At 41.5% G+C, this 72,089-nt stretch overlaps 1 long non-coding RNA gene across 1 annotated transcript; it reads left to right on the top strand.

Moving 5' to 3' along the window:
- Positions 1–55,400: 55,400 nt before the first annotated feature.
- Positions 55,401–67,129, top strand: LOC120499742. The gene is made up of 4 exons (XR_005626954.1): positions 55,401–55,533; positions 58,907–59,004; positions 62,671–62,869; positions 66,790–67,129. It is a non-coding gene; the product is annotated as an uncharacterized LOC120499742 (long non-coding RNA).
- The last annotated feature ends 4,960 nt before the right edge of the window (positions 67,130–72,089 follow it).

Here is a 72,089-nt window from a genome sequence, read left to right as displayed (position 1 = left end):
GTGAAAGTGGTCACACGTGTGTCAAATGATTCATGATTTTACTAAATACAAGTCTCTCTAGTTCATAAGCTCTTTCTGAATCTTATATGGACTGGGGTTTGGAAGTGAAAGTGGTTGTTTGGTCTTTTGGATTTGTTTTTTTTTGTTTTGTTTCATTTTAAAATTTCAAATAGAATAATGACAGTTTCAAACTGCTTTTTTGACTATCATTGTTTGTCATTTTTCTCTGCCATACATGTATACATGGTGACTTTATAGTTAAACTGTGTCAAGATCTCATGTATTTCTTTCTGTACTGTTGATTCAACCTATTAGTATTGTAATAATTTTGTAATAATATTTCTAATATTGTTGAACACTGTGTTTTCCGCTGTGTAATCACCTCTTGCACAGCCTAGCTCCTTTGACATTAATATAATGAATAATTATATTCATTGAGTATAAATTTTTCAAAATTCTGTGGCTAATTTAACAGTCTATGTATGTGAATGATCAGATTTTGCTGCTTTGGAGCCTTCATGTTCAAGTGTAATTCCCACTTCTGCTGAATTGACCTTTGTAGAGGATTTTGGAGTCGTGTCAGGAGGAGGTATAGCTAGAAAAGAAATAATTGGTCTTTCGTTGTGCAGCGTAACTAACGCTTTAATTAATGGGGCATGTGTTTTGTATCAGTTATAACCATCTATTACTGCACAAACACTTCTGGTTTGTTTTTTTTTTTTTTTTTTTTCTTTACTGGGATTCTTTGTGTAAACATCTCAGTCCTAATAACTTGATACTGCCAATGTCGTGGCTGTACAAGTGACCTTAGCAATATATGCCACAAATTAAGGGAGCGTGAATTTATAGAGTTTACTGTGCATATGATAGGCACAGGATACAATCTGGTGTGCAATGGTACCATCAGAAACCATGTTTTGAACAATCCTAAATTGTTGTGTAAATGTGGGTACCTGGGCTGGTGGGAAAGGTGAAGAAATCTGCATGTTTCAGAATGGGGGTGTGAAATCTTGCCTGGATGAGGAAGGGAAAATAGGATATATAGAAAGAGAAATAAGAAGCTATTATTAGAAAGCAAGAGGGAAGAAGAGAATAAAAATGTAAACAGAAAATAACCATGAATATATGGAAAGAGTATGGGAGAGTGTAGAGGATGGAGCAAAATGCTTAGAAAAGAAGGGAAACTATTATTTACCTACAAGTGACTCTGGCTTTCTGAGGTGTTTTTTTTGTTGTTGTTGTTCACATAGGTAAACTACAAGAAAGCTGTGAGGAAATAATGATATGTCTGTGTGCATATATATATATATATATGTCCCAAAATAAAAGATGACTAAGTGTAAAAAATCACATTCTCAGAAGTTAGGAAATGGTAATGATCCTTGACCTTAATCAACCCCACTTGTGTATAGTCTTTAATTATGATTACATATAACTGATTATTTAAAAGTAGCCACTAGATAATTGAATTTTATTTACTCAAACAGCATTAAAACCCTTTTTTATTATATTTTATTAATAAGGGTTTAAATTTCCTCAACTCACCTGGCAATCTAAAGGTAAAAGTAAAGTACCTCTATTTTCAAGGTATTTAAATATAGTTTCAGATGCCAGCATGTCTTTAGAGAGAGCACAGTTCACTACTCCCTCTGACACTTGACTGCATTTCTTATTAAAATGTTATTCCAGGATATTAGATAATTTTCTCACCAGCAGAAAATAAAAATAGAAAACATCAGAAAGGTCCTTGAACTGTTCTCTTTTGCTACCTTTCAGAAATAGGAAAAAACCCCAAACACTACTTTCTTTTTAAGTGATCCTGAACTCCATCTGTCACAAACTGTCAGCCTTTCTGGCATAGCTGAGTGTGAGGTTTACTTCCCAGAACAGCAACATTCTGCTGACAAAAGATTGTATAGCAAAAAGAAGCCAGATATTCAGGTGACTTGATGGGGATGGGAGGCAAACTTTTTCAGTTGTCATGGCCTATAACATCCTCTTGCAATTCTATTTATTCTTGTAAAAATTTTTCTTCCTTCCCCTCTCTGAATGGTAATAAAACACAATGGTCCTTGGTATCTTCTTCCCACAACCCAGGTTTTTCCAAAACTCCTGTGTTCAGTAGGTTTTAATCATTGCTGTGGGTGGTAATTCCATGGAGAAATTATTGAAGGAAGTCATGTTGATGTGCCAAGAGACTAAATAAGTGAAATTCTATGGATGATTCTGTAGGTGTAGAAAAGCTGGAACTTTGACTTATAGGCAGAAATTATGTGGATCCATAGCAGAGAAGACCAGTTTATGATGTGTTGTGTGCAACTAAAGGACAATGAATAAGCAACAGGCCCAGCAGAGCTGATTATAATGATATTTGTTATTTGGTGACATTTCGTTTATGAGGAAGTTGTGGATTTCACTGTTCTGGAAATGCAGCTGCAGCAGCTGATGGTTTTCATAGCTACTGTAGAAGTTTTAGCTGGCAGGAAGATTTTTTATGTATTGCTGTTGCAGTTGAACTTCAGGTTGCCAATGTAATTTGTTAGTTAAGTTTGGATAGAGCCTGTTTTAAATTGACGCAATGCAATTTAAGAGGGTTATTTATTTACTTAAATAACAGAAGGAAAACTGAAAAGGTGTTGAGATTGGGGTTGTGGAATAGGAACAAATTGTACACCAGAAGTTCCTTTAGATTTGTTAATATGAAGCATCATACAGTGATTTCATTCATCTGCAGTTCTTGTACATAGCACTATGACACCAGGTATTAGAGGCCTTGCAAGTAGGTTCTCAGCTTAAAGATCACTGATATTAGAAGTGCTGTCCTTTACTTTATAACATTCTTGTAATGTGTGAAAAGGAGCTTATTCATCATAAAGCTTCTCTGTCAAAGGCCACTGTTCTCCTTTGCCTTCTTCTAGTCAATGTTTATGCAGCCCACTGAGCACAATAGGATGGTGCTCAAGTGCTGTATTTTAGAAAGAGACATAATGGGCACAGGATGACTTTTGCTGTGCACTGAGGTGCAGTTTTACATGGTTATGGTGGTTGAAAAATGAATTAAGCAGTGAGTTCATAGGTCCTGTTGAACGTGGAAATCCTGTGAAAGGGCTTTGTGTGGCTCTGGGCTGATGTGTAGGTGTTGTTTCTGAGCATCACTAGTGCTCAGCATCCCTAGTGCTCAGCATCACTGTGCTTTCAGCTGGCAGAGGGAGGAACTCACTGCTGACCCTGTAAAAAGCAAAGGCTTGGCAAACTCTGACACCTATTAATTCTCTACACCTGTCTGAAGTCTTTCAGAATGTTTGCTTCCTACTGCAGGTAAGGCTTGTAAAGCAGATTGCAAGACAAATTCCCTGGAGGCAAATCCCTCCCTGCAGGCAGCTATTACAAACTTGCAGTTGCTGCCTCCCTGTGTGCAGGTGGCTGGTCTCTGCTGAGCCATGTGGTGCCAGCAGCATCCTCACGCCTCACTGTGCTTTGCTCCCAGCCCCTGGGGAGCCACTGTTTGGCTGGCAGCCCACAGGTGGCACAGCAGGAGAGAAAGGGAGTTGTGTGCGTTGTTAATCAGCTCAGGAAACCTTTGAAACCTCTGTCTTCATCCATGCCTGTTAGAGCAGCTTGTTCTCACTTGTGTTGTCCTAGTGCCACCTTGCCTCTTCCCAATGCCCTTTGTCAGGCTGAATGAAGTGGAGCTGTGAGTCAGGATGACTCCTGCAGTAAGCAGGCACGGAAGCAGCTTGGGGGATCTTACCCACACTCGGCATTGCCTGTTGCCAGGGCTGTCCCCTCCTTTTAACAGTGTACCTCAGATGGCTTTGGGGCCCATGGGGAGGAAGGGTGAAACCTGCTTGGAGGTGCAGTGATGGCAGTAGTTCCCCTCCGCAAGGATGCTTTGCAGAGGAGCCCCTTGTTTCACAGGGACAAGAAGGAGGCAAACTCTCAGCCTTTCAGATGACCCTCTTTGTGCCTGTGCCAAGGCCAGAGTAAGACACCTACCACTGAAGCCGTGGAGCTCCTGGTCTGCTCTGGAGTTTCTCAGTCTGCCTTTCTGGTGGCAATCCCCAAAGCCATGTGACCTGAGCTGTGCTTAGAGCATTGGCAGACTGGCTGTTGCTGAAGCCACTTTAATGGCAAGCCAACATTTTAGCCACTTTGGGAAGACTTTTGTTAGTATAGTGCTGACCTGCATTTGCAATCTGATTTAGAGCATCCTGACAATGTCTAGACACCATGACTCTGATGCTTCCTTCCAACAGCTGTTGGTAGGAACTTTTTTGATATTAGTTTTTCCTGTGTGCAATCAGTGATTGCCTAGCAGTAAAATATAATAGCTCTCTAATGGCCTCTGTCTGCTGCTGTGCTGTTGCTCACTATGAATGAGGCGCTCAGGAAAAGGAACTTGGCTTCTGGATGGGAATTTATTATAGAGGGGGAGTTGGCATTTTTAAAAAAGTTGGTTTGGTCTGCTCTGTGAGAGGGAGAGGAAACACCTTCTCAGGCTGCCAGGGTTTTTTCTGAAGAGGAGTCCTTTGCAACAGCCTGGCAAACCCCTTCCCCAGGCACAGGACCATTTCTCTTCTTGGCCAGGCTGGCACTAGGAGGGCTGCTTCTTTTTTCTCTGTGGGTTTTGCTCAGGAAAGAGGCCTGGCTCTGCTTATGCTGCTGGGGATAATCACAGCTTAGCACTGTGGCAGGCCAGAATCCAAACAGTTTAACATCCTGCCCCCGGCATTCCTGCCTCTCCAGTCTAAGTGCAGGAGAGGCCTCCTACATGTGAGCAATTGCCACTTTCTCTCCTTTCCATGTGAATGCAGCCTTGCCAGGGATTAACTGGTGTGGGCAGCCTGCAGATCAGCTCTGTGCCCAGGTTGTCCTCTGACCTTGGGCAAATCTCTCAACCTTCTGACACTTCTCCATTCACATCCTTCTAGTAAAATGTGTTGCATGTCTTAAAATGCTGCTATGAAGTAGGCTGAAGTAGCTGTGTGTCCTGAAAATTCTGCTGTGGTCAGATTGGAGAACTTGGTCTGGGCACCTCAGTGCTCTGCAGAATCACTAGAAATGAATCTGCAGGACCCCCTTGGGTGAGGTTTAGTTGCATTGAAGAGCACCGAGAGCTTGATGTAAACACCCCATTAGAAATTAGCAACAAAAACCACCTACTACTGAGGTCCTTTTAAATGTCAAGCTATACAGGAGGAGCCCCCACAGAAATACAGTGCTGAAAGTTAAGGGCATTGAGTAGCAGATTTAAAGAAAATATGCAGTTTTATTAATAAAGGAATTTAGCTACATAGTGCACGTTAATTTTAAATCCACTTTAAATTTTGCTTGGATTTAAGCTTAACCAACTTGCAACAGCTTTTTTTTCCTCCCTCTTTCGCTTAGCTAGAACAGCCCTAAAAAAATCAAGGGCCTTATATATAATAAGATGAATGATTCAGCTGCTCTTGTACTAGAAAAGCTATTGGAGAGGAGCCTTTTGTGTAACACCTGTGACTCTCTGAATTCTCTCATAGATCTGTCAATGTATTATCTGATTAATAAAGTCATGGTTTGAAAAAGATACCATCCAAAAAATTGTTCTTAACAACATTAGTTGCTATCTCTTGTATTGGTATGGAAGTCCTCCCTAATGCTGTCACTTCCACTTCTTGCTACTCTCTTCAGAAAGCAATTAATCAGATTAAACATTTTTCAGAGATAAAGCTTAGGCAGTATTATAACCCAGTGGTTCTTTCTGTCTGGATTTCATTTACCTTAGAGCAAAGCATGGGTTTTTCTGGAGTTAAACGTCTTGGTACCTCTAGGGCATGCCATGTACCTCTGGATAGAGTGGGGAGGGTTCCCTGGCAGGAATCAGTGTCCATAGTAAAGAAAGAAAATAAAGCAGGGCACGTCAGCTACTCCTGTAGCAGACTGACTGAAGGTGCAGCCTTTGTGGCCTCTACAAGCAGAACCAAGTTCTGCCCGGTTTTGGGAAAGGACCATGTTGGTAGCAGCTCTCAGATATTCCAGATCTGTCTGCTCTGGGTCCCAGTTTAACTCATAGTTCAAAACTCCTTCGCCTCCCACTCTTGTTCCCCATAAGTCACCACCTCTTTGCGTATTGCTGATGGTAGACCTGTTATTCTAGGATCAAAAATACTGTTCTCTTTGGTCCCATTAGCTTATCTCCCTGTAAGAGTCCAGCTAACAGTGGTTGTCAGTCTGTCTCTCTAGCTTGGGTCAGCCCTCTTGACCCTTTCCTTTACTAGGAATTTTTGCATCCTGAAGCAGACACGAATCTTTGTGTGAGCCCCTTCATTCTGTCCCATTTCTTTGCTAAGATTCTTTCACAATGTGCCTGCAGCAGTGCTTCATTAAGACACTAGAGAAGGAACAAGAGGAATGAGGAGCAAAAAAAGCTGTTGATGACCTGCTCCTACCTGTTGATGAAATTCAGTAGAATAAATGCAAGAATTGTTTGAACTTGCAGGCAAAGTATGGGATTGTTGGGATTTTTTTTTTTAATAATAGAACAGGAGGCCCAGAGAGGTACAAGTGTGATCAGATCAATTTAAACTCTTGCTTCCTGCCCTAGGAATGAATTCTGGTGTGTATGGGAGAGGGGAGATGCACACAGAATATCAAGTTATACATCGGGATCTTGTTTTGAACTCTGTATTCAGTGGTGGTCAGCTCAGTCTGGGAGAGCACAATGACAGCTCTGAAACAGAGCATGGGCAACAACAAGGGCCTGAAACTGAGGTGTTTTTTTACTGAGCCAACACATACCAGCTTGCTCTTAAGCAATCCTGGATTATAAACGTGCTTCACTTTTGGAGGTTAATTTTTATTGCCCAAAAGGAGAAATCTGTGGCTTTGGGAAGGGTCAGGAAGGAGGCAGTGCGATAACAGGGAACCAGACTGCTACAAGGTCAGAGTAGGGAATTTCCATAAACTCTGTCAAACTTGCTCTTTTGAAATGCAAATAACACCAGTGTTCAAAGAACTACAGAGGTGATTTTAATGATCTCTCCACTTGCTTCTCAAGCAGAGTGATCTAAAAAATGATAATTTTCCATTGTACTGTATGTACTTGGATTCCTTCTTATAAGGGCTAAGTGGTATTTTCCTTCCACTATCTGCTTTTCCTGCAGGTCTTTTTTGATGTAAAACTACTTCTCTAGTCCAACCCAGAGATAAAGGATTGAAACAGAAGTAGAGATGAGCAGTCCATATTTGAGCAAAAATTTGCAGCATTTCCATAGGGAGTATTCTCACTGGGATGACTTGAGCCAAAGGAAGGCTTCCAAAAAATATGAAGCTTCCATTGTAGACAAATATTAATATTTCTGTAATATCATCAGAAGACATTCACCAGGTAGTCAATGCTCCTTGCCACTTGTGCTACAAGGGCTCTCAGAAAAAGCTGTAACTCTTAATTCCTTATGAGACCCTGCATAAAGGTCAAAGCAATGCATCTAATTTGAGATGAGTGACTGAAGAGGAATTGTCCAAAAACTCATTTAAACTTGAAATATCTAGAGTATAATGACTAAAAATCACAGGCCAAGCTCCATTGTCAGATTTTGGCAATGGTATTTTTAACTTTGTAAACGTGAGAATTTGTGAGGTTTTGGATATAGAGCACGAATGGTGAGAGACCTCCTGCTCAGAGGGAGGAGCTGGCACAGCCCTCTGCAGTCCAGGAGAACTCAAAGGGCCTCACTTAGGACCATTATTGATAACATCATAGGATGATTAGGTTTATTTATCCATAAATTTCCATCCTGACCACATTCAGGTCCATGAAAAACAGTCCTGGAAAAAACACTATCCATGTATTAATCAATGACTGGTGTTCCAAGCTCATGTGCATTGATGCTCATGGGTTACTCTGCCCTTTGTGAGTTTCCTGGAGGAGTTATTGACCCAGCTACAGCTCAAGCTGTATCTCCTTTAGAGCCTGTTCCACACCATTGCTAGTTTAGATAAGGGGGCTGAGTAGACCTTCTTAGGATTTGTGCCCCTTCGGTGCCCCAATTACAATTTGATTTACCCTTGTTCTTGGCAAATTAAGAGAAATAATTGGTAACTGGAGCCATTTGTCCTTTCTATCATGCCATTGGAATTGCAGGAAAACCCAAAGCTGCACAGGTATAGATGCACTGCTACTGAACCAAAAAACACCTAGCCTGCAGAGGCAGAAACTGGCTCAGGTTGCTGCCAGGAGAGTTCAGTTCCAGCACTGCTGTTGCTGCTCTCTCTCAGGACAGCTGGAACTTGGCAGCTCAGCCTTTGGACTTTCCACAGTACTTTTACTGGGGAAAAAACCTCTCTGTTGTCATTCAAAAGCTGTTGACTAAGTGTTTTGATCCTTCCAATTTTTTGTCTCCACACCTGGCTTGTCATAGAAAGATGCCTGGCTTTTATCTGCCCATCTGTGCCTTTTTTACAGATAGGTCTCTTAAACCTATCCATTGGGATCCATTGAGATTCCTGTGTTGGCACCACTGGCAAGGACATCCTTATATGGTTTGAAAGATTTCTGGGTGAAGGATCACCTTTGTTTCTTCTTCTTCTTTTTTTTTTCCTGATATTTAAAGCCAATAGATACTCCTATGAAATATTGTAAGGCAGCTTGTGATGTAACAGATGCTAGAGATATGCTGGAAATCATAGTGTTTTGTCCTCTTCATACTCAATCTACCAGCAGCCACCTCCCTATAGCAAGGAATGAAGCAGCACTGTCATTAAAATTAATGAAAAAAAAATTTAAAAAAACTGTTGGTGCATTTATGAACTTGCTCACGAGCTAGTACAACAGAGCTGATGTGTAATATCTTACTGCTGAAGTGATATCTATGGTAACGTTTTAGAGCTTGATTCTGTGTTTTGTGGAAATCTATCATGGGGATAAATAATACGGTAAATTTAAAAAAAAAAAAAGTTGTGTCCAGACAGATTTAATGTGTGTACTAATGCTTTACCCCAGAACTCAACAGCACTTAATTTAGAGTTCTCTAATGCAGAACTTCTGTTGTTCAGGTTGGTCAATGTGTTTTATTCAGGGCCTTTAATTTCCCCACTTCAATAGGTCCCACTTTGGACAGCACTTAATAGAGATGGTTATTAATGCTCTTGGCAACTCCTTTTTGAATGCTGAACTGGCAGTGTTCACTTCATGGTTTTGCCTTGCATATTCTTTTCCTCTCTCCCGTTCCTTAGGAATAGTGAAAGGATATATGGTAAATTTAGACAGTAAAAAAAAAAAAAAGGTACTTTCTTTAATATTTAGGATATGATGCTTTCATTGAAGAGAAGTACTGTTTCAGGAAGAATATTATAGGGTTTCTACATTCAAGTTGGCATGTATATAAGTAGACCTGGTATATTTCCTTCCAAATACAGTAATGCAGACAGGTCATGCTTAGAACATGAGATTTTTAATGATGGAGGAAAAAGCTGTAATTATGTTTTCAGAGTTTAGTTTGTTAGGCTGTGGCAAAGCCAAAGCAGTAAATTTAGACATGAATCATGTCTGTTGGGAATATGATATTGTTTATAAGTCTTGTGTGAAGATGGCAGATCTTATGACTGCATGAAGTGTTTATTATTTGATTCTTCTTTGCTGACAGCATAACTTCTCTGAAGGCAAAAACCGTAGCTAAACTGTGAGTACTGCCCAGGCACAAGGGCATTTACCTTTTGGGAGCCAGCCAGAGCTTGGACACTTAATCCAGAAAGTTTTCGTGTTTTCAAACTAATGGAACACCATTAGTTTGGATAGCAGCTGGTTTCACTTACCAAATATTCTTGAAATGTACTTTGTTTCTGAGTGTTTCTTGTTCATTTAAAATGCAGTTGTTTTGAGATGCTATTGCAAGCACCTGTGCTGCTGTTCAGAGGTCAGGAGTCTCCAGGCAGTTTTCTTTAGGACCCCATGGAATTTCTGACATTAAGGGGGTATTTAATAAGCAGGAAAGAAGGACTTTCATTTACCTTGAGAGAGATGACAGTGTGGTGCACCTAGGCATTCTTCTAGCTTGTTGTAAAAAGTGTTCGAGATATTTTAGCAAACTGGGTGCAATTCAGATTGGAATTCAGATTCTCTGAAAAGAGTCCTTAGTTGCAGTTGTATGGGGTAATTTGGGCTGGGAGAGAGCAAAATACTGTGCTGTCCTACACTGCAGTAGGAAAATACTACCTGACCACTGGGGATTTTTTAACGTATCAGTTTAAACAAGTCATAAATGTATGAAAATAACTTCTGAACAGCGTGTAATGTTTATTTTGAATGTTTATATACATTTACATAAATGTCTGTATTTATGAATTAATTTTCCATGAACAGTATTTTCTGTTCATAGAAAGAGGGGTGGTGTTGCACCCTAATTCCTTGGCAGTGACTTCCATAAGGCTGGCTTTGTTAATGCCAGCCTGAGCCAAACTGCTGTATTTATGAGACTTGTTTGAAGAAGAAAATAATAAATTTGAAGAGGTGGAATATCTCAGGGTTTGTTTGAAAAGAGTTGGAAAGTGTAAGGATGAGACCTAGTACAATGGTTAGATAAATGCTTCCAAATCATTAGACGAGCCCTAAGGATGTGAAATTAATGACATTTAAGAAGGAAAAAAACTTACATACTTCCTTAACAACTGCAAGAACCACTGTCTTTTGACAATAGGAAGTACAGCTCTTAGTCTAACATCTCCTCTTTTGACCGCCTCCTGTTAGCTGTCTTTCCCACTTAAATAGATTTGCATTAGGGTCATTCTGGCAGCCTTCCAGTCCCTAAAGGGGGCCACTAAGGAAGCTGGAGAGGGATTTCTTCACTAGGGCATGTAGTGACAGGACCAGGAGGAATGGCTTTAAACTGAAAGAGGGCAAGTTTAGATCAGATATTAGGAAGAAATTCTTCACTATGAGGGTGGCGAGGCACTGGAACAGGTTGCCCAGAGAAGGTCTGGCTGCCCCATCTCTGGAAATGTTCAAGATCAGGTTGGATGGGGCTTTGAGCAAACTGGTCTAGTGGAAGGTGTCTCTGCCCATGGTGGAGAGTTGACAGTAGGTGACCTTTCAAGTCCCTTCCAACCCAAACCATTCTGTGAGTCTATCTTATTTCTCATCTTCAAGACTGTTTCCTTTCTGGTTCAGAACTTAAAGCTTGCACCATGTTCTTCAGTTTGATTACTTGACCATTTTCTTTTTGATCCTTTAATCTCACATTTAAGAAAACACTGACTGTAAAATATTCTAGACGTTGCCCATATGGTGGAGAGTTGAGTCATGAAGACCCTAAATAAGTAGTTGATTAAAAGTATAACAGTAATTTAAGAAATCTGGCTGCTCCTTTCTTTGCTCATTGTACAGCATACAATTTAAAACACATTGGCAAGCATTATTTAGTGATGTATTTTTGCCAGAAGACACCAAGGTCTGTGTTATCTTGGCATGTGTGCTGAAATAACAGAGATAAGAGGCTTGGAGGTTGTCCTCTGACAAAACCTGCAACCAAAATTTTCAGCGGAGAATAAAGGAGCAGTGATGACGTGTTGATTTTCATAGATCATATTTTCATGTTGCTGCATTCCAGCTTTTCAGGATTGAGCTGTGGGCAGTCTGTAGCAGAACACTGTGTACTCCTCCCTTTCCCTGCACCCAAGTAGCTTCCCCATTCTTGCACAATGCTGGGCTGATCCCCCTGCACCAGGTCAGACTGAGCTCTGCTGAGTGAACAGTAAGACTGCCTCTCTCCAATGTTTGTTTTCTTCGTTAGGAGCAGGGATGTTTTATAGTAGGCAGCAGGTGCATTAATTCTGCCAACCCCAAGTACAGTGCATCGCTTCAGGTGAAGCAATTCAAAAGTTGCTGACTTTGGAAATCTAAAATACTGGGGTTCTGTTGACTGAATATTAATTCCCAAAGCACAGCACACAGTGCATATTGCTCACAGAAGTAAAGGGCAACCTCTCCACTTTCAGTATTTCCTCCTTGAAATCGGAGAAAAGACTACCCCAGGAATAGCCATTGCTGTTGCCGTGACATTAGAAATTAATACAAATTCATATTTTATTCATGTTCTTAACACTCTCTAATTTCCCCCAAGGAAATCCTGACGATGACAGGGTGAGAGAGAGAATAAAGCAAGAGCAGGAAAGACTAGAAGACAAGATACATTGGCTTGATACATTGGCTTCATTGGATTTGAGTGAGAAGGAAAACCCAGGGATAATGACAAAGTTGAAGCAGGGGTAGCTAAGGAATATCATCAGCAGAAAATGTGAACAAAAATAAAAGAGAAATTACATTCTGTCCCTTTTTATGCTTACATAATTGGAACTGCCATGAAATTGTTGCCCAGAGCATGGAGAAGACTTGGAGAACTCTGTAGTAGCCCAATGAATCAAAGGGGACTACTGAATAACAAACAGAAACCCAAATCTCCTAATTACACAGCAGATCATTTCCTTAGAAGAAAAACAAGCTTAATATAAATACAAGAGACTGGGAAAAAACACCTCAAAATTATCCACAAAGATGAGACAGCAATTTCATGACAGAAAAAGAAACTGAAATAAATGTTTTGGAACCCAGATGCAGGAATATTTTAGACTTTGATTACCCAGTGCCTTGAATTTACAGCCTTTCCATTCCAGAAGCTTTATTAGAGAAGCAAAGGTCTCGGTCTTTTCATCTTGGAGGCTGTGAGGAAGGACTGCACAGCCTTGCTGCACTGCCCTGCCTGTCCCCTGAGAATTGTGGCTACATGCTCTTTACAGTACCTTCCAAGAAACCAGGAATTAAATTTTGATAACTTCAATTTGTCCTTGTAGGTAGGCTATTTTCATCTATGACAAAGGCTTCCTATAGAATTCTATCAGAAAGGTCATATTGATTTTTTTTCTCCCCCAAACCCCCTATACCTGATGGATTTTATATCTACCCTTAAGTGTTTTTCTTTCTGCATGAGGATGTGTTTCTTACTACAAGGTAATAAAGAAAAGGAAATTACGTTATTTTCATGGTCGCTTAAAAAAAAAAAAGTGTCTTTAAAATGCAAGATGATGTAATTTAAGCCCAACTATAATTTCTCTGCTTTATGATAGGCAGTGCTCTGTAAAAGCAGTTTCCAGTTACTATGGAAACATGTTTGTACACACACACTCACCTGCACACATGCAGAGGCTAAAAAGTGCCGTCTGTTGGAAATGATGTATAAGTCTGTCCCTGTGGCTGAAAGGAGACCTGTATGACTGCCTGAGTGCAAGAACAACACTGTGTATTAAAGATAATACTGTCACCACAACAAATGTGCATAAATTGGCTACGCAATGAGAGAAGCCATCTTTTCTCATTAAAGCAGTTTGATTTGGTGCCCAAGGTGAATACAGCAACAATTTGCAGTGGGTTTAGAACAGAGGCAGAGTTGGGTTTCCTGGTGTGATTGACTGAGGTAGCAAAAAGGTGGCTGCCATCTGCCAGCTTCCCTTTGACTCTTTACATGCATGGTATCTTCAAAGGTATTTTTGCTTGGTCTTGCATTTTTTGTTTTTCCTATGCTGTCACAGGCCACAATATCCAAAGTACTCTGCTTGCTGCCAATGGCTGTCTGACAGTTCATGCAACCCTGGTAGGGCCAAAAGCTGAGTGTCCATCTGAAACTATGAGCTCAAGGATCAGTGAGGAAAGGAATTATCTGCCCTGAGGAGCAACAAACATGTCAGAGACCCCAAAGAACCAATTTTAAATGTACAGGAAAAAGGAGCATGAGTTGGGTGAGACAGTGAGCAGGAGAGGCAACAGCAGGGCATCTTCAGGTATAAATGGAATTGCATAAGTCTTAAATTCGTCACATGGAAAACTGTTTTCCTTGCTAACAAGGCTGAGAGCTTATAAGATCTACCAGTCCTAGATCTTGCCAAATCCTGAATAACATGCAATCATAGAGGTAGGAATGCCTAGGAAGTGACAAGTGTATAAACTCTACTGAAGATATCCTGAGCAAGACCAGATATGGGGTGGGGGGGTTGTGAGACATTTAACAATATTATTTGTTTTACATTATGTTATGTACCCAGTTATTTTGAATATGTCAGGGCATTGTTTGCTTGTTTAGTCTCTTCTTCCAATAGGTGGAAGAGACTTTACTAAATAGGAAAATTAAGTCTGAATGATGCTGTATTTTGTGATGAGATGGGCCTTTCTTTTGGTCAGTCACTCTCCTGGTTTCACCTGGGATAGAACTAATTTCCTTCCTATGGCTGGCACAATGCTGTGTTTTGAGTTTAGTATGAGAGTAATGTAGATACCACACTGATGTTTTGGTTGTTACGCAGTAGTGCTCACTGTAAGTCAAGGACTTAGCAGGTCCCATTGCTCTGGCAGTCAGCTGCTGCCCAAGAAGCTGGGAGGAAGTATGATCAGGACAGCTGGCCTGAACTGGCCAAAGGGATATTCCATGCCATGGAACATCCTGGTTGCTGTATAAACTGGAGGGAGTTGGCCAGGAGGTGCTGATTGTGGCCCAGGAACAAGCTGGCCATTTCAGTGGGTGGTGAGCAATTGTATTGGGCATCCCTAGGGTTTCTTGGATTTTGTTTCTCTTTTGTTCCCCTTACTAATATTTCTTTTCACTTTATTTCAATTATTAAATTGTTCTTATCTCAACCAGTGGGTTTCACCTTTTGTCTGCTTCTTCTGCCCAGCCACTGGCAGTGAGGAGTGAGGAAGTGGCTGTGTGGTGTTTAGTTGAGGACTGGTGTTAAACTATGACAGACACAATGCTAAGGTGAATTTTATGTCAGTAGAAAGCAGATCAGATTGGACTAGGTTGCTAATATTTTCTCACTTGATGAGAATTGAATGTAATTTGAAAAGCCAAAAGAGTAATTACACTGTAATTATCAATTGTCAGTGCAATTATGTGTGTGTCTAGTGTAATTCTGCTCTTAAAGGCAGAACACTTCCTAAAGCAGACACTTGGGTTTGGTGAATGTTCTACAATAATGCAGCTGAGAAAATTTATTCTCCTACTTAAACCTTTCAGGTAGGTTTTCTGGGTTATCTCTTCAGCTGATTTACAGCTTCAGAAGACAGAGGACAAGCAGCCCTTGATAGTGTGCATCAGTCATCTACAATCAAAGAAAAAATACCCAAGTGCTTTTTTTTCTTTTTGTCATCTCCATTACAAGGTTTATAGAAATGGCCTCCCCCTCTGCAAGACAAAATGGGACTCAGAGAGGAAAACACCACATTGCAAGGGCCTAGGAAAGTCACTGAGGAAAGATATGCCTACACTAAAAGCTCCCATTGTAACATTACTTTCTAATCAGCTGAACAGTTTTGTTTTGCGAGAATGAAAACCTTTAATTCTTTAGCCAGCGCATGGAAGTATGGAAATACATCTACCAGTTGTTAATCCTTTGTGCAAGTGGATAGTCTGTGACTACAGTGTGGGCAGCATTTTTCTGCCTTGCCTGGCTGTTTTTCCTGACCCTTTGCAAAGTGCTGTGGCAGTGGAGGAGGCAGAGCAGGGTATGTTGTATGTGACAACAGATCATGTTATGGGAACATGACCTTCTTGTTCACTAGAAACAGGAGGGAATATAATGTAAATAAGCAACCGTCAGTTGGAATGTGATACCTAGCTTGTGGGGAACATGTCCTTCTTGTTCACTAGAAACAGGAGGGAATATAATGTAAATAAGTGACCGTCAGTTGGAATGTGATAACTAGCTTGTGGGGAACATGACCTTCTTGTTCACTAGAAACAGGAGGGAATATAATGTAAATAAGTAACCGTCAGTTGGAATGTGATAGTTAGCTTGCGAAAATAACAGATCATCAGTGGGCTTTGTGAACCCAAGACAGTTGTTTGTGTTTTAGGGTGCTAAATTGCTAGTTTGTCTAATACCGTTGGATATTTTCTGGGTTTTTTCATTATTTGAGAAAAACAGTTTCTGAAGTTGTACGAGCTGCATTCCAGAGGGGTTTGTACTACAAGAAAGGCAAGCTACTTAGCCAAAAATTTTGCTTTACTTTGTTTATTAAACTTAATCTTTATTTCTGGGTCCCATTAAAGCCTTTTGAATGTATGGTAACCAGCAGTCTGTTTACCAAGAATCTATTGAATTAATTGTGAATCTGAGAAAAAAATAGCTGTGTCTGTAAGGTCCTTTACTTTTCATATATAGTGTTATAACCCAGGTACTTTTTCCACCAGAAAACCCATTTCTGTGCTAATAAAGAAGGTTAATTTATAAAAGGCTAATTTCTAAGTTAGCATTTCTATGTATTTCTCCAAATTACTGAATTGTAACTCACAGAGTACTAATTTGTTGTTGTGAAATTTGGACAATGACACAAAATTAATTTATTGATGGCAACCTTGGTCTAATTTATTACCCATCAAACATCAGGAGGAAATTCTGTGTTGCATGGGATTTTCATGAGGTGTGATTAACTAATACCAATTCATCAATGCCCACAGTCTGTTAGTTCCAAAAGGAAATAAATATAATTAGAGAGCAGCTGTTAATAACTTTTTAAAGCAGGAATTGAAGCTGTGGTTGAATCTTCCAGTAACTGGAGAGAAACTGGGCTCAAATAATTTTAAGCTTTTTTACAGGAACAAATTACTTCTAGCACTAACTATTGAGTACTAAAGCATTTTTCATACTTCAAAACACTAGTTGATGTTCCAAATTTTGGTCAGTTCTGGGGGCACAATTAGATTGGTCTGTTAACAGCTGATGTTGCAGAAACCAGCAGAGTTAGCACTGATTGGAGATGATGTGTTGTGACTCTCACAGCTCATCCTTTTATCCAGTGGGCTGTTACTGATATTAAAATTTAGATGGGATATATTTAGTTTCCTATCTTTCTTCTGCTGTTGTTTGTGGGTTACAGCTTCTGGGCTTCACAGGGCAAAGTTCACAGAGTCACATCTGAGATGGATGTTGTTCAGTAACCATTGAGAACCAGTCACTAAATGTTCGGTTCTTCTGGGTTCTGGTTAATACACCACACCCCCTGGCCATTCCCAAACTCCTCCTCTTGTTCCTTTGTATGACAAGCAAGTCTTTTTTATGGATTCATAATTCCAAAGAAATCAGTAGATTTTATTCTAGTACTGTTTAGTGAGTGCTCAGAATCTAAGCACTAAATAATTCTATCACCCAGTCTGGTATTTTGCAACTAACTGCTAATTAGGAAGATTTGAGCAGGACAATTAACACCAGAAACTGGCAGGTGTTTAAAATTCCCCTTGAAATATCACCTAGAAAAGCCTTTCTTTAGAAGCCACTTAAGTTGCTAATTTCTGATATAAAACCTCTGCCAAGTATTTGGATCCACAACATAGATATGCCACGGTTATTAAGCACTGGGGAGTTCTTTGTGGTAATTTAGTAATTCATTATCCTGCTGTCAATCCCTCTGTGGAAGTTAGCTCACTTTGTGTGTGTGCAACCTTTATCTGTTGCAATGCAAAATAGAATGGATTCACACCATTGACCACTGTCTGTGATAGAAGATGATTTGCAAAAGCCGTGTCAGGAAAGTCTGGTGTTAGGTTGCAGGATCCTTGACATCTGGAGCTTTATGTAGGGTGGACCACACAAACAGCAGCAAAACAACTTTTCTTTGGAAATGGTGGCTATACTCCTCTTATGTGACTTAACTCTGTAGAGCTGAGAGGTGCAGGTGAAGCCAGTTCCCTGCCTCACCCAGGGATACAGTGACCTCCCAGCTGGGGCACTCCTAAGGCTTTCACTGCTTTGATGCTTGGGTTTATCGTTGTTCATAGTCTGTGAAGCATTTCCCTTCATGGAGTAATATCTGGAAACAGAAATTCCTGAGCTTGCTTTGGTTCTAAAAGCAGCACTTTGTTAATGCTATGTTAATGCAGTGCTCTGCTGCTCAGATGGGTTAATTAGCTGTGTTCTTTGGCCCCGGTGAGTGAGCTTGTTTAGACACAAGCTTGGGGCATTGGAAGTAGTTTGGAATTGCAGTTCAGAAGTTCCTGAATAACTCACACATTTCTACTTCATAATTTTTGCTCTTCATGCCAGTTTGATTTAGTTTAACCTGCCTCCTAATCATACCACAATAAGATATCCTGCAGTAAAATTTCCAAACTGGAAAATCCAAATGGATTACTTTAGGAATAGCTGTTTTATTTACACTTGTACCCTATGTTATTCTATTTCAGCTTTTAAATGTAGATCACACTTACTGTGAAGGCACAGCAGCAGATAGCATGTAACTGTAAATGGCCTTGTCCATAAAGCTGAGGCAGTAAAAGATTTCCTTTGTACAAATGAAATCAAATGTTTATAAAAAAATTGTGGAAGTACGACCTTGGGTTAAGAACTGCAATAGGACTGTCTCCAGTTTCTAACTGCTTTGCCTGGTTATCTCTGAGTAAATTGATTAGATGTTTTTCTGTCTGAGGTGTTTTATTTTTTTTTCCAAATGCAGCTTGAACTTCTATTACTTTGAGGTTTGGTGTGGGTTGATTTTTATTTTGATTTTTTATTGTTTGCTTGGGAGTTTTTTGGTTTTGTTTTGTCTTTGTTGCTTGGGGTTTTTTGTTTGTTTTGTGGGGTTTTTTTGCAAACATAAGGATGTGCTTACTAATGTAAAGTCATCAAAAGGATGACTTTCTCTTGCTTTCTGCTTTGGAAAACAGCTGGCACAATAGGGCTCCATCTCAGCTGCTGTTTCTGGATTCCTAATTACTGTGTAATAATACTGTGTGTAATGCGTTACCACCTGTAGCAGAAACAAATCCCTCCTTTGTCAAGCAGAAGGATGCTTGGCAGATGGCTCTTTTTGCCATTGCCCTGAGAGATGACCCAGGATATCTAGGATAATGTGTTCACAGTGTACACATGACCTCTTTAAACAGGGGTGGGGTGGTCCAAAAGGCACACAAGCAATTACATTTGCAAAGCTCTCCAAGCACTACATCCAGCTCTGTTGTCAGGAATCCATTCTTAATTTTCTCCCCTCATTTTTGGTGTCTGTGTCTGCTCCTAGCTCACAGCCAGTTTGCATTTTCTGCTGTGCCCTGTAAGTTCATTTGGCAAAACCTCTGTCTCAGCTTTGGTCGACTTGAACATGAAGTGCTCATGTTTCTGCTACTGAGCCCAGCATAGTTCAGGGGTGGAAGTGTGCATTAGTAATATTTTTTGTGTCAGGTCAAAGAGGGCTAATGGCCCCTGCAGTCTGTTCCTGACACGATCAAGTTAAAATACACCAAGTGACTACGAGCTCTTTCGCCGTGTCCTCTCAACCTTTCCAGTGTATTACATATATGACACCAATTATGCCAATATTTTTACTTAACGCTGTGTGGAGAAAACATGCACAGAAAAAGCTCAAGTCTTTACCTTCATTCAACAGGCAGAAAAACTAAAGCAGCCTTGTTTCTGAGCCTGGACACTGCAGTTCAGCCACTAAGCTGCAAATACAGCAGAAAAAGAAAGCGGAGAGAGACCAGCCCAACATTTTTGCTCAGAACTTGTTGCATGTTGCTAGGACACCTTTGCAATGGTAAAGCCATAATAGCTGAAAACACCTTCTATATATGTTGTTGCTTTTTGGAAGAATTGTGCTTCTCTGACACAAAAGGCCCCCAGGCAAATGCAACACTTAAGTCTGAGTGAGGAACCTCACTTCAGTACTACCTCTGATGCTTTTTCTTAGAATAACTTTCTTTCAGTGAAACATGTACCCAGCTGCTTTTGGATTAAAGCTTGGCTGGAGCATCTGCCAGCTCCCAAGTACAGAGTGAACTCCCAGCTCCACTCTCACAGCTGTGTCCAGCAGCTCACTGCTATTAGACTGGGAGAAACAGGCAGGGAGTGCTGCCTTCTGCTTTGCTTTCATGCACCAGCATTGAAACAGGATGTGAGAGGCTGGGGGGAGAACTCACATAAAATGAGCAAATCAGCCCGACACAGGCTGGGGAACTTGCTGATGGCAGGAGACTGGCATGGAGGCTTTATGAGCCAGCTTTTCTGGGGAACAGCTTCATAAAGCATTTTTTTCATTGATGTGCTTGTGGACTGAGTGGCCTTTCTATAGAAGGAATGAGCTTTTACACTTGATAATGCACATCCTTAAATGTTAGCACTTAGAAAGATTTTTCCTTCTAAAAAGAAGAATGTATTTTTTAGGTAATTTGGGCATTGACAGTGGTGTGCCAGTGGTCTTTGGCCTCCTTCATAAATAGATAGAATGTGGCACAAGCTGCTGAAGCGAAGAATCAAAGTTAAGCCTATAACTAAATGACCCCAAATATAATGCATATTGTGCATCTGCAATTAGCAAAGGCAATTTGGATAGAACAGAAGCAAATATGAAATAAAACAAGTAGGTTTTCAGACAAAAACAAAACAAAACAAAAACCAACCTAAACCCCAAAAAACAAGACATAACATAATTGTCAACCTCATATGTGCACAAAGCCAAGCCCATATGAAAGGATATAGACAGCACAGCATGTGTGAGCTCTGGGCAAACACACAGGTGGTTGAATTAACTGTACCAGGAGCCTGCTGGTAGAAATAAGCATGTACTGCTTCTTTCCTGACTGGCTGGAAAAGCCTTTCAGCTGGAGTTGATTTAACAGCCCTCAGTTTGCCCAGGGTTACTCACTGAGTCCTATAGAGTGGATGGCCTCAGCATTTGGGGCTTAGAGGGTTAAGAGAGACAAATTATGAGATGTTTTCCATTAAAACCTATGTAGCCAAGCATTTATGTTCTTCCCTTGTTTTCTGGGTCAGTCAAAGAAGCCAGCTTGCCTCAGAGATGGGTTTGGCAATCCATGGTCCCTGCAGGGAACTGAGAAAGGAAATGCTGTGCAAGGTAGCACAGTCATGTTTGATCCATCACTGTCGAAGTCCAGATGGCTCTGAGATACTGTGCTAACAAATGGCTCCAGAAAGCTCAATTATACCTCTCTGCTAGTAGGCCATAAGTAATTTTCTTCTTGTGTAGTAATGCTTATTGAGAGAACCAGTCAGCAAATTTAGTTGCTCCTTTTTTATGTTACATTAACATCTAGAAACACAAGAAAGAGCTGGTCATGTTGTACTTGATGCTATTTATCAGTATAGTAGGAGACTATGTCTGTCCCAGATTTATATTCTCATCAAAAACAGAATCAACAAAGGGCAGAAGTAGAAATTAAAGTTGAATAAGCTGAAGTGGCTCCCCAAGGTAGTGCAGCAGACTGCTGGCAAAGCTGATGTCTCCTGATTTCCAGCCTTGTGCTGTGCCTGCAGATGTATGCCACTGACACCTCTGAAAGGGATAGCAAAGCAGCAGCAGTCAAAAGCCTAAGGGAGTTGGATAAACAAGCACAGCCTCTATCTGCCCTGTAGTTTGTCAGTTGCCTGTTTATCTCCTTGAGGACTACCGGGGAGGAAAGCAAACAGTCTGTAAAGCAAGGCAGCCACTTCTGAGGCGTGATGTAGGAGTGTGCAGTTCGCAGTTCATCACAGCAGACACAGCAGCCAAGGGTTTGGGGTGATTTCTGTTGCTATGCATGCAGAAGGTTTGGCTGGGATGGGGTAGAAGGCTGGAACCAGTAGATAAACAGCACCGGAGATAAATTTGTAATAAGCAGTTGTAGCTGTACTATGATTATTTTTCATTCCCCCAGTATTTATTATTCGGTTGAGCTGTGCTGCAGGGGCTTGGCTCTGGAGGTGTGTGGCAGTGAGCTGATATTAAGTCTGTCAAAGTGAGAAATCTGAACTGTAAAAGAGCTGAAGCTATTTTTATATGGTTCAGAAGTGTACTGGAGGAAAAATAGATGGGGTAAAATCTATTTCATTTGCTTCACATTAGGCTGAATTCAAACAGAAAGATTTTGAAAGCATCCAAAAATGTGGATTCTCAGATCAATACAAGCTAATAAAGGCTAGCAGATAATTACAGCAGGAGTGGCAATAACATTTCTGGCCTAAGTGCTAAGTGAAGACAGATTTCTCTCAGTAGCTCCACTGAAAGAAATAATCAGTTTCTAATTAAAAAAAGCTGGAATAGAAGTGTGGGATGTTATGGTAAATATCCATAGCTGAGGCATCATTAGACTTAAAGCCTAACTGGGTAATACTAAAGAAACTTGCTAGCTCTAAACTCTGAGTTACAGAACTAGAATATAAAATGTGCCTTTGGAGAATGATACATACCAACCTCAAAAGAAAGTTAAGCACTCAAGCTTTGTAATTAGCTTTCCCTAACTTGAGTTCTCAAGTATTCAAATTTCACCATGAATTAAGGAGGCAGGATAAGAAAAATGACATTTTAATGTCCAGGTCATATAAAAAAGCCTCGTGAACAAAACAAAACCTTGTAAATTAGCCAGGCCCAAACAATCAGGATTGATGGTCCCTTTGCATCATCTTTGGTAACTGAGGATCCCAGGACATAATCTTGGACTGAAGTGATTACATGAACTTTTTTGGGAATCAAGAAGACTAAGGCCCTAACGAAGTGATATTAAGGAAGTTGTGTATATTATTGTTTCTGGCCTGAAAAATTCATGTTTATATTATCTGACTCTTTTTTAATCACTGCTTTCATGGCTGAATACTTCCCCAGGTTGTGAGGTAAACCAGACTTTGGCAATCTAATGCAACTAGCAGATGAATCAGTCTCAAGCAAAATTGTAGTGTATTCTAGTTTAGTAGACTATTTAGTAGTTTATCCTGAAGCATTTCACAGTATATGGAATGTATTTCATTGTTACCTCTTGCTGCTGCTCTTAGCACAATACTCTGAGATTGATTTTGTTGTGGTTCAGAGGCTTGCTCCACTTTGTTCCCTCTGAGGCAAACTGGTACAGCTTCATTTACTTTGGCAGATTTTGGTCCTTGGTCAAACAGATTAAATATGAGCAGCTTGTTCTGACACTTGCCTTTGAGTTGGATGTTATTATGTGTGTGTTCCCTAGGTCTCTCTGCACAGGGCAGAAACAGCTCAGTGACCTGGTAAAGCTGCTTCTGCAGGGAAGTAATATTCAGATACAGTAAAAAGGTCAAGAGCTGACCCTAAGGAGCTATTCAGCATGAAGAAAACTGAAAATATCAGGCCTACAGAAAGAAAAGTCTGTTTATTAGAACAAGAACTGTGATACTGAGTGCTTTCCAAACCTTTCTGAGTGTCTTGGAGTGTTACGTGGTCAAAGGAAGCAGGGAATGTTTTCCATTTCTTCCATGGTGTTGGGCACTTCACTCTGTGACAAGCCTTACATTGTTTCTTGTGGCAAAGCTCAGGGCTCTTCTGGACCTGGCCAGCATCTGAAGTCCTCTTCCTTGCCATGCTTCCCACCCCTCTGCTCACCGAAGGAAGCTGGCTGTTTCTGGCAGTAGTTGTCATGTGAGATAGCAGACTGAACAGCTGGCAGACAGAAAGCCAATAATCATTCACTGCAGGAATCTCCTGAATTATCAAGTGCTGTCCCTGTCCCAGATAGGCAAGCCTGACACATCACCCTCTTCACAAACCAGCTGAACACCACCTTAAGACAGTTTGGCTCTTTACCCTCTCTACTTGTCTTGGAACACTGCTCCATAACTTCACAGTTCTTGTAGTTAGAAATTATATGATCTCACAGTTTAAATGTATTTTTGGCATTTTGTATACTTCTTTCTGATATTTTTAAGCCCACCAATTCAATTTTTTTTTTCATGCCAAGAAAAATTAAAAATGCATAAGGTGTAGTAAAGGAGGCTAAGACTAGATTCTTCTGTTCTACTTGTCCTAATTGTTTTGTGACATGATTGAACAAATAGCACGAACACAGAAGTATAATGTGAATTGATTTGCAAAGACTTCTGATTAATTGAACCTGTCACTGAATTAGTTGCTTCACAATGTGTAAAAAGTATCTGAAAAAAGGGATTTGTTGCCCCTGATTGTCCAGTTGGACACTAAAATATCACTGCTGGTAATTTCCAGTTTCTTTCTGGAAGAGCATTTGGATACCTCTGAGCATGTGTATTATGATCTCCTAACTGACGTACTGAGTTTTTATTCTATTTCTGTTGTCTGTTATTTATTTGTATTAACAGAATGCTTAGAACAATATATTTTGATTATGTACCTTGGAAGCTTTTCCTTTTATGTCCTCCAGCCTCCTGGGTAGTTGAGTATGGCCTTTAACAGGTTTCCCACAGTTTTCAAACTTTCAAGAACTGGATTTGTAAAACAGAACCAAATGAAGGTAAATGGAAAAAAAAAAAAAAACCACTCCAAAAATTAAAACTAGCACTATTTTCAAAGAGTAAAGACAGTCAAACATACAAGTTGACTTACTTTGTACATTCCATTTCCATAATGCATGAGCTATTTCAACCTGTTTATAAACATGTCACAGATCTCATCTATCATAGCAATGGGTCACTGCTCCATACCTTGTATTTAACTCTCTTGAAGTTCTTCCTTCCTTCACAGTCAACAGAGCAGGAACAAATTAATAAGTACTTTTTGTCTTTAGAAGTTTCAGTAGAAGAGGGGTAGTTCTAATTTAATTAATCTCAGGTGACATTAAGATAGGAAGAGTGATTTGGCAGCTCTTGTTTACAAAAGAACACTTTTTGTTTACTTGCTTTGCTGATGGTAACAAAATCCATTAAAGGGTTGGGTTCTGTTTACGCTCACCTGGTTACAGGTGGTCAGTGGAAGTAGTTGTGGTATAAATAAACAGGGATGGCTCTTCCTGAAAATCCTCTGCTGGGACTTTAACCATTGATTTTATGGGATGGGGTCTGTTTCTGCAGCTCAGCAGAGACAAAGCTGCTGGGTCAGAGCAAGGGCCTCCATAGTGCAGGGATTCAGCATATGCTCATTTCAATGGTTCAAGCTAAACTAAGAGACTGCAATTCCTTAGTACAAGGACTTTGCAGCCCAGTGCAACTGGGCATTTGCACAGGACATCTACCCTTACCCCAGCACTTGCTGAAGGAATTATTGTCCTGTGTGGACTGCCTGAGCCCTAAGGAAATAAATGCCTGACGAATTTAGTGTTAGGAGTGGAGTAAGAGAGATATAAGTACAGCGAGAGTGAAGTCCTGTAAAGTTAATCTTCCAGTATGTTTGTCAAATATGTGCAGGAACTTACTAATCTGTATTTAATAAGATCTGGGGAAAATGTTTCTTAATGTTATGACTAAAATGAAGTAAACAGTGGAGGAGTATATAATTTCAAAGCAGGCGACACAATCTCCTGGCAACTATAGCACAGTGCTTAATGGTTTGCTTTTTGCCTTTCAAAACAGTTAAAGTCTCCTACCTTTGTTTTCTGATAACTAAAAGTAGTGAAAACATTCTAAGTGCAAGATATTTCCCTGTAATTCTAAGTAATGGACAAAGATAAGCAGAGCTGGTCATCTACTGATAGCTCAGTTTCCTTTTGCTTTTTATCTCCTTCCCTGTTTGCATCAACATGACAAGCAAAGTAAAATCCTGTTTTGGTACCACTCAAGATCTGTAGGTGCATGAATACATTGTGAATAGAGCCCTGAATATATTTTTAAAATTATATTCAGAAATTGCAACTTCTGTGGCTATGTTTATTGCCCTAAATTATTTCAGGAAACTGCAGAGAGCAAACACTTGGGTTCATACCCCTGCTTTGCCTTCACTGTCTCTGATTTTAAAAACCCCAGCCCTGTAGGCAGTGGAACACTGGCACTGGCTGTGCCCATCAAGCAGGGCCTCCTCCCCACCGTTTTGGGCAGGAGAAGACAGAGGCATTGCTGCCTGTGCTTACCCTGAGCCCACTCACACGGCACCAGAGCAGGAGGAAAAACACGGGGGGTTAAGGAAATGGCTTAACCCTGAAAAGTGTCAGGGCTGTGTGGCCATTGCCCCGAGGCAGGGCTCTGGCCACGCTGCTCAGCAGCTCTGCAGAGCTGTCAGCCTGGTGCCCATCAGGAACAGCCAAGGCAATTGCTGCAGGCAGCAAGGAAAACGCAGTGTTTGTGTTCCCTTGGACTTCACACATTTATTTGTTCCTGCAATTTTTCCCAGCATCTCTGCCTTCAGTGGAGACGAGTGGCTGCCATTAGCCGAGGGCGTGCTGCCTCCATTCCCGAGCAGGGACCAGCGGGAGCGGTTGGGAGCCAGCCTGGCGTGGGGAAGAGAATCTCTCACACTGACAGAACACGAGGGCGTGTTTGGCATCATGCAGCCCTCCCCACCTCAGGGAACTCATTTCATGTTCTGCTCTGCATCCTGTAGTTGACTCCCACTGAGAACTGGAACCATCAAACCAAGACTGGCTCACCCTGTACCCTTGGTAGACCAGCTCTGAGAGTCAGTGCAAAACTTTGGCACAAGCATTTGCAGAAGACATTTTGCTTTAACTATTAACACTGTTTCTCTTAGATGTCTCGCTTTGAGCAAGATTGTAGTGTACATCAAACATTTGCCAAGTGAAACTTAAACTTAAATCCCAATGTTGTGTTTCCATCATTTCTGATCTGAAATGGCACCTTCAGTCTTGCAATGCCTCCTAGGTGTTTTTTCACTCCAGTCATTTGCCTGTGTAAGTGAGAAAAATCAGTGACACTTCCAATTAATATTGTTAACTGAATTCAGCTGATGACTAAGTACCACTTTTTTCTTTTTTAAGTTGCTACAATGATATATGAAGTATAGATATTTATGTTGTTGTTAAATCTAGTAATGATCTCATTTGGGAGGGAAACACAAATCTCTGAAATACAAAATATTAGCAATAATTTCAAAGCTGAATGTATTACTCATGGAGGGACTGGAATAATCTGCTTCATGACTACTTCTGCCTGAATGTCCTTCATTCCTCTGGGATCCAAAACACAAGTCACTCAAAAATTTAGTCTCAGGAGAGGAAGATAATGATAATTTCATACAAGGTCCCTACACAGCATCCAGAAAACTCTTAGTAGTGATAAACACCCGTGTATTTCCCAAAACTATATTTAATTCAGTTTTGTTATGTTTATTCTAACTAAACACTTGCTTAGATAAACAATGAGGCAAAAAGGAAAGCATCTACTTTTTGGGGTTTTCTTTTCACAAAGTAGGCATCATAAGTTGGCATAGGTTACTGTGGTGGGTTTTGTTTTGTATGTAAATGTATTTTGTAAGTGTGCTTAAATTCATAAAATTAGTTCCAAAAAATACTAACTGCATTCTACACAGAGAAGCTGTTGGGCAATGAAGAACCAGAAAGAGCTTTGATGAGGGTGCAGAAAGTCTTGCTGGCTCTTGCTTGTTTAACTTGGTGGGTGATTTCGTGCTGAGTGAGCTACAGCCCAGGAAAATCTTGTTTGACTTGTTCCAAATCAGCAGCAAAGGTGAGATGGAGCTCTCTGCAGGGGCAGTACAATCCCATTACTGTGTAATAATCCATCTCAGTCATTGCTCCACTAAAGCCACTGTTGAGAGGGAGGTTCAACAGCCCGTGTTTGCCTGGGAAAGCAAACATCAAGGAAATTCCTGATTTTGTCCCATAGATTTTAGATCCTCTGGTGCATTTTAAAAGGTATGTTGTAAAGATTAGAGGTCCTAATAACAATGTTTCAAAATACATCAGGTTTGTTATCCTGCCCCTTGGGCCATGGGAGAGATGGCACCCTGAGTGGGGTGGGGGTTCAGGGACATCCCCATGGTGGCTGGGAAGGGTTGTGTTTTTCAGGCTGTGCCAAAGCCAGGGTGGCAGTGAGAGCATGAGCCTGAAAGGGCACTTGGGGCACAGTTGTGGTGCCTCCAAGGAACGGACTAGGCTCAGACAGAGGAGAGTGCAGGAGCAGCTAGAAACCTTCTGTAAACCCATCACCCTGCTCACTATATCACAGAAAAAGAGGCTGTTAGAGGGAGCAGAAAACTGTATGTTCACTCTCTCCTCCCTGCTCCATGAATGTAGCCTAGCACTGACTTCTTAAATACAGGCTTTCAAGCAAAATGAAGTTTCAGAAAAAGAAGTCAGCTTTTATGTTTCACTTTCCCTCTGATGCTGTTGGAGAAATGTATGTTTGAAATGTATGCTTCTTCAAAAACCTGGTTCCTTCACCTATGTTTTTTGACTCTCACAATTAATTTGTTTCATTTCAGTCATAAAGGAAAGGGTTACACAAAAGGAACTCCAAGGCAAGCAAGTGGGAAAGCGTTGGAGGGCACATAGTGTGTCCTTGCCAGTATCTTGCTGCCCACGAAACTTTCCCTCTGCCTGCACATAACCTTGGGAATGAAATGCCAGTGTTAAATTATCTGTAAAAGACAGTGCACTAGGAAATGTAAAAATATTTCAATCTATACTGTATTCCCACTTAGCTACCCCTGCTATGGGTGTCAGGCACACAGTGGTCTGTTGTTCAGAATTGACTCAAAGCCCTCTGCTTCAGCGTTGTCTGTCACTGGTGACAGCCACAGGATGTTAGGAAAGATACAATCAGTTCATCCTCTTAATTACTCTTGCCTTGAATACCTAACAACTGGTTAAAAGGGAAAAAAGTTTACATGCACCACCCAGACTAAGGTACACTAGAAACTGAGGCTTACAGACAAAACTGCTAAAGAGACCTCCAGTGTGGTATTTGACAAAATGTATGAGTCTAGTTGTAAGTACAGTAATTGATTACATTGCAAATAGCACTAGTGTTTATACTAGTGAGGACTTTTGAGGATCACTCTTTGCTTGGCTTCAGCAGATATATGCCTTGTCAGTCTCTGCCTGAGGCAGGGGACACTTCAGTCATTGTTGTCCCACTGTGTAATTAATGATATGAAAAAGAAGTAGGCATTATGGCAAACAGGTTTGTTCTGTGTAAAATTAATACAAAAACCAGCTCTGTGTCCTCTTAAAAAACCTAGTCATTTTTCCGGTGAAAACTAAAAATAAAAAAGGTTTCATTCTGTAAGTGCCATGCATCCACCATATCTGAACTGGGCAGAAGTAAGTTTCAAATGGAAAGAAAGGAATTCCTCCCAGAGTACACATAGCATTTTTAAATAACTTTTTTGATCACATGCAGTATAAGTTCTATATTTCAAAGGAATTGCATATAATTTCATGAGGCATCTGTGCAGACCTGGAATAAGAACCAGTGTTAATTGAAACTGACTTTCTTCAGGAAGAGGGGTGTGTGTCTCTTTCCCTTGCTGGCCTTGTCACACATTTTGGCACCAGAGAAAGCATGAGATGACTTTCTGTTTGTTACAGCTTCTGTAAATTCATTCTGTTTTCATCTGTTACTAAAGAAGATGAGAATATCTTGCCTGGAACACAAACACCCCCAAACCTTCTGGACATATACATAAATGGTTATCTTTCATGAGATGTTTCCCCTCTGGAGTCTGTAAAAATGTGACATGAAAGGCTGCGGCAGCTGTCACTTTGGTTGCCATAGGTGATGCCCCCCTTCTGGCTTCACTGGTTTCTGTCCCCCTGAGCCTCCTTGAAAGACTTGACTGAAACTACAAAACTGCCACACCAAGGCAGATAACAAGAAGGTTATGCTGGAGGGAATAGTGATGATGGAGGTGGGGTGGAACAGGGACGTGGAGGGAGCTTCTCACCAGCTGCTTCCTCCTTCCCAGATGAATCCTGGCCCTGACGCCCCTGGATCTTATTTTCAGTTAGCTTTGGGAGCTCTTCATGGGCACTTGCACTATGTGATGTGCACTAGCCTTTGAGGGGAGCAAAAGAGCAGATTTCAGGCTCCTGATGGTATGGTTTTACTTCAGCCATAAGCAAAAGAGTATGAGTAAGAAGAAATTGAGAAGTATAATAAATTAAGGTGCTATTTCACAGTAGTCTGCTATTAACTAAAGATCCTGACCCTGTTTATGATAACATTTATGTTTTTAGGCTTCTGATTTTTGAAGAAATCACCACAGTAGTTGAACAGGTCAATCAATCTTTGTATTGCTATGGAACTGCAGAATAGTAAGCAGGCAGTATTATTGGAATAAATGTACATTGGCAGCTATTAGCCCAGAGAATTATTATGCATGCAAATCTGAAGAGCCCAGTGTTTTGACTCCAGAAGCAAAATCTCTACACATTAGTCTCTCTAAGCAGTGATGACATGATCAAACATTATAGATAGGCTATTAAACAGCCGGACCATAAATGACCCATAAATTATAATCTGGAAGTGCTCAATATTAGCCACAACAGTTTGGCAGCAGATAGCATAAATCAGCTGTGTATGTTGTGCCATTCCCACACTGCTTACAAGCAGCATGTGGGGAACTTCACTACTCCCTCCTTTTAAAAAAAGCCTCAGAGCAAATGTTATTTTTCTCAGGGCTCTTTTGAAAACAGTGTTACTGACTGCTCAGACTCTGGGCTTTTAATGAAGTGCAACAGCAGTCACACTTCTGTGGCAGCACCATTTACACCTTCAGTCCCTGGTGGCAGTGGGAGAAGCCAAACCTGCCTTTGAGGATGCCCCTTTCAATGACATTTCTGCAGAGAACAAGGCTGTGGGCACCTGTAGCAAGCAGCAGCCTCCCACAAGCTTTCTGCCCTGGGAAGATCTGTCCTGAAAGTCTGCATTCAGATGTGTTTATTGACTGAATATCTTGCTGGCAGTCCTGAGATGATAAGCAGGTACTTAACGTTCAGAATCCTATGCAGGTTGTGAATTGCTAACAGGAAAGCAAATGGGAACTCAACCTTTCAAGTACCTAATCTGTTTGTCCCAAAAGCTGGTTTTTGCTACATTTTCCTATCAAATATGCTACTCCTGGATGTTAGAGTTTGGACAGATTTGAGTCCTGACACCTTTGTTGGCAGAATGGAGCAATTCACTAATTTTGTTGTGCATTTCCAGAACAACAAAAACAGCAGGGTAGTTGTTAGATTTGTGTATTGGTCTTTCATCAGTTTGTGTATTGATCTTTCCTCTTTTGGTGGGAAAACCATGAGCTTTTAGCTTTAAGATATATATTTCTACATTTTCCAGTCTGCAAAATGAAAGATAAAGAATGCAAGGGAGTACAGATGGAGTAAAGAGTCAATATAGGGCATAGTCAGATTTTGATAAATCTAGTTGTATTATCTAGGGGGGATTTTCTGGTTTCTACATGGGACAAGGCGTGCTTTGACTGTGCAAAACACTTTTCAATACAGAATTTTGGAGCTGTTTGTGGAAGGATACATGGCTAGATATTCTTAAAGAAAGAGAGTGGCTTTTCCAGATTTGAAAGGTTTGGGCACTTCTGATATTAGGGGCTCTTTAGACAAAGTGAATGGGAATGTTAGCTTAGCAGCTAAGCCAGCATCACACTCAGAAATGTTTATAGTTTCACCCTACCCCAAATATTGCCATTTCTGAGTGCCAGGGGCTATGCAGGGAGGTGTTTGAGGCATTGGTAATGCAGTGTTGCAGACGGGGCATGCACAGGGCAGTGTAGCAGGGAGGCAGCAGTCGGGGAGCAGCAGCAGGTCCCTGCATGCACAGCCCTTGCAGAGCAGGCACAGCTCTGCCACCTCTGGGAAGGCTCAGCTCTGAGCCTTGCAGGTTGTAGCAGGCAAGAGCACCGGTGTGAGATGAGGCACAGGGAGGCAGAGGCCAAGTATGGATTTTCACACAGGATATGTGAGACTTGCCATACTCGCCTTGTCTCTGGCTCCTGAGCAGTGCTCGTCGCAGCCAGCACAGCCCTGCAGCAGGATCAATGAGGCTGCAGATGAGGCACAGCTGCTGCTTATCTAACCCATGCCACCTGAAGCAGTGTGCACACACATCCCACCCCTCCTCAGCAGCCCAGACTAGCACAAAGGGATGCTCCCCACAGAGCACAGTGTGAATCTAGCCTCCTTTTCCAAATCCAATTATAAAACCATATTATAAACCTCTGACAAGCCATGTTATTGTTAGCAGAATTCTTCAGGTACTTCTAACACCAATTCATTTACCGGCATGCAGCTGCTAAGTGGGCATGCAGCCTGTTGTTTCCCCTGCAGGCCCCAGCAGGAATATCTGAAATAGGTACGAGTGGGCAGCAGCACAGTTTGCAGCCACCAAGCGCACAGCCCGACCGGGAGAGGCTCAGCAGGCTCGCACTGCTGCCTGCAGGCACGGCTCTCTGGGGACATAATCACATCACCGTCAGGAGGGAGAGGGATAACAATCCTGCTGCGGCAGCAGAGGTAATAAGCGAGAGAAGCCGTCTCCCTCAGCAGGGGTAAAAGATAAGCAAAAACTGACAGACAAAGCAGAAGAAATTCCCTTCTGTGCTAGTTGTTGCATCAGTCCAAGGAGGACTCTTGACCACTGCTGGCTCTAATCACACCTGCAAATTTTTTCTTAGGAAGAAACCCTTGCTTGGCTCTTTTTGCCACCAGATTTGCTACAGTCTCTCTTTTCCATTTTTAAGGTTCCTATCCTGAGAGTCTACTTGTTCAGGGACTGCCCCACATCCCTCCTTTCCCTCTTGGTCCTCCCAAGAATAGTAGTAGCCCATCTACAGCTTCCCTTTGATTTGAATGGCTTGTCCCAGGGATGGAACCATTTGTGATTCCTTAGCCTTCAGCAAAGTTTTAATACTCTATATCTAAAATATTCTCTATATAAGATCTAGTCTGATTGAGGACAACTCATTCACAGAGGGATTTCAATGTGCTTTATTAATCTGAATGCCCTGCTTCAGATTATTAAAGCACATTTAAATCCCTCTGTGAATGAGTTTCTAGAGAGAGAACGAAAGTTTCTACAAACTCTTTTTCACCTGTCATCTCCATTCCATAATTACTGATTTCTGTTTCAGTCTGAAATACTTCCTTAGCATTGCAGTAGACATTTTATTTTTTTCTGCCCGTGAACCAGCATCCTGGGAATTTCCTTTGTGTTTTCTGTGTGTGTGTGTGTGTGTGTGTCACCTCACTCATCGTGTAACCGAGAGAAACTTTTTTTCTTTTTTTTAAGCCGATGTTGCCCTCCAGCGGACAAAGAAATACATACAAGCACCTCCACTCTGGAAAAGAGAGGGCCTGCAAGAGTTTTCAGCCTCTATTTTCACTGAGCGGCGCTACGGCAATGCAGTTTGCGGGGGGCTGAAGATGGGGACTGTGTGAAAGCCCCAGGTTTTACAAAGACTAATTATAAAGCCAAGGTTTAAAAGGCCATCCTTGCCAGGGCAGCCCGGACGCGTGTGTTACTCCAGCTGCATGGTTGGAATTGCCTCCAGGTAGGAGAGAAATGGAGTACTCCAGCATAACCTGGTCTCTCTTGTCCATGCATTCCAGGTCTCCAGGCGTGAGAGAGCTGCTCATTCCCTCAGGCACTGCCTCCAGCTGGTGCTGGGCCTCATTTGCCCTTCTAGTCATAAGGTGCTGAGAGTGGTTTTCTCACAGGAAAACTGCCCTCAGTGGGGCATGTGGTTTGTGAAAGAGAAAGGTTTGCTGTCCTGAGTAAAAGGAGTCCTTCTTGCAACCTGTTTCCTTTCAAACCACTGGGAAGTCACTGTTTATGAGGAATTTCTGCTCACAAACTATCAGTGCAAAGTCAGTGCAAACCCCCTTGTTCCTGCTTTGCAAAATGAGTGAGCCTTAAACTGGTGGGCCATAATTTTCACATAGTTTTCCATATAGGACTCCAGTGAGACTGGAAGCATGTATTGATCTTTCCACAAATCCTGAGATTTGTGAAAAAGGTGGGCAGTTCGTATTTAAAAAACATCTGACTGAGAACAAGAAAACACAGGACACTAGTGCTGCCATGCTATTTCAGGCAGCCATGAACTTAGACTGGGATGTCACAACTCAGTGCAGAGCTCTTTCTATAAATATTGAATGCTGGAAGATGAAGACAAAGGAGAAAAGCCAAGACCAGTAGGAAGGAAGCAATAAACCCCATAATTGTCTACATACACATGCAGTGTATAGGAAATGAGCTCGAAGTGACATTACAGGAAGGAAATTATGGCTTAGCTGGTAATGTAGAACTGTAATGAGATAAATCAGAGGCCTGAAATGTTAATATTGATGGATGCAATCTGTGCAGAAAGGACAAAGAGAAAAAAATGAAAAAAGGTTGCACTGTACATCACAATCTTGTGTGCAAGCTGTACAACATAGGTGGATAATGAAAGAAATGGTAATGGTGATTTTTATGAGTCATGATGAGAAAGAAACAATATAAAAAGAAACATTCTGATAGCTCCAGATAGAGATCACTGACTTGGAATAAAGAGGATGATAAACCGTGTCTGAAAAGGTATCAGAGCTGATGGTGTTACAGAAAAATAAGTTATAATGGAATCATTGTCCCTCTAATGACATCTGTTATCCATACAGAGAAGAATGTTTATCAGTGCACTTTGGAAAAGATTCCTATTTTCAAAAAGTCACCAAGAAATAAATTTTTACTGAATCCAACCTTCCCCACTAAGGAAAACATCCTTGAAGTAGTAATTCAGAAACCACTAATGTTCATTGTACTGGTCCCAAGATAAAGACACCAGTAGTCTTCATGATCTGTGAAGGTGATTCCTGCTTGATGTTCCTATACCCACAGAATAGTCTAGAGCTAGGTTCCTTTCTTCTTTAAACTTGGTGGTTCTTAAAACCAAGTACCACTGAAAATTAAGAGAATTAAGGCTTGATTAACTAGATGTATGCTGAATCCTATGGTTTGCACAGGAATACTTCTCCTATAAGATTGTGTGTTTTTCCAGGGTTTGAAAAGAACCATTTTTAACAGAGGTATTCCACCTCTCATGGGCTGAGTGTAACTGTAGAGTAAGAGCTGTGATATAATGAAAGGTTGGAGTGCTTAGCTGAAGAGGGAAGATTTCGTTTTCCTTGCTCTGCTGAAAATTTAATATAAAAAATATGCAGTGGAGCAGAGCTAGAAGCTCACATTGTTGTCCCTCAGTTATGTATTCAATCCATTAGGCCTTTACTGTCATCAGTATTTCTGTATAATTATTCTGAAGCCTGAGAGTCTTCTGAAGAAGATCATCCCTTCTCTTTTATCCCAACATGCTTTGCACAATAGTACTCTTACACAGTCCTTATGATGGTTGAGATTCCCTGAAGAGCACTGCATGGAAGTATCCCAGGTGTTGGTTAAATGCTCTGTGGGCTGGGAATGAAGGCATCCCTGAGGTGGCATCAGCTGCTGGTGGTGGCATCTCCACCAGAGGTGCACTGCCTGGCATCCAGTGGGAACCTAAGAGTGCCTCGTGGCTTGAGTGCCCACAGAGTGCACACACGGACACTCACCCCGGCAGGATCTCACTGATCAAAATCTGAGATCAAGTTCAGGGACTTCCAAGATTTTGTGTGAGCTCTTTGGGCTCTGAAGATCTGGATTTAGCTAGCAGTGGCTTTTAAACAGGAAGCAAAGATTTCTGCCATAAGTATTTTTATACTTCAAAGAGTAAGAAATCAGCTGCTAATTCGGCAAATAGAGTATCTATATTGAGTTACTGGAATTATGATTATAGGGATAGTTTTTGCTTGTACATTAGTGATTTTAAAGAGTAAGAAGATTTTTGTGAAAGAAGGTAAGAAAATAATTTGTGGAATATGACATGAGAACCTTAGAGAAAAGAATACAGTAGTAATTGGTATGTTTGAGTAATGAGGAGAAATATTAATTGAATACATTATTGATTGACTGTAGAAATTATTTCCAGCACATGAATACTCTTTAATCACTTGGCTACACTTTAGGGAAGAATAAGGGAATCTTCTCAAGAAAAACAGAAAAAAAGAATACTAAAAAAGAAGGGAAACAAAAAAAGAAGCATAGAGGCCAAGTTCTCATTATAATAAATCAGGCTTAACTGATTAAGACGGCTTTATAGATGTTTTTCATCAGCTGAACAGCACAAAGTAGCTAGAAGCACAAGTAGATCTAACTCTTCTTCTGCAAAATAATGATGTCTTAAGACCAGAGATTAATACTAAAATTTATAAATGCACAAATAGATGTTATGGGGGAAATTGCAAAAATACCAAAACAAATATAAAGTGAGATAATCAAAGGAAAAAAGAAAACAAACAAATAAAAAGCTGAAAATTAAAGAGAAGGAAGAAGAAATCACTAAAGCACAGGAGGACACAAGTAACTCTACTCATTTGTCAATAGAACAAGTTCTTCAACCAACATTTTGTGAAATTGTGATACCTCTAGATTTAAGTTGACAACAATGAAGAATGCTTCCATTTGAATAGTTACATTCCCAAGTCAATCACCTTCAGCTACATTGCTGCCTCATTTTTGTATGCAATCCAAATTTGCTACATGCAACTACTTTTGGAAAAGAAATACAAAAGCATTTCTTCAACTGCAACTTGAAGTGTTTCAGGGCACCAGATTTTGTTTGTGGAGGACAGCATACTGACACCAGAGGGGCTGGTGGGCTTGCTGGAGAAAAGAACTGAGGTGGTATCAGGAATTCTGTCTGATCTCTTGCAGCCAAACCAAATTATTTGGGCTTATTTTTCATTTGGGCTTATTTGTCATTAACCCACAGGTGTAAACCTAAGTAACATATTTCAGCAGCTAGAGAAAAGCAAAAATAGACTTATGGATATTCTGAGCTATGATAAATTGGCTTCATTCACTTCATGAATAATTTCTACCTAATTCCTCCAGTAGAACCACCTAGTTTAATAAAGAAAACTTTTTTCTATTTAAGATTTGTATCAGAAATTCAGGTGTGTGTTTCCTTCCTGTATTTTTCTGACATCATCAAGTTGTTCCTTTTGCCCAGTTGAAGAGGAGACTCTTTTATTTTTATGGTAGAACAGATCCAAAAATGCCTGATCTGCTCCACTGTAGTAAGTGCCTTAAAAATGCCCACCAAAGAATAATGCCAGTCGCAACAATTTTCCAGTTTAAATAGTGAAGACAGCCAACAAATGAAAAATGACATTACTAAGAGCTGAGATGAAGAGGCCAGAACTATCAAGCGAGACAGATAGCTAGGAATGAAACACAAGCTTCCTGATTCCTAAGCCAGTGTCTCTCCCCTAGATCATACCACTACTTTCATGAGATTACTCTGGAGCTTTGCACTGAATCCTAACAACCCCACAGGTAAAGCCCTTTTTATTTAATGTTTCTTCAGCTTAAAATAAGATCTATATGTTCCTGCACAAGCACAGAATGGATGCTCTAGGAAACAGTGTTCTGACAGGGTAACACAACACTATTTCTAGTTTGTATGTGTCATACAGTAAGATTCTGTTACTGCATCTTTTAGTGATTTTTATAACTTGTAAATAGTATTTTCTTATCATGCCAATAAATAAAAAATAACATGCCCCAGGAAGGTTCAGTTCCAATCACTCCAGCATAATAATACTATAAACATTTATTCCAAGAAAACATGATGCAGCTTCTATCTACCTTGTGCAGAGCACTTCCAAACAAAAGTAATAATTATTATAACCATTTTTTATGTGGATGTGCAAGAACATAGTGAAATGCCAGGGTGAATTTATGGTGGAGTAAAGGAAAAAACATTCCCTCTGCATCAACTCCATCACAAGTTGTGCCTGAGAGGCAGCTGTTCACTTTCAGTGTTTCTGATTTTAAGCATAAATTAGTGATGCAGAGACGATAGTTAGATGAAAATTACATTCACCTGCGCTGTGGATTAATGGATTTCAGAAAGTTAAAATGAAGTCAGGCACTCTTTGAGCTTCAGATATAAAATATCATGAGGCTTGGAGGATATGCATGCTCTCTTTGGGGTTGTACAAGAAATTATTGATAATAATTTCAGATAATAAATAATGATTAGGAATGAAAGGAAAATAAAAAGGTCTGCACCAAAATGTAGGCCAGGTCATTACAGCACAGCTGGCATACTTGCAAGACTGTGAATGAAACCAAGACAAATCACAGGCTCAGGCCTTTTTCTAGCTTAGATTTGGTTAATTTTTTTTGTTTGGTTTGGGGGTTTTTGTTTGTTTTTCATTGTTTGTTTGTTTGATTTTGTTGTTGTTTTTAATTGTTTGCTTTCTTTTTAGACAATGGAATTATGGGAAGATCATCTGTCAAAAAATATATTGGGGGGAGTGTCTCATTCTACAAGATGCTAGAAGTCTTTTTTAATACAGACTAAAAATACTGGATCCTTAGGCAAGACATGATTAAACCATGCAGTGGCTTATTACTGGGAGATGGAGTAGAGGGCAAAATGTGTCTGTTTCTGCCAATGCACTGCATTTCAAACCTAAATACTATATGCTTAGTACTGAAGTAGAGCTTAAACTGAAAGAGAAAAGCAATGTTTTCTCTGATTCCCACCCTGCAAGTCTCATTTGTAAGGAGGTTTTAATGTAGGTTCATAGAAAAATCCAATAATTGGTTCTTTGTGTAATCACAAAGGCCTAATCCTATGCTCATTAAAGTAATTGATAAAACTCTCCCTGACGTCAGTGGTGTGGGATTGAGCCCTAATACAGCATATTGGCTTTTAGACATACGTGTCACATGTGCGAGTTAATAAATGAAAGGCACGGAGACACAGACAGAAGCTACTTGGAAGAACATCTTTTCAAAGGCTGAATACTGTGTCCTTATCTCACAGACACACACAGGCAGTGAAATGGCCGATCCTGCCCAATATTCTTCCTGCTCCAGGATAATGGCAATGTTTTTAGTCAGCAATGGGAGACGTAGTGAGGGAAAGGAATGCTTCTAGATGTGCTTTAGCCCACCAAGGAGAAAATACACATTTCCAAAATTGTGAAAATGAAAAGGAGAATGCACAATAATTCTACCCACCACACAACAGAGATGTTCTTGCAGAATCACACAAATTAATTACAGTATCGACTAAGCGATCTCCAACTTCACTTCTTGAAAAAACAATTCTACATGTACAAAGGAAAAGCTGAATAAGGTCTAGTAATTTAGGACCAGCTGACATGCTGAGCATAGTAACTGTATCTTACACAAGGTAATACTTTTGTGCCCAGAATACTCCTCCTAGGTCAGCAGACCAGAGACTTTTTCCAGTGCAAACTAATTAAAGAGCCTGGACTCTTTATCTTCTCCAGCTCAATTAAATGCACTATTTTATTCCATAGTAGGCCAAATTCTGGACTTGCGTAAAGTAACAGAATTGAAATTAATTTATGTTGATATTTTGTTTAGATTTGAATGGTGACAACTAAAGAGAACCCTCAAAACTGACTTCCAAATTCAATATTAATTGTTTGTTATAATAATGACTAAAACTAACCAAAAGTGAAGTTCCACTGTGCTGACTTTACAGAAAATTTATTCCACTTTTCCTCCCATGTCTTTTATTCCCAACAAATTATAAAAACTAGTGTAGTGACTGTCTTTTATTTCCTCATTTCTTTGGATAGGAAACTAGTCTCATCACCAGTCATGAAATGTCTCTTTTCTCTCACTTTCATTCATAAACCCCACAAAATCCCACAATCAAATGCTCCTGCAGGATTACACCCACACAAAACCAGATGAGGAATTTAGACTTCTACTGACCCAGAATTAAACATGCAAGCGGGTTCACATCTGGGGATTTAAATCCAAACTCCTTTCCACAGAAATTCAAAGAGGATCAGATCTGAGGTTCTGAGATCTGGCACCATTTCTAATCCTAATAATTTTAACTTAATCCAAACCTCAGCTACAGAACTGTACAATTTTAACCACTACTGACAAATTTGAAAGTGAAAATAGGAAGCTGAGTAACATTTGCAGCTACTGCCACCCATTAGCAATACTCAAGTAGACATTTAAAGAACCTCATTTTTCCCTCAGTCTGCTTCTGCAGTCACTATTGTGACTACTAATTTCAATGGAGTTATCCCCAACTCACCCCCATGTAAGTGGAAAAAGGTTCCATCTTCAAAAGGGGAACCAACATGGCCTTATGTAGGCAGCATTAATTTCCATTTGCTCTCAGTTCTTTGAAAGAAAGGTACTTTTTTATTTCTTCCCAAGTTTTATCCAAAAATAATTATTTGCCCAAGTCATCCTCAATGAGGACTGGGGTTTTTGTTACTGAGTAAGTTTTCTGGTTTATATTTACCATCGTAAGGCATCCTGGTTTTGTAGGACATTTTTTACTAGGAAATGAAATGGCATTACCATCAGAACTTTTAGACATTGCCGTGATTCAGTTTGAAATTGAGCACCTTTTCAAGTTCAATAATTAAAGCTTCTTTTATCCTCAAACAGGTCCATTGTGACTGCAGCCAGCCACAGCACAGGGGCATTAGAAGTGCCACATCAGTTCTCAAGGCCCTCTGACTCAGGTAGGTGGATTTGTACAGCTGGGCTGCCTGCTGTGAGGGCAGGCTACAAACCTGCACAGCTTATGGACAGAGAGGTCAAGAAGGTCGAGATGTTTGCCATATCAACATCAATACATACACTTTAAAACCACATTGCATCACATCAACAGATGCATTTTAAAAAAGTAATTTAAACCCAGGCACAAACCAGTAACTTTTCAGTTCAACATGGGTTTACAGTTTAGTTCTGCTATACCTGAGAAGAAAGCAGTTCTCTGACTTTGTACCTAGGTAAAACCTCCAGGCTTGCCTGACAGCAGCATAATTGGGAACTTTTCCCATACCAAGCAGGAAGCTCACCTTTTGTTTTGCTAAGATGCAAACTGATTTCCTTGACAGGAATTCAGGCTATGTTTAGAACATTGCTGTTATTGGCACAAAGGCTTGGTGCCCTCACAGAGCCAGTGTGTTCTAGGTGCCTCCTGGCAACAGTGAGTTACCCTCGTGGGAAAGGACTGTCTTTGGTGTGCACCAAAAGGGGCTGCTTGGTCTTTTCACAGCTCCCATTTAAAGGCGAGATACCTTTTTTGACCAATTTTCTGATCACAGAAAATTATTTGCCCTTAACCTTTTTGAGAAAGAAGTTGTCTTACACACAAGAGAGATGAGACAACCCAATCATAGAATCATTAAGGCTGGAGACCTCCAAGGCCCTTAGTTACAACTGTTAACCTAACACTGCCAGGTCCACTATGAAAACATCTCCCTCAGCATCACATTTGCATGTTTTTTGAATGCTTCCAGTGATGGTAATCCTCCTCTGGGCATGCTTCTTAATGCTAGACTACCCTTTTGGGGACAAAACTTTCCTAATATCCAACATAAGCCCCTCTGGTGCAATGTTCTGTCTTGTTCTTACTCGAGAGAAGAGGCTGAGCTCCACCTGGCTACAGCCTCCTTTCAGGTAGTTGTAGGAAGTGACAAGGTCTCCCCTGAGCTTCCTTTTCTTCAGGATAAACAGCTCCCCTCAGCCGCTTCTCATCAGATTTGTGCCCCAGACTCTTCTCCAGCTCTCTTGCCCTTCCCTGGACACACTGCAATGCCCTTCTTGCAGTGAGGGCCAGAAATGGACTCAGGACTCCAGGTGTGGCCTCACCAGTGCCGAGCACAGGGGACTGCCCTGCTCCTGCTGGCCTCATTATTGCAGATACAGGCCAGGATGCATTTGGCCTTCTTGGCCACCTGGGCACACGCCGGCTGATGTTCAGCCAGGTGCAAGGTCAGGTTAGTCACAGAATTCCTGTCGGCATGGTGACAGCTCAGCGCCAAAGGCTTAGCGGCAGGGCATTCACGTGGAGGAGGAATGAGCAGCTGCGGTTCGGCGCCGCGGGTGCGCGGTGTGCCCGGTGTGCCCGGCGTGCCCGGCGTGCCCGGCGTGCCGGGTGTGCCCGGCGTGCCCGGCGTGCCCGGTGTGCCCGGCGGCCCCTCAGCCTCTCCCGGCGGAGGGCCCGGGCAGGCCCCGCGGCTCTGCCGGACACTGCCGCAAGAGGGCGCTCATCCCTGGCTCCCGGCGCTCATCCCTGGCTCCCGGCGCTCATCCCTGGCTCCCGGCGCTCATCCCTCCGCCCCGAGCAGCTCCGGCGGCCTCGAACGCCCCCGCGGGAGGGCCCGGGGGAGCCAGTGCGCTGCCGAGGGGCGGGGGAAGGCGGCGCGACAGCCGGGGGCTGTGCGACTCCGGCTCCCGCGGGCGGGGTCGTCCCCCGAGGCGCCTCATCCCTGCCCGTGCCGGCGGCGCCGCGGGGAGCGCTCGTCCCCAGCCGCAGTGCCCCTGCAGCCCGCCGAAGCCATCTTCCTCCGGGCGCTCCATTCCGCCTTCCTGCTGTGTGCGGGGCAGCGGGGCCCCTGCGCTCACAGCCGGCGGCAGGAGGGGCGGCATTTGACGCTGGAGCCTCCCTGGGGATGCTGCGGATCCGAGCGCTCCGCGGGCACCGGCCGGGCTCCGCCGGGAGCGCCTGGCTCTGAGGCACGGCCGTCCTTCCCGTGGGCTGTGCCCTGCTTGCTCACTTGGCGAGCTTGGGAATGTCGCGGTGTAGTGACAAGGCCGGAGCGATGCCGCTCGGTTTCCCTGCCCTCAGCCCCGCTGTGTAGGTCTGCCCCGGGATCAAGCGGCACCCCTCTGCATCTGGGCAGAAAGCAAAGGTGACAAAAACTAAGGAATCCTTTTAGTAAAATGTTCGACCGGCAAAATATCCACTATAGGTGTATAGTGAGATTTTTTTAGACAGGCTCGGGTGCTTTTGAAAATGCTGTGACTTCTATTTCTCTTGTTTAGGTTGTACCAACCCATCATACACTGGCCCCTTACAGGAGAGCCAGGAGTTGTTCTAAATGACAGTAACACATCGTATCTGTCCATCTATCCATTCATCCTACCAACCAGCAGGATGCCTCTGCTCACAGAAGAGTTTCAGTGCCAGCAGGGGTAGCTTGGGTTTTCCCAGAGAGGTTATACCTAACAATACCTCTGGCCTTGGCCAGCTGGACTTCGGGCCCAGCCAAAAACCTTCACTGTGGTTTGTGGTCTGGATTAGGTTGCTAGTGACAAGCCCAAGCTGATGTCATGGACTATACTAAGAAGCTCTCAAATAATTAAGACCAGGTATTTTTCAACCCCATGTATTTGCCCAGGATTTTAATAGCTGTTCCTCTGCACCTTGGAACAATAGTTTAAATCTTTCTCACCTTTTCCCATATGAGCAGGGGTGGCATTTAACTAGTAAAGAGTGGTGATTGGGTAATGGTTTGGATACAATTTCAGAAAAATATGAGTACAAAAGAGTTAGAGCAAAAGCAGGTATTCTGCCTAATGCCCTCAGCTACCATTAAGAAACATGAAAATCTAATTGTACTGAATGGAAACGTACATCTTCATCACTGATTATGACACGGAAGAAAATTACTATATGATTGGCATCATAATGGCCAATGTTGAAAAGTGATGACACGCCAATATGATGTACATCTCCATTAGGAATGATAAATCAAAGGTTATTCATTTGTGCTTGATTTATGCCTGGGAAATGCTACCAAGGGAAATCTTGATTTAAATCTCTCAAGTCATAAAAAAAAAAGCTGGGAGTGCCCTCTTCTGGCAACAGATTACAACTGTAGTCCCTGCAGTACTTTCCCCTGTTGCTTTTTATTTATGAATATAATTTAAATTTTTGATCTTTCATTATCCCTTTCACCACCACCATGGTCTGTGATATTTTCAGTAATATAATTCGTAGTCCTTTCTTGTATTTTATCCTCTGTTTCAGAAGTAGACTGGATAACATTTAATCCTGTGAAATCTCCCTTCTCACAACCAGAGGCCTTAATCTTGCTGGTAATCTTATTCCAGGAGTACAGCAGAAAACTGCACAAGGGCTGTGCAGTTTATTACTGAGCATGGAGGAAAAGTGTCATATTTTTTCTGAGTTAGATGAGAGACACAGCCTCATGGGTATATTGAACAGGATCTGGGCCACACGGGAAAAGAATTATTGATGGGACTGAAATTATTTGCTGAGCTGTTGGCTTATCCTAGGCATCTACTGTGTAGTTGCCTGTATTTAATAGTTGCAGAGAAAAGATTGGAACAGGAGGTGAGAGGGAGGAAACACCTCGACTTCTTGCTCACTGCCATTCCCTGCACTTGTGCTTGTGCACAGCATGCCATGCTGTCTGTCACTCAGCTGAGTATGAGCATCAGCTCTGACTTCTCTTACACACAGGTAAAGCCTTTCAGCTGCTTATACCACCCCACCTCCAATTTCTTAATCTTTTAAGATGCATCTTTTTCAGTCTTCATGCAGCTAAATTCTTGCTTAAGTTCACATTATTTAGCAGCTGAGTTGGTGCAACCTCCTTTTCTCTGGCCTTGACACGTGCAGGCTTGCCTTTGCCCTAATCATACTGCATGTGGCTGCTCTTGCTTCAAAGATCATTTCCCTGGCCTGTCTCTTTGAACATGTCACTTTTCTCTTGGCAGCACTGTGCTACCCTCCCCTATCTCACATCAACATAAGCTGCCTGTCTTCATTTCCAAGGTCCCCTGGGACTCCACCTATCATCTCTCATTGTCAGGAGGCAGGAACTGCCCTGTGTGAGCAGACTGCCAGCTCTGCCATGCTTGGTCCTTACATTCCTTTTTGGAGGAGGATGTAGGTGAATATAATTGGCATGGGGCAATAAAAGGGGGTGACTGTTAAAGGCAGTTGGGAATGAAGACAGCTCCCGTTTTTAAATTCTATTAAAACCTTAAAATGGTTTGTCACCTTTTGTTCGGACTTGGCATCCTCCCGTGTCCATATCCAAGCAAGTCCATTCTTGTTTTCTCCTCTGTGGTATCTGTCATTCTTGGAGAGTACCCTGCATACACACTCTCAGATTTCTGTTGGTAGCTCTCTAGAATCTCCTTAAAAGTCTCCTGGGCCACGAGGTCTACGAAAGCTTTGACAGCCCTTAGACTGCTAGTGAGGTAACACTGCTGTCACTGAGCATTCATTTCCTTTATTCTCCCTCTGTCTGTTTGTATCCATCTGTGGTCTCTTGTCCTCTGTTTCGTTTGTAACCACTTTGGGACAGGGCCATCATTTTGGTCGATGTTTACACAGTGCTCCAGACAATATTTGTTGATGGGGTTCCTGTGTGATCCAATAGTACAGAAAATAAATAAAAACAGTAACAGCCTGTGGCAGGTGCTCTCTTCTTGCATAGACCTCATTGATTTCAGGCTGTGGGCTGAGCAAATTACATGAATGTGGCTTAGGTCTTGTGGGTAACTGAGAAAAGGGCAGAAACAGAGCAGTGCTGTGTGTTCCATTCTAAATGTTGGCCAAAATGCCTAAAATCAAATTCCTTCCCCCTCCTTTTTTTTTAAAATTGTTTTTTATAGCAATCTAGGCAACCATTTAGCTTCATGTCATTTCTTTCTAGAAAAGGGCAGGGGAGGAGAAGGCAAAATTTACAGGCTTTTGTTTCTGAAAAATAAAACAGAAGGGCTATAAACGTCAGGAGAAAGAAAAAAACCCAGACATTTTCAGATCTTTAGACCTCACCTTTTGCCCTTTTTAGTTGCTGTAAAACTACTTCAAAACTCTAATCCTCAACTATTGTCATAACCCTAGTAAACTGTCTTTGCCTGAGTTTCCTATTTTTAAATTGAGCATCTCTTGCTTTAGCTAACATAGGGGCCATAATCCTATTTTTGTAAGTATTTTGATGATTGACAGGGAGATATAATGAATTGTTATTATTCTATGATAACTTGAATTTGGTTTTATTAGAAAAATGGGTTTAAACACTATTTTATTCTACTGCCTGCTCTGGAGCTCTGCCAACCTCCAGAAATGCCCAGGGCTTTATAGAGAGGGCAGAGGATATGGTTGTATTGCAAACCATTGAAAAGGAATTCTCTGTGGCTCTGGAGTGCAAAGTTATTCATAGAGAGCTCTCTTTAGGCTGATACAAGTAATAAAATGAGCAATCTTTGGGATCAGATCTGAATTCAGTGGTGCAAAAGTGAGTTAAAGAAGTGAGTTCTCAATACCAGTACAACATAGGACCCCAGCCCGTGTAGTTTACAATGCCAGCCAAGAACAGACAAAAAAGAATTACTTGGTGTAATAGATCAGAGTTCAGTACTAATTCTGTATCAAAGTGTTGGATAAAAAGAGCAAGTGTCAAGTGGGCTATAAAGGAACTGTATGAAACCCACAGAAAGGTGACATTTTAGTCTGAGCTATGCTTAGGGTGGTATTGGAGCCCAGTGTTGTGTGTCTTTTGATCTGGAAGTTCCCCATACATTTTCAGGGTGCTGATTGAGAAAATGAAGATATTCTGTTGTAGACAAAAAGAGCCTCAAAAAAGACCACAGGGAACAGCCATTGATGAACATAAGAGAAGCCAGGCTGTGTAATGGGACATAGAGCATGATGCACAAGATCAGCTGTGGCACAAGATGCTGTGTTGCAAAGTCATGCTTGTCCTGAGTGGGAATGCTTCGCTATTGGCACCGATCCCTGCAGAGCAGTCCAAGGAGGGTGCTATACTGAGAACCAGGACCCAAATTATTAAAGACCTGAAAGCAATGCAGCTTTTGTCACCTACTCTGAGCTAAGGCTTAAGAGGATCATGAGGTTTGTGTTGATTGCCAGAGTATGATCAAAAGTTACATGCCTGAAAGAACACAAAAGCATGAGAAAACAGAAAATAGAGAAAAATAATTTTTCTGTGAGATTTTAAGTGTAACATTTAGATACAGACTTAGATGAAGAACATTCGCCTTCCTTTAAGTCACTCTTTTAAATTCTTTTTCCTGACCCATGCCCGTCTTTCCTTAGCTTTAAGCTGATCCCGGTGTCTGCAAGCTGGCTCCATTTTTTTGTCCTTATTACTGTCACTCACAGACAGACTGAGTCAGAACTTGACAATTAAAAAGTAATAGGGCATTTCTACTGATGTCATGGAGACATCCTACAGAGACATTCAATTTGGGAAGCATGAAATTATTTTTGTTATGACCTGAATGATTTTGGAAGGTATATTTTTGTGTTGGTTGGGGTTTGGTTTTTTTAAAATATCTAGCAAAACTTTTCTGGAAGGAGAAGGAAATACAATAGGTGAAAAGCTAGGCAGTTAATGAGACTGAGCAGGCATAAGAACATAGTAGTTAGATGGTATGGGCCAAAGTGAAAGCATTTATTTATTGTCTCAATCAAATGGCAACATAAGGTTCTTCTTTTCCCCATTACGTTATTAGTCTTACAACATGGAAAACATTTCCTTTCCCCATGGAGCTCCTCCAAGTCAATCCTCTATGGTAAAGAAACCCAGCCTTTAATACTTTGTGATAAATAAAACATCAGGAATAAAGACATATAACAACACATTGTGACAGATAGTACCAAAAAGCATGCACAGATCTGTTCAGTAATATCTCTTTGGAAAATTCCTCTCCTGATGTTTCTCAGCACTTAAGAATTTAGTATCTGAGCACCTCAGAATCACTAATGGATTTTAGTCTCCCTTCACTCCGAAGGCAGAAAAGTACATTGCCCTTTTACAGTTTAAGAAGTGAATAGTCAGGGACCTGCCTAAGGTTGTGTCTATTTCTTCTGGAAGTGGGGCTTGAGTCACGTTTTCTGTGTCATGGTCCAGTACCTTGAGCCATCTTTACACCCACTAACAGATCTGCATCACAGCACTTAGGAAAGGGCTGTGTGATGCCCAGTGATCATTGGCCTTTTTTAATATCCCAGGTCCTTCTAGTCCTGACTAATCTTCAGAAAGAGTTTGCTGTTATCTTAGCTTTTGAAAGAAGCTGCTCTCCAGCATGGTGTACATTTGTTCTGACTTTAGGGGTTGTACACAACCCTACAACAATTTGTGTATTTGTAGCCCACCTCCCAAAGGAAATTGTCCTGGCATGGTTTGCAGTGTGTTTAAAAAGCACTTTGCTGCCTATGGCTTGGTTGGGAAAATTCTATACAGGCAAAGTGATAAAAAACCAATCAAATGAAAAAACTTCCCTCTGGCCAAGATCTAAAAGGTTGGATGGCGCCCAGTCGATTCTTCCTCCATGTTTAAGTTCTCTAACCCCTACCTACAGGAGCACTTAAGCACTTCAGCCTTAAATGCTTGAGCAATCACGTTGCCTCAGGGTCGGGGGTTGGGGAGAGAATATTCATCTGCTTTCCTGGGTCAGGACCTTGACCCGGAGACTGTGGATGCTTGATTCTTTTGAAAACCAGGGCATTTCTTTAACACTTTACATCGATTTGGGAGTCTAATTTTAGGCAGTTGTATTTTTAAAATCGGTGCCTAAATACACTGCTTGTAGTAAATACAGCATCCATGGTTTTGGGGCAGAATGCTCTCACCAGAGATAATTTCTTAAAACAACTGGCCAGCAAAGAAAGAAACAAGCCAAATCAACCATCCTAACGGCACCCCCCCCTCCCCCTGCAAGCCTTTCCTATTCCCAAGGTTAGTTTGGGATCCTGGATGCATTTTGAATGGCTGTTGATACAAAGTCGTGCTCTTTTCATTTTCATGTCACTTATTTAAAGAGGAGTCTTGAAGCTGTTGTTTACTGCAGCAATGCTTAGGAGGGAAAAGAATAGCGAGTGTATTTTCAAATGCCCTTAGCAGCTTTCTTTTTATTTTGCTCTCCAAGCCCCTGCTATTCAAGTTCCCTTCTCCTCAGAGCACTAACAGCTAGATTGTTCTGTGCAACCAGCTCCCATTAGCAAAAGGAGTCATGCACATCATTCCCATGAACTGCTTTAACAGCACAGTCTTATGTGATGAAATATTCCTCAAAGACAGAGGATGCTAGATAAATATTAACCACATAGTGTTCTCATTTAAACTTGCATTTAAAATAGCATTTGGATTTTTAAAATGTACACTTATGTTATTTGGTATCATTCATCTTTGTCTTCCCAGTTTAAGAAATTAGATATGCCAGAGCATAACAAATCCGCATTAGAAGCATGGGGTTTGGTGGTTTATGTTGGAGAAAAGAAAGGGGGTGGGGGCTGACATTTGGATTCATTGTCAGCCCTCAATAATCTACAAACCCTAATTTCTCATCAGTGAGTCTGTTTCCTTTGTTTACATTAATTGCATTGAAATTTCTGTCAATTATTTAAACTCTGAGTAGTCACAACTCATTTATTGCTTCATATAGATGATGTGAGATCTGACTGTGATTAAATTCATATATGGACAGACAGAATGATTTCTGTAGATTGTGGAGATTCCCTGGAAATTCTTCTGCCTCCTGGAAAAAGTTCAGTTTGATATGAATTAAAATGTGCCTGTGACTAACTGTCATTTTAGAAGCATGCCAATTCACTGGTTGTATCAAAACCTAGCTCAAAAGTGTATTCAGGAATGTATAGATTCCAACAGGCTATGTAGTATAAAAGAAACAGAAATACTATTTTGTTGGGTAGTGTGGGAGAAGGGGAAACATATTTTTTCCTAATGTCAGACAATTAGTTTCTGATTTATATCTTAAAGCACACCAGTTGTTAAACCTTACAATTTCATCTTAGCTAGCACAGCTGTGGATGGCTTTACAGAAAACTCATAAAAATTTAAAACCGTTTTCTAAGGCTGGTAGACTTCTTCTTTATTATCAATGACAGTGAATCCTGTGTATCGATGTACATTTTGCATTTTTTTAAAAATACACCTTCTTTTTGTTCATTTTGGGGGTTTGATTTTGTTAAATCAGTGGACCTTTCATTCTTCATGGTTAACAGCAGTGATTGACAGTACATGGATGTTTTTTCTGTAGCCATCAGTACCAGTGACTAGAAAAACAAGCGAATGGTCCCAACTGCATAATAAAAAGTAGAAATTGTGTATTCTAAATATTTGGATCCGTTTTCAAAATGACCATGCAACGCTGCTTGAGTGCATGGATATAACTTAAAACACAGACCTTAAAGGTGGAATGCACACCTGGTAACTGAAATTCTCCAAGCTGTGGTTACCATTTACTCACAATCTTGGACAATGCAAAGGCATAAAAGCTTTTGTTCCCAGGATTGTTGCGTATTGCTACCATTCATCAAAACATTTGTGGTAGTTGTCTATTCTTCCCCACTTTATATTATTTTCATTTTTTTTATCACTTGGAGACTGTGAGAATCTGTACAGTAACAAACCAATAGGTTTATGCATTACAGTATGGACAAGAGAAAGATTTTAAGTGCCCTGCTTCCAGGAGGCTTATTTAAATGATAACAAAATAATTAAAAGTTGCTTGACCATACCTTTTTAATTGGCTCCCTGATAGAAGGGTTAATAGGAATTCTAATACCTGTGTAAAAAACACAGATAAAGAAAACAGTGTCATGTAGAATAATTCAGATTGTCTCTGTGTAAATGAGGCAATAAATGCCTGCAACATGAAGCTCAGTCTGACTTCACAGCAGGGCTTGGTGCTTAATTGAAAGTCCTAACTAGACCCATTTATCAAAGAAATCACTCAGAGGGAAATTTAATTATCACAATTAATCTATATTTTTTAGAAAGTCCCAGCAAGGCACACTGAAAATTTCTTTGGAAGGAATTTTACAACATTACTGCCAAAAAAAAACAAACCAAACACCAAACCTCTCATAGGTTAAAAAAAAAATGTGGGCAGGCGCAGGGCGTTTTGTGAGGAGCAACTTGTATTGCCACTTAGACACAGCTCAGAGTAATGAGCACTGTCACAGCAGGAGCTCACATGGAAATATTTCTCCCTAAGTCACAAAACTGCTCCCTTTGCAAACTGGAGAGAACATCTGGCTTCTTGAGAGAGCTTCCCTGCAATGTGCCCATGGTCTTGGGGTCCTTGGCACAGTTTTGCTTGGCTCTGCAGGACCCCCAGCACCCCTCGGCTACTCCCACTGAGTGCCTGCTCACAGTTTGTCCTGGTGCACACAGAAAAGCCAGAGACACAGCTGGCTTCTCCTTGGGAACTAACACAGGAAGCTTCTGTGGAGTGAGGAACCAGTACCACTTTGTTTTGAACACTTGTGTTGAGGGGAGATCCCTCCAACAGAGTTGCCCCTGCTTGCATTTATGCGGAGTGTCTTCCAGTGAGCAGTTTCATCCTGAAACCAAGGTTTTTCCCCTGAGTAACTGGTGATATTCAACTCCCAGCTGGCATTGACTTACAAGCTGGACAACTTGGGAAGAAAGATGACTCTGAGCTCCATTCTTGCACAGCTTCACCAAAATTCAGTGTTTCCTAAGAGGTTTTTTATTGGTGGCTTTTCAAAGACCAGGTAACATTTGAAAGTTTAGTTCAATTATCTCTCCTATTTTCAAAAGCAGCCCCTTGTTTTATGCAGAACCCTACCTCCATTTCCAAGCTTCCAGTGTAAGCCTGGTATGTTGCAGAAGGCTATTTCTGGAGCAGACAACAAGTAGAATTACATTTATGTGCATCATGTGGCACTTGACATGCCTGAATGAAGATGAAAAAAAAGCCCCAAGAAAGTATGCAAGTCTCTGTCATCATAAGATGCCCCTTCAGCCAGTCAGTGAGCTGATGGATGGTAGTTTTTTAGGGCTTCTGGGCAGTAATGTGCAGCACCTGGTATGTGGGGGTCTGCTTCTTCACTTTGAGGCTGCAGAGCTTCAGTAGCTGCATTGGAGGCAGGATGCAAAGAAGTGGGGTACGCACACTGGCTTCAATGAAGGGCAGCAGCGGGCACTTCAGGGGAAATGTGGACAGAGAATTTGTCTCTCTTTGTGGGGCTTGCACAGCCCCACACCTACTCATGTTTCCCCAGGCTTAAAGGGGGCCCAGAACTCACCCTAAGGTAGCAAAATTTCCCCTTCCATTCTTCACAGTCAGAACATTAGAAAGTATGACCTATATTAACATTCTTATGCATCACCTTCCTCTGTCTTCTGTGGGAAAAGTTTCAGCTTGGTTTCTTGATGTCACTGGAGTTGTTTACTGTCTTTTTTTTCTGTATTTCCTATGTTATTCAGGTTGTACTAATCACCAGAGGGGAAGGAAACAACTCCAGAGCAGATTGAATTGACGTTTAATTGGACATCCTGTGAAATAAACATTGTGACTTGGATAAGATTAAAATGTGAGTCACAAGTCTGTGGTGAGTTTTCAACTGTCAGGGAATGCAGTGAAGGAATGAGGGAAGAACAGCAAAGAGAGAGCATCTAGAAGCAATGCTAGAGCAGCAGCTGCTGGACTTGCATGCTGGTTTTCACTAGGCTTATACTAAAAGTACAGTGGACAAAACTGGAGAAAACAACTGATAGTTCTTTAGAACTAATTTAAGAACTATTACATTTTCAAACAGATTTTAATTTCTTTTTTTTTTTTTGCCTGTACTGAACTCATCTGTGAATGCCCTCTAGCAGTAAACCACTGTCCAGCTCAGCTAAATTCTTGGATTTTAAAGGTGAGTACTTAGAAGTGCTTCTGGAGAAGAAACCTTCAACAGGTTGGCATCTTGCATGTACTTCCTTTTTATGTTTGATACTTGGCAATATTTCCGGTGAGTAGATTTGCTGGTCCGGTGAGTAGATTTTCTGGAAGAAACAATTTGCAGACATGGAAATGAAAACTATATTGTAGCATATTTGTTAAAATATGAATTCCAGAATTACTGAATGAGCCAGGCTGGAAGGGACCACAGTGGCTCATCTGGTCCAACCTCCCTGCTCAAGCAGAGTCAGCCTAGAGGAAACATCACACGAATTGCATCCAGACAGTTCTTGAATATCTCCAGTGAGGGAGACTCCACAACCTCTCTGGGCAATCTGTTCCAGTGCTGTCACCTGCACAGTAAAAAAGTTGTTCCTCATGCTCAGCTGGAACGTCTGTGCGTCAGTTTCTGCCCACTGCCTCTTGTCCAAGGGCACCACAGGCTCATGGACAGTTTGTTCTCCACCAGGACACTCAGGTCTTTCCCTGCAGAGCAGCTTTCCAATAGATCAACCCCCAGCCTGTTCCAGTGCATGGGATTATTCTTTTCCAAGTGCAGGACCCTGCATTTGCCTTTGTAGAATTTCAGATGCTTCTTCTCTGTCCATCTCTCCAAGTTGTCAAGGTACTTCTGAAAGGCTGCACAGCCCTCTGAAATGTATAATAGCAGCCTTTTTCATGAGCCTCACTTGATTTACCTGAATAGACCTGATGGGACAGTCTCTTTACAAACATTGTGTCAGGCTCCTACTTAGAATCATAGAATGGTTTGTGTTGAAAGGTCACCTTTAAAGCTCATCTAAGCCAACTCAGAAATAAGTAAGGACATGTTCTTCTATATGAGGTTGCTCAGAGCCTGGTCCAGCCTAAGCTTAAGTGTTTCCAGGAAAGGAGCATCCACCACCTCTGTGGCCAACCTGTTCCAGTGTTTTACCACCCTCATTGTAAAACACTTCTTCCTTATAGCTAGTATAAATCTACTGTCTTTTAGTTTAAAACTGTTACCCCTTATCCTGTCACAAGAGACCTTGGTAAGAAGTTTATCCCCAGCCTTTTATAGGGCTGCTTTAAGTACTCAACGCCCACAACAAGGTCTCCACAGAGCCTTCTCTTCTCCAGACTGAAAAACCCCAACTCTCAGCCTTTCCTCGTATGAGAGATGCTCCAGCATTCTGATAATTTTTGTGCCCCTCTGCTGAACTCACTCCAACGGGTCCATGTCTTCACTCCAGAGCTGGACACAGCACTGCATGTGGGGTCTCACCAGAGCAGAGCAGCAGAATCCCTCCCTCACCCTGCTGGCTGTGCTGCTTTGGATGCAGTCCAGGACAGGTTTGGCTCATTGGGCTGTGAGAGCACATTGCTGGGTTATGTTCAGCTTTTCATCCAACAGCGTCAAGTCCTTCTCATCAGGACTGCTCTCAATCTGTTCCTCGCACAGCCTGTGTTGATACCAGGAGTTGCCCTGATCTAAGTGCAGCACCTTGCATTTGGTCTTGCTAAATCATGTGAGATTCTCATGTGTCCACTTCTCAAACTTGTCGAGATCCACGTGGATGGCATCTTGTCCTTCAGGTGTGTCAACCACAGCACTCAGTGTGTCAGCAAATCTCCAAATTTGCTGAGGGTGCACTTGAGGCCCCTGGAAATGTTGCTGATGAAGCTACTGAATAGTACTGGTCCCAGTATGGACCCTTGAAGACACCACTTTTCACCAGTGTGCACTGGAACACTGAGCCATTGACTACTTTTTCACAAGCTACAAGCTAAGTTCAGCTCCTTCCTCCTGGGCTGCTTTCTCCTTTGCCTCCATCCTGAGGTGAGGGAGGCTGGCTGTAGTGGAAGATTTGGTGATGTCTGGCAGCTGTCTGGCAGAAACTGGCCAGACACCAGGTCAGCTGTTCTGCGTTGCACCTGTGGAGTGGCTGATGGCAACCCTTGCTGGCTGCTGTCTCCCAGCAGTGGCTGCATAGCAGCCACCTGGGCGTGAAAAACTCCCAGCCTCTGACAGTTCCCAGAGCTCTCTGATCCTTTGGACATTTATTGTAGCTTGGAAATTGCAACGGTTGTTGGTTTGCTGTTTGCCACCAGGTGGCCTAACTATTCCACCGTTCATGAGGAACGAGACTCCATTAGGGAACGGCAGCTGGAACTTTTTAAGCTTTACATATTTTTCTTCCCAAGCCTCCACCTCCCCTCCTTCCTCCTCATTCAGTTGATTAAAAGCGATCAGGGCTGCTCTGATTTATCAACTCAATCCTGTACTCTAAGCAATTGAGAAAGCTGGTGCTTCCAGCCGTCCAGCCCCAGCTTTAGAGATCAAGCTCAGCCGTCTCTGTTTACCTCTTAGCCCAAATGAACTCTTGCCGTAACAACGCAGGTACCTTGGACTTTTCTTGGTGCAGCAGTAACTGGAGATTGACTCCTTTGTTTGTTGCCTCTGGGATGACTGTGGTAGCTGGTTTTGTGACCACCCAGGAGTTCTGTGCTGGCCACATAAGCTGGATTTATTTTTTTATAAGCTGCCTTGTGTCCCTGGAGCATTGCAGCGTGGATTCAGTGAGCCATAGGATCTGACTCAGTAACTGGGTTTTGATTTTTAAACCCACAGACAGCAGTCCCCCCACTCAGTAGTTTTGGGATAGCCATGTGGGAACTGGCTGAGCTAAGGGCTCCTTGGGTTTCAAGGGAGCTGGCATTACAGCTCATGCATCAAAACTTGCGACTGACTTCCCATCTTGTACTGAAAGGAGCCAGACTTACTGATCTGAAAATGGGAAGGAAGATACTCTTGGATGTTTTTCTCAGGTGTTTTTTGGTGAGAAGGATGGAGAAGGCTCTAGCAGTCACAGCAGTATGAACTAAGAAAAAAACCATTTACACCAATAGTATTATGTTGACGTGCAGGTATTTGGAAGCCACTGAATGACTTCTTAGGAGAAGGAAGCACAGTTTTAGGAGAAGACAGGTTTTTTTCATCTACTGCAACACTGATAGCTTAGAAAAATGGTATTTTCTACTTTTTGCATCATGCCTGAAACTTTTCAGAAGGTAGTTTCAAAACAAATCTCAGTAAAAAAGTAATTAACAATGATTATTTGGTTAAAACACTCTTAATTTATTTACCCATCTTTGTAATTATTTCAGCATTTCAGCTTTGGTGTGAACAAGGACAAGGTGCAGTGATGACAGGGAGGACCATTATGTCAGAATCCAGCAATAGAAACATCTTCTCAAGATCAGTTCAACTCAGCTCTGAACTGGTGCCCTGACAATTCCAAATCAAAGGTATGCAGTTTCTGAATGTCCCTTATCATAACACAATTGCAACACAAATCACAACTGCATTGGGCAGACTTTCCTAAACGATGTGGTGATTGAACTTTAAAAAAAAATCAGTCATTTGGAGAAAATACCAGGAGTTCTTACATCTGGTAAATTAAATTGTTATAAATAATAAATACCTGGAAATTGGTAGATATGTTCAGTTGCATCACAAAAATGTCATGAAGTAGAACTGGATATTTCAGCTACTTTAACCTAGCCTTGGGCACAGGAGAGTCCAATTCTGGTCATTTGCAGGATAAGCAATCAAGTTCAGGGTAAGGATATTTTAGCCAAGGTGTTACTCTGGATTTACACCTCTGCAGATAGAATCAGATGCTATCTCCCGGTCTATGCATCCTCTGAGAATAGAATTAATTTTGAATTCTTGTATCATCTGCTTGCTTGTGCACTTATTTGCTAACTGTCTGACTGAGTGAGATATTCTGGGTCACTATGATTTAGGCATCCTTTATTACACAGTTTCCAATTCAGTACATTTTTTAATCAAGACTAAATTGAAGTCAGGTTCCAGGTACATATGAATATAATATATATTTAGTGAATACATTGCAAATCCCCTAGTCTAATTTTGAATGTAGCTATAATAGAATAAGAAATATGGAGGTTCCTTTATTTTATAGAGGAGTGTTAAAATATTGCTGCGTCTTAAAGGCAAGTTAAAACCTATTTTCATATTTTTAAAATCACATTAGCTAAAAGCTTGTTAAGGAATAAATAGTCCAGAGGATAATTGAGACTTAGCTGGCTTAAGCAGTAATGAATCAAAATCAGATGCCAGATCATTAATTAATTCTACAAATTATAATGTTGCCATTACTGGCAAATACTATGAGAGCTAATACCACGGAGAAAATTAAACTGCATAGTTTCCTTTCTTACTACACATCTTTCACCAAAAAGAAAACTGCAGTAGGTTTTTTTTCTATTGTTATTACATATATTGTCTGTTTAATAAAAACTTTTGAATGATTGCTAATTTTTAAAAATATTTCAATTTCTTTAACATGCTATGTATAGAATCTGCCTATCATAGACTATAAGGATATTTCCATCAGTGCTGTAACTCATGGAAACTAAAATGTTTTAAAGCAAAAGTGACAGAAAAGTCAATTCAACATTTCAGAAGACTCACAAAACTTCATGCCCCTTCAAATCAGCTTCTTTGGTAGAAGGCATAATAATAGATGGGTCTTGCAATGTGGCCTGAAGTGCCACTATCTCGGGCTCTGTCAGACCAATGCAGAAAGGGAATTAGATGAGAAGTGAGAGAGGCAAAAGAGAAGGCCAGCTGGACATTTCTAGCCACCACTTCTCATCCCACAAGAAGAGGAAGCTTCAATATGTTTAAATGGTGGTGGACTTAAGACACTTTTCTGCAGAGTGCAGAACCAAGCTGGGGAATGGGCAGTGATGGAATATCACTGAATATTATGGAGAATAAAACACTAAATAGTGATGACATGATAGAACATCAGCCTAGTCAGAATAAAACTTTAGGGCCAAAATGATGGAGCACCATTATCTGAAAACTCACAGTATTGGAACTGTTTGTCTGGTGTGGTGTTTCCTCTTTAACCATCATGTGACAGACACCAAGATTATCTTGGATCTAGAATATGAGGGTGGTCTAAAACATACCCAAAGTGTTTTAATTAATCCTGGAGACCAATCAAAAGCAAACGTACTGCAGTACTAGTGAAATAGTTTGCTCACTTAAGCTTTGCTAAGTAAGTGGGTAGGTGCACTCTCCTCTGAGATTGAATTGTCCTGAAGGATCCAGCATAGACTGTCAAGTCTGATGCCCATAAGAGTGATGTGTGCCTGTAAGAAAAAGCTGTAGAAGAATGTCCCATTTTTTTCTCCATATCAATTGTTATTTTCAATCAATTTTCTTCCTCTGTTTAATTGAAAAGAAGTCTGGGTGGATTATTTCTAGGTAAAACAGTAAGATAACCTGAAATAAAAATATTCTCACAGTTTCCCAAAATGAATCACAGCTCAGTTTCCAGCAGAAACCTGAGACTCGTGAATCTTATTACCAAGAGCTACATTTCAGCTGCAGAATAATAAGCTGGCACTTTTTTTCAACCCTCAGTGTCTGTCCACCATTAATGATAGCCAAATTTTTGCCAAATCAAATCTATTATCTAGATCAGAGGGTGCTAGCACCATACTAACTGTCTTTTCTGATAGTTTCATATCTACGCTGAATAGATGAATTCTTGGTAATTTTTTACCCTTTGGGTCCTTTGAACTACCTAAAGATGTTAACCTTTGCCATGCAATAAAAATTAAACTGTCAATAGGCAACACTTTGGATAATAATGTATTCTAATATAACTATATTATCTGTCCCTCCACTGAATTCATGGCTCTTTTCCATGTTTGGAGACAACAGATAGTATTAAAGCTGATTTATTGCAACTTTTGGCCTTCTGGCAAAATTACAGTATCTAATAATAGACCAGTAATTACAATTTTTCCCCAAAGTTGCTGTCTTGAACACAATTCCAGAAGAAATTGAGAGCAGCCAACAATGGATGCCTATGAAACACACAGAGATCCTCCCTCCAAGGACTTTTCCAGATTGCAGCTACTTGCATCTCACCAACTTCTTAAGGCATTTAATAGTACTTGAAGAATTTTTCTTGTGTGAATTTTTCCAGTCTTCCTTTTGTTAAGATATATAGCCAATATGGTCACTCTTCTAGTTTTAGTCTCTCCAGCTACCCTGCTAGATTGGTGGAAAGATGATGGGCTGTTTTTGTAATGAGTAATGACTCAGAGGTGGAAAGGACTCTTTTTACATGGTTGGATGGCCAAGTTCATGGTGAAATAGCTGCTATAATTCTGCTGGGATTTCATATTATCATTAATGATTTGCTAGGGCACTTGAAGCCTGCAATGCTATCCCTTAAAAGGATTTAAAATCTAAACACATTTAAAAAGCTCTGCATTTGCGCTGCGTGGCTTATGTTCCTATTTTCTGACACTACAGCCCTAATTCTTTTGACACTCTGAAATCTGTCACTGTTGGAAATTATTAATGCCACCATCAACAAGGAAAACTACAAACTCAGAAACTTTTACGACTGTGGTGTGAAAGCACAGTATTCAGCTGCTGTAGAAACATCTTTGGCATGAAACTGTCTTGTTCTTTAGCTTGATTTCATATTTTTCCACTTGTAGAGGTTAATTAATTACAGTAATTAATAGTTAGACCAAATTTATGCAGGCTGATAGAACCTTTGTTCCAGATGGACACTGCCGCATGACGAGGGGCAGTTTTTAATGACTTTGTTCCTTACCAAAGGGCATCCAGTGGAAGATCACAGTTATGGCAGTCTGGGGAGAAGGAAACAAAACTACCATGCAATGAGATATCTTGTGACAAATATCTTACTCTAACTGGTAAGTGACACCAAAATAAATGCCTGTTTAAAAATCCTTTTGTTACATCTCACAAGCTTTCAGCCAATTTATTGAGATAATTTGTATAGGATTGATTTTTGCATATACTTTTATTGGATAGGCAAGCACTCACTGATGCTTAATGCACAATGGTCCTATCACACAGTGCTGTATAATCAACAACTACCCAAAGATTGGATGACCTGGAAAAGGCATTAGATGGGGCACAATTCTTCTAAAAAAATAGTCACACCAATATAACATCCCAAACAGAATCACTAATCTCCCTATGCATGTCTTTTTTTCATCTTGGATTGTGTCACCTTGGATGCTTTTATCACTGAATGAAAGCAACTGTATGCCAGTTGAATTAAGTTCCTATAATTAAGATAATTGTAGTGATGTAAAAGGGAAAACTTTCTATTTGGTAATATTGTCACCCGGCCCTGAGGCTGTATCTCGTGTCTTTGATGGCGAGGCTGTGGTCTGTAATGCTGGTGAATTTGCCACAGCTCTGGTACTTTAGATGCTTCTGGTTTTAAACCCATTTTCCCCAATCCACTTCCAGTGTGTCATTCTGGAATTACAAGATTATTGGCACACACCTTCAATAAACTAGCATGGACTTTTCCTGCTATACTGTCATTTATACCAAGTGATGTCAAAGAAAAAAGAAAGAGAAAGGCATCACAATATACTCAATAAGCCTTATGGATTAACAGTACAGAGAATAATATAAATTGTGGTAGATGCAAGGAGGTTTGTTGGGTCTTTTTCTTGTTTGTTTGCTTGTTTATGAGGCTATCCTAGAAGATGAAACACAATGAGCAAAATTCTGCCCATAGGAAAGTTAATGGGAAGCAATTCTGCAGTTGCAACAAGGATAGGATTTTTCTGATTGTGTATTATTCCATTCCATCCTTCCCCCTCTGCCTCCTCTCCAGCACGCACGCGGTAGACAAAGAGCAGCGCCTCTCCTATTTCAGCTGTCATTTCAAAGGAAGAAGACTGACTTAATTCCCTATCACCAGGTCACCTAATTGCTTGGCGGTCATAAAGGATAACAATTTTTATTGTTCAATTTAATTAGACAGCTTCTAGAATAAAATAATTTGAATTTTCTCATAACACAATCTTTCTTTTGGAAAAAAGATAAAAGCTTATTTCAGTGGGAAATCATGGCTTGAGTCACATCCGGAAAAACCCCAGCACCTCAAATCATTGAAATAAAACTTCTTTGTGTAGACAAATGCAAAACCTATCCCGGTTTTTATAAGAGCTGAGAGTGATATTAAGTGTTTTTTAGCTATGTTGGTTTTTGGAAAAGAGGTTAAACTACTAGCTAGAGAGTGTAAAGAGGGCCTGGGAAAAGTGAAAAATAGATTATGTTAACTGATTGTGGCTAAGGATGAAAGCTGTCTTTAGGATTTAACATTTCTTTAGGGTGTTGCAGAACCTCACAGCTTCAACAGACACTGTAGCTACCATACAGCAAAAATATAAGTTCTGACATTTAAAAAATCTTTTCCAGAAGTCAAGATATCTGACCTATTTACAGAAAAGGAGCAGATTGAGAGCTTGCCTGTAGTGGTGCAGAAGTTTACTTTTTTCTTAAGAGCACACCAAAACCTCCTGAAGTTCACCAGGAATTTGTAGCACCTGTCTAGCAAAAAATCTGCTGGTCGTCTGACTTTTCCTGTGGGTGTGTGTGTGATGACTAAAAGAGACAGAGAAGCAGAGGGGAAAGGCACTGAAATGGGATGCTTTTTTACTTCAGTAAATTTCCAAAATCAGTAATTTCTGGGGGGAGCTCAAATCCACAAGCCCTGTCAAGAGGTTCTACACTTTACCAAAGTAGTTTTTTTCTCAAAAGCTCTTCTGCCGCAATCAAAATGTATTAGTTTTTTTCACAGATTGTGGAGCTGAAGGGGTGAAGTTTTCTGCCTTGTTTAAGGCCAGCAGTTTGGCCAGTGTATCCTCTGCAGCAGTAGCAGAGTAACACTTTTTAATTTTATTTTTTAAAATACCCTGCTAAACCAGGAAAAGTAACCTAATCCAACTCAAGCACAGAGCACACTTGTTCTTGTCTAAAACATCTTCTGAAGGTTAGTGCTTATTGTTTGGAAAGAAATTTAAGTTGTCCTGAGAAGAGCCACTGGAACGAGAGCACGAATTCTCTCCAGGTGTTCTGATCTGTTTTAAATAATGCAACTCTAGGCCAGTTTCCCAAGATGCCACTGATAAAGCCTGGTCAGCTAGGACATGAAGCCTTCCTCTTTCCTTTCTTTGCCCTTTTTTGCTTTCAGAAAATACTAGCTAACAGTAAACCATGGAGATGTGCCACCTTTGAAGCCAGGTATTGCTGGTGCAGTAACTGGAGTTAGGAAAATACACTGGCACTGACTTCATCCCTCTGTTCTTTTCCCCTCAGATTTGAACCTTACAAATTGCTTGCCCATCTTATTATTTGATAAAGCACTCAGGATATTGCTGCACTTGAAAATGACCTGGTTTACTCCAACCCTGTATATAAACTGCCAGTGTACATCTAGCTCTTCTATGAGTCCATGCAGCTCAGAATAGACCCACTAGAGCTAGTGGAGCTGCTCTAATTCACCCCAGCTCTAGGTCTGATCCATCTTTTCTCATTTGGTTCTTTAACGAGTCCCTTTTTCTTGTTTCAACTTCTTTTCTCATCTAAATCTTTTCTAGTATTTTGAAATTTTATGCAGCCTGGTTTCATTTACTGCTAAAAATGCATCCCCAGTATCAGGCACATCATTTTCTAAGCCTCCATCATGCCAAGAGACTTAGTAAAACATCAGTTTTTCACTTCAGTTCCCAACCCATATGTTTTCAAGTAGCACTGGGGAAACATTTTTTAAAGGACAGACTCCAGAGATGTCCTCTAATATCATCAGCAATGATAATCAAAAGCTGCTTCTGCAGAAGCCTGTGGGATTATCAGTCTCTCAAAAGGAAATTCAGCAGCTTTTCTTGCAGTAACATTTATTCTCCACCCTTGCACCTCAGGCTATCCTTCACCTCAAGGTGATGACACCCTGGACAACTCCATTTCCATATGCACTTCCTGTTCAAGTGTCGGGAGGGACCCTTAATCCAGGGTAAAAAGCCTTCCTGGATTTCTACGGGGAAACACAACTCAAATGCTAATAACAGTTTATCATCGTTCCTAGGTGATACAATTATGCCTCATTTACAGTTGCAAAACAGCTCTGAGGAAGTTGGGCTTTTTTTTTCTTCTCTAATTTAGACATAATTTCAGCTAGTCATGACATCAGTGTTAGGACTTAGACTTTGCCACAAAGGAGCACATTGCTAATTTCAAGACTTCTTGGTTAATTCCATTCACACCCAGAGGTGATGCAGCCTGTTTTTGTCCTGTGATTGGCAGCATACTGGATGTTTATGAATATCCAGATAATGATCATCATTTCTGCAAACCTTCCTGCTAGTGACCTCTTTGACAAGGAGAATAACATAGACCACAAAGGGGCAGTGAATGCCCTGTTAAAAAGTTCAACCAAATACTCTCCAGAATTGATTTATCTTCAGCAATCTTATTATTTTGCACTCTGCCATTTCTCACTATTTCTCTTCTTCTCCCTCCCAAGTGTTCTATTTCCTTTTCTTTTTCTTCTTCAGTTTCTCAGGTGATGCCTTCAGGACTTGCTGTGCCCTGTGTTCCTCCCCACACGATGGAAGCATTTTGGTATCACCTGAGCCATACTTCACTGTGGAGCCCAGCAGAGGCCCACAGACACTTGGAAGAGGATTATGGGTCTTTTCCCACAAATCTAGAGACAGTCATCACCTACCTGGGCTTGTGACTACCTCTTCACAGGTAATCCCTGTGATTATTGACAATGCAAACATTCAACTCCATTGAATTTCTGTAGGGGCAAGAAAATAAGCCCTTGCTTGGCTATGAGGGCAACAATATGGTGGCAAAAGCAACAGCAGCCATCCTCTGCAATGCTTTCTGGCCAGCCTTGCTCTCCTGAAACTTTCAGAAAAGGGCTTTGCAGTTGTCTCCTGCCCCTGTAAAAAGTGTGGGGGAAACGAGGGGCCAGGGCCTGTGCCAGGCTGAGGGGTGCAAGGTGCAGCAGCAGGGGAAGCAGGCAGAGAGGATCTGACCACAGCCCAAGCTGTGACAGGGGAAATTGAAATGTAAATTCTGCACCCTGGCAATAAATTTCACAGCAGCCTAATTTTCCTAGCAATGACGCCTTGGGCAGAGCCTGTGTGGGCCAGAAAGGAATGGGCTTTAAATTTTCTAGAACTCTCTAATCCTCTTTATCAGTCACTTCTCCCTAAACTGCTGCTGCTCCCTGAGAGATTTAAAGCCACAGTGGCTTCTTCAAGGCCTCTTCCTGATTATTATGTTTATTCTCATCCAGTCAAGACAGAGAAACATTAGCATGTGATTTACACTGCGGGACCAATCACAAATACCAGCACTCAATATTTGAAATTGCAGTAGCTACTTGCAACAAACTGGTCAGGATCAATCTGGAGATAAAAAGGAGGGTTCTGCCTTTTTAGAAGGTGGTAGAGATACATTGTTGAGGTCTGTCAGTTTTACCAGAATGTGCAATGGCACTCACAAGGTATTAATACATGTGCCTGTGCTAGGTTTAATTCCTTTCTTTTGTTTAAAGGTTTCTTTTCCCCCCCTTGCAACCATCTGCTTTTCCTCTCATGTTTCAAGTCTTTATATCTATCTGTCAAGCAGGCAGTGGATTCAGGACAGGTTTTCATGCCAAGGCATTCCTTTACCTAATGAAAACAAGTGAATAAAACATAAGAGAAGGAGCTTTAAATTAAAAATAGAGAGAAAAAACCCTGAAGAAAACCAATATCTGAAGGAAAACATTTTTTTCCTAGGAAAATGCCTATTGAATAGATGAATTTCTATTTATTTATTGTAATTTAAGTAGGCATCTATAATTATACCCTATTTAATTAAGGATACGGACCATGCCTGGGAGAAGAGAAATATATACATATGTGAAGAGTCAAGACAATGCAGATAAACTTCTGATGGCAATGACATATTCATGCAGAGTAGTCACTTTTCAAAACTAAAATTTCCTCCCAAAGGCCCCCAGTTTGTATTATTAATGACATTTTTCTTAGTCTGCATTACCATTTCCATTGGAGGGGAAAAAAGACAAAAACTTTTCTCAAGTTTGAAAGGAAAAAGCGGTCTCTGAGCCACAAACATCAAATGCTTTTGCACAAGCCTTTGAATGGATTTCATCCACAATGTTTTGTAAATGAGTAGAGTGAACATCCACTCCTGGCCTGAAACCCTGTGCTGAGGGACTCAGAAATGAGGTACAGCCAAATGGCAAACCTGGAGGGGAAAAAAAGCATGGAAAAAGCATTTCACAATGCAACAGCAGCCCCACACAACAGGGTCCCTGCCAGCCTCCAGAGCACTGGTCCCATTTTGCAGTAGTGTTGGTGAAGTGAGTACATTTGGACCCTGATTTAAGTCATGGGTAACACTGATGGCTCAGAGCTAGTTTAAATCTATAACAAAGCATTGTGAGGAGCTGGGACATTAGAGCAGTTTCAGTCTGTTCCTTCAGGTTTCTGCTGGCTGCATGGAGCCTTGGATGCCATATCCTAAATGTCTGCCACCAACTAGCTGTCCCTCTTCTCTGTTTAATGTGAATATCCTGTAATTGGAGTGTCAAGCTTCTCGCTGCCACCACTGAGGAGGAGGATACGGAGGAGGAACCAGAAAAAATCCGTCTTTGCTGTAATGAATGCATGCAGTTCAGACCAGATTGGGCTGTTCAGATGTTTTATTCCTCCTTTTCATCTCCTTTGTGGAGGCTCAAGCAGTACCAGAACACAGAGAACTCCTTTTAGGGCTTCAAACACCGCAAAGATCTGCTTGGTCCACTGTGCAGGAGACAGACAGGGAAGCTTTTTTTGACACATCTTCCCAATCTCTGTGCTGCTGGTGCTTTTTGCATATCTTCTTGGCTGTTAGTGTGGGGGCAAATGGCAGAGGCTCCCCCCTGGAAGTAGGGGCTGGGGAGCCAGTCCAGGCTGGTCTGCTGCTTTGGTGAGGCAAGGGAGGTGAGGCAAGAGGTGATAAATAACTGGTTATACTGCAGTCTCTGGTGCCTGATTGTACAAGGTGGCACAAACGTAGATGCAGTGCCCACACTGAGGCACAGAAAGCACAAGCAGGTGTTTGCTGTGATGCTGTTAACTCATTTACACAGCTGTTTTTAGGGGCCTGGGCAGTAGCTCTCACTGGCTGTACTCCAGCATTTTCTGTCTGTTTCACAGATATAGAGATCTATGGCACCCAAAGGCCCTGGGCTTTTTTGCCTTCAAGCTGCTACTAACAACAGTTAGCGTCCTTAAAGGAACAACAGGGGTGCTCCATAGTGCAGAAGAAGCCCTTGTTGCAGCTTTCTGTGTGAGCTGTCTGGAGAGGAGTTGAGGTCTGTCAGCTCAGAGTGCTGAAGGAACACATCCATCCCACCACTGCTACCCTGTGATTGCTTTGGCAAGGCACTGATCTGATACTGCCCTGGCCTGTCTTGGTACCATTGTGTGTGCCCACCTGCTCTGTTTGTTTGTTTGCTGTCCAGATGGATGGAAAGCAAAGCTTTTGTTGTCACCTTACTACTTTCACCTCAGTCTGAAAAGGTACCTGTCCCTACAGCTTTCTGTGCCTTTGCAGGCCACCCTTACCATGATGGATACTACCTAGTCGCTGACAAGAAACAGGAGATTTTAGTGTTGTTTTGTTGTCTTACTCAAAGATCTGAAAGTGAATAAATCATGCATGTGTGCCGCTGCTAAAGCTATCAGTCAGATGTGTAAAGATTGGACACTCATAGAGATGTGGAGAAATCTGCATCTGTTTTCTATGATCACAGTTTCTTTTTCTTAAATGCAAGATTTGCAATTTTTTCTGTCAGTATTTAGTACTGCTGAAGTCAAAATTAATACTTGGAATCACCATCAAATTATGCTGACCATTTTCCTGCTGTTGCCTTTAAAACTTAGTGAATATCCTCTCACCACTGATTACATGGCATTTTCTACAGCTATTTAAACAAATCAGATTTCTACAAATAAAAAGCAAACTCAAGAACAGACCATAGTTACTTTGGAGAGATATTCCAGATCAAGCTGAAAATACAGGAGTCATTTGTAGTCAGAAATATGAGTTAAGATTAGAACATTTGATTTTTTTTTTAATACATAACTAAATAAGCTTTCCCACGGGCTTGAACAAATAATCACCAAATCCACATTTCAAAAGAGAACAGGAAAACTGGACTGCATAATTCCTATGCAGGCTGGGATATTTTACATCTCCTATTCATCTATTCACTCTTTCCCAATGTTGCCCAGATATCTTAGAATTCATGCACTGAGGTCCAAAAATAGCTTAGGAAAGAATACTAGAGGGAAAAAAAAAAAAAAAGTACCTCCCTGAAAAGCAAGATTTAAAAAATATTCCATAAAAATTGTTCTCTGTAGATGCTGCAGAACATATTAAGTTAGTGGTGTCTAGGTCAAAAATAAACAATTGGAAGAGTGCTTTTATCTGCCACTCGGAGCAGGACTAGCCTTTTTTCATTTATCCAGTATGCATAAATTATTTTGTGTATTGCTTAGTGGTGAAGGTTTGTACATAATCATCTTGCAGTTCGTTATTCTATCCTATGGGAAGAAATTCCCTACGTGAAGACCTAAGTGAAGATGTCCTTCTGATTTCTGCAGGATTCTGAACTGAAGGAGGTATCACTGGCATTCCTGACCACAGCAAGCCTCAGAAAATAGCCATCGATGGCCTTGGCCTTGTACAGCTGACCCTGTTTGAACTGTGATTACTTCTCCAGAATTCACCCGGATTTTATTGGCAACCCGCATGAAGAATGAGCCCAGTCTGTCCTAAAGACTAATAACTTAGCTGTGAAGATTGGCTTCACGTGCCATGTTAATCGAGTCTCTCCTGAAGTTAAGAATGAGCAGTAATTTCCACAGGGAGTCAGAAAATTAATACAGCCCTGAAACACACACCAAATTGCCTTTGCACTTAGTTGCCTTCCTACGTGCTAGATATGAGGTGGTAACGGTACCAAAATTTTTGTTTTGACTTGATTCTTCATCTATGGGGAATAATGATGCTTCACAGGTGATGATGAAAGGCACCTTAGTCCTCTCATGAAATGACAGTGGGCTGGAAAGCACTGTGGTGCTCAACCTTTGCCTTGAGCTGTGCTGTGTCTCCACACATCCCACCTCATGAGCATCCAAACTCTGCCCTTGCCACCATTGCTCATGGGATTAAATCTCAGTACCAATGGGCAGGGTTTGTACCAATAGCCTTCTCAAGAGATGGTAAAAGACACAGAAACTAAGTCAGGGAACCTGCATATAATATTGATAATTTCATTCTGTATTTATTATCAGTGTTCTGTTTACTGAAGTCCAGCCACTGTTTAGTCCTCCCTCACCAGCTCTGTCTCTTTTTGCTCCCTTCTCACCCCCCTGCGTTTGGTGGTTCAGACTCTTACAGATGACCACAGAGGAAATGGAGAGTGCCTGCTGGATCTGCTGGGTGAATGGTGCACCCCAAGCAAACACACTCTTTATTCAGAAATATTTCAGGCTGTTTGCAGGAGCCAAGAGAATACTGATTTCTGATTGTGCTTACCTCTGAAAGGAGAGCACACAAATCTCTGTGGTAACTTTCCATTTCAATGGCTACTGAAAGAAATCTGTTTTGGGACTTGCCTTTCCTTACTTGTGTAAAAATGCTTTTGTGCCATTAAGACGCTTTGCAAAGGGAAACAAGATCTTGAGGCTTGTTGAGGCACTGTTTTCACTACCCAGTAAAGTTAGTCTCATTAAAATGGACCTCATCTCCTCACTGCTCCTGCACATACTGTCAGTTTATCACAGATCATCTGACATCTCCAAAATGGAAAGCATGACGTAAAGCTGGAAAAACAGCTCGAGACTGAAAAAAGTCAAAATGAAAATTGGAAAGACTTTGGAGTAACTGGGAGAAGGAAAAGATGGCTGCATCCAAACTTGTCAAGTCTTCAGGGTACCTATATATGCCAGCCAGAGAGAGTGGTAGGTGTTCAGGACTGTGTACCACTCTCTGCCTCTGGCCAGCTCTGCAAGGAGCATTGCACAGTCCCGGAGCCAGGCATACTGGAATAACCTTCTCAGGAAAACCCTGCCAAAAAAAAACCCCTTACAGGAATACCAGTCTGTCTTCTCCCCACCTCAGCTGAAAGAGCATGGACACAGCCATGAGGGGCTGCAGCTGGAGAGGCTGCCTGCCCACCATCCTGCCCAGACCCCTTGCCCACACAGAGCAGGCCAGCTCAGGTCTCTCAGGCAGTTCTCAAAGGCACTGGTTCTGAGTGTTGGTTTACCCTTGAGTTTTGGGCTGGGAGCTAGGAAACAGAAGTGCCTGGATGAAAGAAGACAAGATAGCCTCCCAAGATCTTCTCTGGGTCAATGAGGAGTGCAAATCCTGCGTTCTGCCTGACAAAAGGCAACAACCAGAAAACTGCCAGGAGACAGAGGGGACACTGAGAAAGCCCTGGATGCAGAGTGCTTGTGGCTGCAGGAGATACAGGGGTGGGATCAGGGCAGAGCACCCTGCCTTCCCAGGAAATGTCCCTCACAGCAGCTGGGAGATGACAGCTGCTAGCAAAGAGCAGCTGCTAACTTTCCTCCCAAAGCTGGATTGCCTCAACTGGATTTCCACACTGCTCAAGTGGGCTTGGCAAAAGTGGATGGGTGGGCAAGGATGAACACATGCTGCAGGGAGCTTCTCAGGTGGCCTTGCTCGGCTGGACGCTCCCTCCCTTCACCAGAATGGAAATGCCTCCAGAAGGAGCTTGCTGTGGGAAATGTAATTTTTCCTGTTGGTTTCCACGTGACAGCAGTAAATTCTTTTAATGCTCCTTAAGCTGAATTTTCCACGGTCAGTTTTCCTAGGAGACTATTTTTGCATGCATTTCCTCATTGCCTGGACAAAACCAAGAGAGATTTGGAGCCAGACCATTGCAATAACTCAGCTCCACATAACAAGCCAGGTTCAGTAGGGGTGGGGAAAACAGTCTGTGGATTGACAGGAATAGAGATTTAAAGGGTGGAGTAGAGCATCATACTCTGTTGGGGACTTCAGTGGGTTTTCAACAGAGCAGGAAGAGAGGCTGTGGTGCAAAGCAGTCTCTTTCTATAGGTATGTGCGTATGTATGTATGAATGTATGCATATTGAATATTTAGATTACACCCTCTCCCCCCCCTCCGCACCTTATTCAGTGTGTAAAATGCACAGGTATATAACTGGAACCCCAGACTTTACCTCTGACAGTCCCTCTGCTCCCTCAGATACCTTTGTCCCAGGCAGTTCCGCTGGAAAAACAAACAAAAAGACAAACCAACCCCAAGCCAGCATCAGCGGTACAGAAACAGCAAGGCTTTTTTATAAGCTGCCATTCAAGGGCCCTGTAATTGAATGCATGGGGCTGCGCTGTGTGCTTCCCTGGGGAATTTGCCTCTCCGGCTCCCTCCCGCAGCAGCCTTTGACACGGGGAATGTATTTTTCCAGCAGGAGCAGCCTGGCCCTGCCTGTGCTGTCCTGCCCCCAGCGGCACCATGCCCTGCCTTCCCCAGCAAAGCTCTGCACAGGGAGCTGAGGAGGACCTTAACCAGGGAAAACGAGGATGAACGCTGAGCTAACAAAAGCCAGAGGCAACCCCACGCCGGGAGGTGTTGACTTTGCTGTTTCCTGCATTTGCAGGTGACATCAGTTAATGTGGTAAAATGGCTAATGTGTCATTAAAGGAAAATGGGATTGAAATGAAGGATTCTGGATGGGGGAGGCAAGCCCCTTGAATTCCTCGCTGTAAATGCTGGGTTTGTGAATGAGCCACTGCCACCAGGTACTTTGGAGGAAAAGCCTAGCTAGTAATTGGAGAAAATGGCATGACACAAAACTCTCCAAGCACTTGGCCTGGAGGCTGGGTGTCCATTAGAGGAAATCACAAAGTCAAAACAGACACTGTGTAATTTCTCTGTACTTGCATTAACCATATCCCCAGCACTAGCAGTGTGGTTCACTGTAGTATAATAAAGCACTTTATTCCACACCATCACAGCTAAGTATCCTCATCAGATGGAGCATCACAGTGGCTAGAATTCACTTTTCCATTAAGGAGATTGTACATCTTGCCAAGACATTAGTCTATAGCTCAGCAATGTTTTGATTTTTTAAAGAAGGCAGAGCTTGGTGACAAACATTCACCCTCCCAGCCCCAGAGGAACTTTTAATTTAGTACCAAAAAAAAAAAAAAAAACCCCCCCCCCCCCAAAAAAAAACCACAAAAACAAAAAAACCCACCAAACAAACAAACAAAAAAACCCCACCAAACAAAACCTTTCATTTCTACTGTTTGGCAACTGCCTTGGTAAAATTTTTTGTTTAAATTACAATGTTAATCCAGTTGTTTCAGTGCACAAAAATTGTTCCTTTCTATGTACCAGTACTGGTTTCCTTGTGAGGCTTTGTTGCATTAACTCTTTGGGAGCTTTAGGAGCTCTCAACAGAGCTGTCAAGGTATGGATCTTTGGTTTTTTTGGCCTGGAGCACTGTCTGAAGGTTGGCCAAAATAAAATCTGAACAGAACTCTTCTGAGAGGTGCAGGAGGATAGGAGAAGCAACAATGGGTACAAGTTGGTATGCAGGAAATTTGGATTAGATATTGGATGTTTTTTTTTCACAGGAAGTGTAGTCAAAACACTGGATCAAGAGCCCACAGAACCTGTGGTCTCCATCCTCAGCACTGTAAGGACTCCATATGGTGAAGGCTCAGCACAACCTCATTTAATTAATTCTGCTTTATGCAGGTGTTGCCCTACATGATCCTTGAGTCCCTCCCAGCCTGAATTATTCTGTGATTTTGTCATCAGCACAGATAACAAGGGAAAAGGGACAGCAGCATAGACAATTTTACAAGATCTTAATATTCACCACACTCCAGAGCCAGAGAAGGCCAAGCTGGATCCCCAAACTTCCTACACTGATAGCCTCTACCAATGTACATGTGGATGCCTGGGAGCTGCACCAGCTGCTGAAGGAGGCAGCAGGGTAAGAACATTCTTACTCCATGTTTGGGAGCCTGGGGGGGTTTGAGGATTTTTTAAACATTTTTTGTACCCATGGGCATTGCCACATGCCCATTGCAGCCTCATATGTGATGTCTTTGTGGAGTGATGCTGAGAGCTCTCTCTGGCTGAAAAGTCCTGAGGCTGGTGCCACAGAGCCAAACTGTTCCCTCAGGTCTTCTCCAACCACTCTGAGGTTTATACCCGTGGGTATAGCCAAGACCACAATTAAAAATGAGGAATTTTGCAGTTCATTTAACTGGTAGAAATTTCTGCTTGCCTTTTAATCCTTGAAGTAATTTTAACTCCTTGCTGATATAGATCCATATTAGGGATTTATATATTTATGTATCTGTAAAATCAGTAAAACAACATACAGATGGCTGTTAATGCTATAATAGAATCTCAGTGATAAGCAAGAGCTTCTGTGAGGCCACCTTAAACCCTGCTGAAACTTAAATGCCAGGTTGTTATTGTGGCTTGTTTACTCTCACTTCTAGCTGCATTTTACTGTTTGGCTTCCTAAATCTCAGCAGGGAAAGGACAGCTTAGCTGCCTTAAAGACTGTGCTGCTCTGAAATGATGACTGTTGCTGTGGGGGAAGGGGTTGCACTCTCTGTGACATGATTTGTAGGACCCTCTATAAATCATTTACCAGCATGCCTTCACTGTAAGCTTACAATTTGTGGAGCTTTAAGAATTGTAAGGAATAACAATGTGCAAAGGAAGAGAAACCAAACCAACAGAGGAGGAGATGGACATCTCTAAACCCCTTGCCTGGAAAGCCAAAAACCTGTATTTAAGTCACAGGGACAAGCACTGAAAGCATTTTAATGGGTGAGTGCCTTCCTGCACCACCACCATGTGTTGTACAAATTGTGGCTTC

Source organism: Passer montanus, unplaced genomic scaffold (assembly GCF_014805655.1).
Source record: "Passer montanus isolate IOZ18808 unplaced genomic scaffold, ASM1480565v1 scaffold169, whole genome shotgun sequence".
Classification (NCBI taxonomy): Eukaryota; Metazoa; Chordata; class Aves; order Passeriformes; family Passeridae; genus Passer; species Passer montanus.
This window is presented reverse-complemented; position numbering and strand designations above follow the sequence as displayed.